A 71,628-nucleotide genomic window follows, 5' to 3' on the forward strand; every position below is an offset into this window, starting at 1 on the left:
TGTGCATGCACCCGTATACGACTGTGCATGCACCCGTATACGACTGTGCATGCACCAATACTATTAAACGTGTGACAAATCTTAAAGATCAATCATTTGTATGGGAATAGATACAATAAAAATTACAAAAAAATATAAAATATTTTGCACGGTGGGTTTCACCATGTGTGCCATAATATACAGAATTATTGTGACCATGAACTGACGTGCATTTAGGGTGATCTGTGTGTGCCATTATGTGCAAAGTGTGCAATGGTTACTCTAATAACCCATTTACTACCCTAATAATTCTCCAATCACCTTCATGCCTGGAAGTAAGCATTAGCAATGATTTCTCTACTAATGATAATCATCATAGATTCATACAGGTCTACATAGTTATATGAATAGTGTAACTTGGAATTGAAACTTGAAAGTAATAGAAAGTATTATATTTTCAACTTCCAAAGTCAATATTTAGCATCTAGATAACATGAAAAATGAAAAATAAATGAACAAATTAAAACTCAAGAAAACATAAAAGTTAAAACGCAAGAAAACATAAAGCAGTTCCTACGGCGGCATAGCTTGGGAGAAGATGATTAGGACCTCCGCCAAGGTTAGATCAAGAAATGGTTTCACTGTACGTTTTAGTCACCGGCGCCACTGGCTCTTTCGGAACCCACGTCTCGACTGCTCTGAAACGCCGCAGATACGGCATCGTGGGGCATCGTGGATTGCTTGGCGTCATTGACGAAGGTGTAATGGTCTAAGAGACGCCGGCGGTCTACGAGAAAACGGTTATGTCTTGTTTCTGGACGAGAAACGGCAACGACGATAGAGGTACTGACAGACGATTGGAAGAAAAACGGCGACAGCAGGGATAGAAGAAGTGAATAGCAATCTGGGAGAGAGTCCAACCTACGACTCATAAAATCAAACAGCGAAGATCCAGCGAGAATTTACGTACATCATCTGAAGTTCATAAATTATCCCTGCTCACCCAAAATAAAACTAAATCAGCGAATAAAAGCCATTAAAAAATGATTAAATATGAACCTTAGATTAAATTTAAAAAATGGCTTAGATTAGTTCATATGTTCCTACCTAAAGATGGGTTCCTATATGATTGGAATTCCTATATATATATATATATATATATATATATATATATATATATATATTAATAATCATATAGGAATTCATCCTTAGGTAAGAACCTAGGAACTCATCATAGCCATTTATTTAGGGTGATCAATGGTTTAGATTAAAATCTATTTTTATGAAATTTTAAGTCTGATTTTTATTTTATTTTAGACTGTTGGGGGTATTTTAGTATATATTGCTTTCGTGAATTAAGGTAATTGCTAGATTTTCTCCTCTATTTTTCTCTTTTCTCTGCATCTAAGAATTATTTCCTTTGCAGACTCAATTTCTATGTCTCCACTGTGACCTACTGCTGCCCAAACGCAGACGCCGGCGGTGGAGCGAATTCCAGTCTGAATGTGAATATGCCAATTCCCGTCTTCATGCTATTACAGCAGAAGTACTTGTGCTTGCTAGGTATAGACTCTATCTTGATTTCTTATAAACTTGTACTCAATTTGAGATTTCTATAAGTAATCTCACTATCTTCATTTATTATAAACCTGCACTCATTTTGTAGTAATCTCTCTATGTTATACATTATTTGAAACAGGTTGATTGTTTCTTTATAGTCTTTTTCTCGTATTGTGTTAGTATACTATGGAACATAATGATAAGTTTTTATGTATTTTCTAGGATGGTGGTTATTCGTCTCCGGCACCCTCAAACTTACCGCGAAAAGCACGCCCTCAAGTTCGATCAGCCAGATATCCGTTTGATGCTAACCTCTCAAGGAGGCTTTTATGTTTACAATGACATTTTCCGAGGTGAGTTTTTTTTTTTTTTTTTTTTTTGAAGTTTCAATTTCCTTTGCAATTATTGTGTGTATTTTAATCGTATATGAGTTGTATAGTTGTTTGATTTTGTTTGTCTTGCATTCGGTTGTTGGTGTTGGGTTGTAGCCGCTGGTTATGATGTTTTTTTTTTTTCGATCGATTTCCCTTTGAATTTTTGGTTGTTTCAGTTGTTTTCCATTTTTTTAATTTTGATTTTGTTGTTGTTGGATTATTGTGAAACTCTTCGGGTTTATGGTTTGTTATTTGTGTATGTGGCATTTTATCCCTTTGTAGGGTATTTTGTTTAACCTTAAATGAGTGATGGGTCTGCACATGTGGCTTGGTTATTGGTGTTGGGTATATGTGTGAGATGGGTGTGCCCTTTTCCATAGTTGTGTGTGCATTTAGGCTTTGGTTTATTTAGTCATGCCCCGCACGTTCTTTGAACCTGCTGTTAATGTTATATTTTATTGGTTGTGTATCTTAGATTCTTAGTAATGTTGTGTGTGTATGTGTTGGTTCGGTGTGTCTACTAATCATGGGGTGGGCACTTGTTGTGTGTATAGTAACCATTGTGTGTGTACATGTGTAGGTGCGCAGTTTTACACAATTCATTGTGTCATCTAGGTTTAGGGTACGGTTTTAAAGTTGTTTATAGTGTCCCTATTGTGGTTTTTTGTCGTCGTGTTTGTTTTTGCATGTCTGTTGGTTTTAGGGGTGTTATTTTCATGTAATTGATGCGGGGGTGTGCGCATGTGGGTAGTTCTGGCTCACACAATTCATCGTTACGGCACGTCAAATTATTTATCATTTTCCCGTTAAGAAATTAATTAACTACGTGTTGGCACACACTGTATAACCTATGTGCACAGTGTAGTTTATCACAGCAGCTTGGTTATCTATATGGTTTCACATTATGGCACACACAAATCTAACTAAGTGCACGCAGAGATGTTTACCATTTGTCATACATCCTTTTTTTTCCCGATATGTTCGAGTTTGTGGTTCATTTAATTCATAACGTTTCTATCGCTCTTTGCACTTTGACAAAAAAGATTTGTTGTCTGTGTTCCTTGATGATGTGGTTGATGATTGATATGGGGCTGTTGTACAGAGGTTTGTCCTGAGAATGATGCAGATGCGTGGGCGCGATGCACGTAACAAAGTGAATTGCAGTGTCTTTGTAATGCGGCATATAGAGACGTTTTTGGGCCAATAAGTGAAGGCATGAGACTGTGGTCTGCAAAAGGGTAATACTAGGGGTCTTGATATGCGTCAGATTTTGACGACTGGGATTAACGTTCACTATTCCAAGAACATTCGTAGCGCAGTTGAATACCGTGACGCCCTCGAACAAAGTTAGCTTCGTGTGCTCATTTGTAGCTAGTTCATCAATGGGTTTATTTTAGTTTTCTTGGGTACATTCATGTGTTTTGATTATGATATTTGATACCTAATCCTTAATTGGTTAATTTATACTGTTTTTAGACCAATTTTCCCTTAATGAATGATGTTTTCCTCTAATGATGCAGACAACGTTAATACGATTCCGGTCCACAACCCAGGATGACATCCTGGGTTTTGATGTTCGAGTATAAAAATCTTCTGGCACATTGTGTCTCACACAGTGCAATATGGCACACGCAATTCAATATAAGTGCATATTGTCTTCTTTTCCTCTTTTCATCCGTGCACACATTCTATACGATTTAGCACAAATTATTTAACCTGTGTTTACACAATACTCCTTACAATGAATAATGTTTTCGAGATTTAATATTTGTAGTGTTATTGCACAAAATGGCACACACTTTGTAATCCAAGTTCTTACCGAAATGGATACTATTGTACAATATGGCACATAGAATGCAATATGGCACACATAGTACAACACAACTGCATAATTGCTCATTCTCCATCTTTTAATCGTAATGCTCTTTCTGTACGTTATGGCGCATGTAGTTTACCCAAGTGCACACACATTGCAATAGGGCAAACACTTAATCTCTACGTAATGGCACAAAAATGTTATGGCTAGTGCACACCGAAGTGTATTACAATATTGGTTCATAATATGGCACACGTGGTGTAGCCCATGTGCACACTAACTTCTTGTACACCGTTTCGTGCAGATACTAATTATGGGCATTATGGCACACACGTGAAACCCAAATGCACAATGTAGTGCAGCACCTCATCTTGGTCTCCAAGGGTTCGATCTGTTAGTACCACTGCACACTTTGGCACACACAACATACCTCAGGTGCACATCGACTTTGGATTCGCCTTCCCAGTCGCTCTCAGTTTGAACGTTATAGCACAATAATTTCTGTGAAAGTGCACACCAGAAGATAGATCATCAATAGGGTTTTTGGGAATTTGAACTCTCAGTGTGTTTTCACGAATAGATAAACCTAAGTGCACTCTTGTTTATGGACACAGAAATTAAACACATTATTTCACACACAAATCAGCCTAAGTGCACGCTTGTTATTGGGCACACTACTTTTACACATTATGGCACACTCAATTTAACACAGGTGCACACTGACCTGTTCTAGGTCTTTTAAAAATGCACAATCTGCAACATTATGTTTCTAACAATTTAACCCAAATACATATATAAGCCTGTTTACTCACCATGTTCCACGTTTATTCATACACAAATAGAATAATAAAGAATGTGTAAATAACTATAGGGTAGCAACATTCTAACGTATAATGTTGTAAGAATAGCAAAAACTAATATTCAGGTAGGCTTTTGCCGAAGCAGACAGTTCCTTAGCAGCTTGTTTTGATGCAATCTCCTTCGATGATTTCATGCGATTTCTTGGCCCTTTGTTCTTTGAAATGGCAAGGGGTAAACTTCAATGTTGGGTGATGATGTAAACTTCGATCCGCTTTCTTCACACACCCGGATGAACTCCCTGATGAGCCATCATGACATGTGGAACGTTCTACCCATTATTTACTAGGCAAATGATTAAGCTATGTGGCAGACACATTTCAACCGCTCAGAGTTTTTGTGGCCTGGGCGGCACATTCATTAGAAGGACACATCCATTCTCCATAGTAGTGTTTCCTGTGTGTGCACTTGCCTTAAGTGGTAATGGCACATTTATTCGCACCACAGGTGCACAATCATCCATCCCCGCTGCGTATTTTAGTGCTCCGCCCTTTAGAGTAAGTAGGTGCACGGACGCTGCGTTGGCTGTGCACGTAATGGTACAGGTGGGGTTGTATGTGCACTGCCCCATATGGGTGGATGCACACAGCCATACAAGCCCATCTCGTTGAGTGCCATTCAGTGTCTAAGTAGGTGTCATTTAGTATGACAAACCCAGATACGAAATACCAGAAGATTGCAGATTGAGCATGTGTTTAATTACAGTGCTATGGGATATAATGTGTCAATGAGGACATGCTTACACACACCACTACCAGACCCTATCAATTTCAATTGCGCAAACATCTATAGTTTCGTATTCAGATTTAGGACTTACTGTTACGATCTTCTGTTGCCATCATTCTGTCCGGCGAAGATTACTTGAACCACGACTTTGGCTACTTGGTGATGCGCTCGTCCGGCGGGATTTCTCACGCGAATGTCGGACAAGGGTGTTGTACGGTGTTGGCCGTTCGCTGAATTACAGAAAGAATAGAATCCTACTTATCTACTTATCCTATATTCTAGGGATAATTTCAAACGTAATTTTAATTATTAATTCTTAGATTATGAAAAATACCATACTATCCCTTGTAATTACATATATGAATAGTTATCCTATTACTGCTTAATTAATATAAACCACTGATTAGATAGGATTCAAAGGTTTAGATTAGTTCTTATGTTCCTACCTAACATGGGTTCTTACTTGAAGGCCTCCCTATATATATATATATATATATATATATATATATATATATATATATATATATATATATATATATATATATATATATATATATATATATATATATATATATATATATATATATATAATTATTTTTGTAATTATATATTTTTTATTTTTATTATGTTATGTTAGCATATAAAATAATTTTGTTTCTCAAGTTCAAGATTTTAGTTAATATTCTAAAATCATATAATTATATATGATATCGTTATCTTATTTATTTATTTTAATTTTTAAATTTATTAAAATATATGAAAATATGTTCAGGATATTATAGTGTGTGTATAAAAGATAACCTAAACCAAACATGATTATATTACATACCTCAATTTTAACCAAACACATGAATCTAACATTCCCAGCAATCTAACATTTCCTAAGGTAATCTAACATTATATTCCGTGAACCAAACGACCCTAAGAAATTTATTTGTACTAAACCTTGCAAATGAAACCAAAATATTCTCAACAAATCTTTCATGTCTTTGTAGTCCATAACAATTTACTTTTATCTCTATTGGGCATCGTTTATAGTCATTGCACAACGCACATCGCGCGTCTCCCTGCTAGTGTTTATATAATTACTAATTTTTTTACGCGCTTTGCGCGAATAGAATAATGCCCAATACTTATTTTTAAATAAGTATTTTAAAGTATATTAATGCATTATTATATAGAAGATGTTCATGCATATGTAAATAAATGCTAAATTTGTTTATTTAAATCAGTAATTTAAAGTATATAAACGCAAGATAATATATGAGAGATTGATAATATATAACTGTCACAAAAATAAATGTTTGCAACTTTATAATAACGCTAATCTAAGTACTAAGTCTAAAAGCGATAGTCTAAATAAATACTATTTTGGTTTAAATTTTTCTATTTCTCTTTTAGGTAGCATTGTTATTGTTTTCATCTTCAGTACATCTCTACTTTTTTCTTTTTTGTTATTGATAGTGTGTCATGTGCAATTAGGTTATTGGTAGTATCATAGAATGATTCATCATGCAATGAGATTATGGTGTATGAAGTTTTAGATTTGTCTTGTTGTGTATATGACTGAGATCTTAGTTGTGCTATGAACTCTTTATCTTACAAGCACATGTTGATATTTGGTAGTGGTAATTTTCCCCTATATGTTTCATGTGTTGTGAGACATCTAATTCGAAATTAATTAAATGTATATGTATTATTTTTTGTTGTAGCTACTAATTTATTTTTTAATTTAAGTAATAAGAGCAATTAAGTGGGAAAATTATGATGTGGAACTATGTCCACCTTGCTACGGTTCCAAAACTGTTCATAATTATGAATATATAGTTCAAAAATTATGAACATATAGTTCTATAATTATGAACATAGAGTTGTGAACATAATTATGAACATATAGTTCTGTAATTATGAATATAGAGATTCGATAATTGTGAATATGAAGTTAAAAAATTATGAATATATAGCTTTATAATTATGAACATAGAGATTTGTAATTGTGAATATAGAGTTCAATAATTATGAATATGAAGTTCAAAAATTATGAATATATAGCTTTATAATTATGAACATATAGTTCAGTAATTATGAACATAGAACTGTGTCCACATTACAAGGTGGACACAGTTCCACAACATAACGATGCAATAAAGTAGCGTACATACTTTTCACCCACAATAATGAAATCATTGATTTTTTTTTTTAATTTTCATTCGTTGTTGAGACAAATTGTTTTGAGAGTTTGTCAATGACAATTGCTGTCGATAGATGATGATAATAAATAATTCTAAATATAAGGTTACAATAGATATTATTATAATAATATAGTAAAAATTAACTTACAAATTTCTTTAGAAGTTTTCATGCATTGATAAAAGCATAATTGAAATATTAAGTTTCGTTCTCAATAATCAAAAGAAGATTAATTAAATGAAAAAAAAAAAAAAACTAAGCTTAAATTTATTATTTTTTTTTTAATGAAAGAAAATCAAATGATTATCAAAGTTCATGATTTATAATCATTGAATGCTATGTATTTAGTCGGGCTAATTATTTTACCAAAGTTTATGTTAAATTTTATATTTTATTTTTAATACATTTTAACATATTTGTAATATATGTTTAACAATTATGCTAACTCTAATTGGAATGAGGTTCGAACCTAAGACCTTTCTAGAAATTAATGAGTAAGTTGAGAATAATAAATAGTTAACGGAATATTCCGTTAATAAAGTTTATACTAACGGAATTTAAGATTATTTAAGGAAAGAAAATAATATAATAAAGAGTAAATAAGGAAAATCATTAAAAATACTAAAATCAAAATACTATGAACCATTCATTTTAAGAAACAAGTAGTACCGACATTTTTTTTTATTCCAGTTAAAGGCCTAACATTATTGGCTCTTATTATAATTGTAGATGTAGATACGGTGGAGAAGACATCGATTGGGTTTAGACCTTCACAAAGAAGACAACAAAGCAGGCATCCCTCTAGAAATGCTATATGTTGGAAGATGAACGTGAAAGAAAGGATCGCGAGTAACGGTGCCACGTACCATACAGGCTTGAATATCTTAAACTTAAAGTAGGATGTGAAAGTCTAAAACCAAACACACCGCCGCATATATCTACTATATATATATATATATATATATATATATATATATATATATATACACTATACTAATAAGAGCTCAAGAGAGTTAGGCCTATAATGGGTAGAAAAAATGGCAGTCAAATTTTTTAATCAAATGAATGGTTCAAATTGATCAGATTTTAATTTTTCTTTAAGATTTCTTCATTTATCCTTAATGAATATGATTATCCGTTAACTTTTCCGTTAAATATTATCTTTTCCGTTAATTTCTGTTAGTTCACCGTTAACTTACTCATTGATTTCAATAAGAAAGGTCTTAGGTTCGAACCTCATCCCAATCAAAGTTGGCATAATTAGTACTCTATTTTACTCTTATTAAATTATATCCTTAATGAATATGATTATCCGTTAACTTTTTCGTTAAATATTATCTTTTCCGTTAATTTCTGTTAGTTCACCGTTAACTTACTCATTGATTTCAATAAGAAAGGTCTTAGGTTCGAACCTCATCCAAATCAAAGTTGGCATAATTAGTACTCTATTTTACTCTTATTAAATTAAATAATAATTTAATAGTTACAACAAAAAATAATACATATGTATTTCTTTAATTTAGAATTATGTGTCTACAATGTCTTTATTCAAAAAAATTATTATTCATTATCAATAAATTAAATAAGAGAAATAATTTTATTAGTTATATTGTCTTTATTTTTCTCAAATATAAAAATTCTTTACATTCAAATTCATTAATTGATTATATTCGTTACATTGTCCCTACAATGTCTTTATTAAAAAAAAATTATTCATTATCAATAAATTAATTAAGAGAAGTAAATTTATTAGTTATATTGTCTTTTTTTTTTCAATGTAAAAATTCTTTACATTCAACTTCATCAATTGATTATATTCACTACATTGTATATTATCTTTTTTTGTGCACTATTTTTTTAATCAAATATCAAATTTATAATACAAAATAATGATATATATTTATTTACCAGGTATTTTATTAATACCATGAAAAAATTTTAAGAAAATATAATTAATAAAGCCAATCATATTAACTACTTGAGGGATTTGCTGACAAAGAGAGTATTCAAATCACACAACAAATTGAAGTGAGAACTATCTCGCAATGTCTTTGTTTGACAATCAACAGTTAGCGGTTAGCGTTAGCGAATTATATTAGTGAATTTGACCAGTGAATTATATCAACGGTTGGTAAAAAAGATATTTGAAAAAATTACCTGTTTAGATTAACATGTAAAATGACCTAATAAGGGTATAATAATAATAATAATAATAATAATAATAATAATAATAATAATAATAATAATAATAATAATAATAATAATAATAATAATAATAATAATAATAATAATAATAATAATAATAATAATAATAATAATAATAATACATATGCATTTCTTTAATTTAGAATTATGTGTCTAATACCTTTATTCAAAAAAAAATTATTCATTATCAATAAATTAAATAAGAAAAATAATTTCATTAGTTATATTGTCTTTATTTTTCTCCAATATAAAAAATCTTTACATTCAAAATTCAAATTCATCAATTGATTATATTCAATCAACATGGTTGGCGTGGTGGTTCAGCACCTCGTCCCTTAAGTATGAGGTTGTCCCCTACCACTTAGTGTGCTGACAGTAGGGACAAGGGATTAGTCCTCTGGCTACGGCTATCGGCTGGAGGGACGGATTATATTCGCTACAATGTCTTTATTAAAAAAAAATGAAGAGAAGTCAATGGAAAATGAGCCCAAATTTTTGGAAAATGACTTCCCCTTTTTGGGGGGAAGTCATTTTTCATCTTCTCCCCACACTTGCTTACCTTCAATTCCGCCTCCTCCTTCAACACAGATACAACTCCATGTCTCCACCAACAATGTTTCCGGCGGAAAACTAGTTTCCGCCGAAAACATTTAAAAAAAAAAAAAAAAAAAAAAAAAAAAAAAAAAGGTGAAGATGGAAACCAGAGAGAAGGACCCAGTTCCGTACTCTTTTTTTAAAAAAAAATTATTATTAATTAATTGTAACACCCCAATTTTCATATCCAAAATTTCCTTAAATTTTTTTTCTCTTAATTTACAATTTACTAAACTCATAGCATTAACTAATCAAAAGAAAATGGGTGTTACCGCCACACTTAGGCAACCAACAACCTAAGTGCTAAGGCTAAATATTATAAAATAATCTAAACAATAATCCAATAACTAACTATTACAAAAGCCTTTCTTCTTGAAAATAATCTATTAATATAATCTATTAATTTGATCAAACTTATAGCCAAGCTCTCTTTCTTCATCATCCAAAATCAATTACCTGTATACATATAATTTTCAAAATATATATATATATATATATATATATATATATATATATATATATATATATATATATATATATATATATATATATATATATATATAATAAACCTTTCCAAAGTATACGTGTGGAGATATACATTTCCAAAAATCAATTTTCGTATGAGGATTAATATTCATATAGGGAGAAATAATCATCTCTTCAAAATCATTGGAATCTGAACCAAAACCTGTGTGCACACCCCCAGTAGATTCCAAGCCACTGGATAGTATATGATCCAAGTAGTCAAACTTCTTTCTGGCTACCCCGCAACCAATTTGGAAACTGGATCATAACCTATGTGATACACTCTCACGGGATTCCAAGCCCAATGAGTAGTAATTGATCCAAGTGAACAGTAACTCTCTTTTACTGAAACACCACACAATATTCTGGTTCCACTAAAATAAATCATTTCTCCATAGATAAATACCTTTCTCCAAAAATAATTTTTTTCCCAAAATATATCATTTTCTCCAAAATATTTCTCAATCATATTTTTTTTTTCTCCACATAATTTATCAAAATCATTTTTAATCCACGCACAGTACACATATATGAATTCCAATAATTATATATATGCTTGTAAAACATATGTACACACAGTACATAATAGTATATACGTATAAATACACATTTTAGAAATATTAAAACTCCACTGCTATCACATTTTTTTTCAATAGAAGAACTATACATAGCACATATGTATGCAACGAAATTTTATTTTAAACAAAACCTACGGCACTATATATATACTAAATAAATAATTTTTTTTTATAAGAGATTAATATACATACGGCAACCACAAAGACGTACAAAGCAAAATATACATATTGACGAAATTATATATACAAATTACATTGCACACACAGATACTACTTATAATATCACAAAATACATATATCCTTATACGAAAATTTTATATTTTTATACCACATCAAATACATCATGAATATACCCAAATCATGATTTACAGGGCAAAAGTAAATTTTAGTGGACATAAACACTTACTTGAATTTCCTCTAAAAATCATCAAGATACTTCAAGCCTACACTTGCTCTTCTATAATATCATCTCCCCTTGAACAACTTGATACTCTAATCTTTGTTGATGAGAACAATCTTTTTTTTTTTCTTAAAGTGAACGGCAAGTTAAAAAGACTTCGTTCTTCAAGGAGACCCATGTGCATTTCCTCTGTTCTGTGCTCTTGAACCCTTGATTCCCTTGTGCCTTTAGTTGAAGTAAGAAGAAGAATTAATCCCTTTCTTTTTGTTAGAATAATTCGGCCAATTCAAGGAGAGAAAGAAGAGGATTAAATCATCCCATCATTATCTTTAATTAAATGAAATAATCAAATATCAAATATAATTATTATAGAATTTGTAACAACCATTCACCATCATTATCCAATTTAATTTAATTTGATTAAATCCCTTTAATTATACATGTGTAAAAATATATATCTTATTATTATATATATATAATATATATACATATATACGGTTACATACAAATATAATCTATACATAATCCTCAAATGTATATATTTCTATATATATATATATATATATATATATATATATATATATATATATATATATATAATAGTTTTAATATTAAAGTAACATACCATCAAATGAAGCTAAGGAGATGAAAGTTGCGATGCCATGATGGTAAGGATCTTTATATTTCAAAGGAAAGGTTAGGGTTCAAAACTTAATATAACCAATTTAATTTTTCATACATATAAAGATTAAGTATTTTTCCTACTTAAATAATTTAAAATTTTCGGGGTATCACATTAATATTATTTGATTTTAAAAAATAAATTTTATTATAATTTTTTTTTATTTTAAATAAAATAATTAATTATATAAAATGGTTAATTATACAATTCTATCTCATTTTCCGAAAATGAACCAAACACACAAAGACTGTTTTCTGCCGTGCTGCCAAACACAAGAAAGGAAAATGTTTTCCGGAAAATGACTCATTTTCCAGAAGTCATTTTCCTGCTTTCCAAACGGACCCTAAGTGAAAATATTGTAAATTGCAATGTTTATATTTTTAGTGGTTTGGAACAAACTGTTGCTTCAAACTGTTGAATAACCAAAACACTTTCTTTAGCATTTTGATCTTTGGGTTACATCATATATTACAAATCATCCAATATCTTTGGGTTACATTATAATTAAAAATTTTAAATTTTTACTACATCTAAATTCCTTAAATTAGGAATTTCTTTATCCATAATAATTTATTCATCAATAATGGTTGAATTAAATGAACACTGAGCAAAACACCTAAATGACTGGTACCGTTGATTCATTCATTGATCTTGTATATATGTGCATTCATTAAATATATTAGAACAACCCTTTGCAACAAAAATACTTGGTTAATTATTATTTAAAAAAAGTTTAGTAACAATTATAATGAATCTCCTATATTACATTGTATTCATATACTATGAATTACATATTTAAATAAAAAAATTAGACATTGAATTACTTATGTTGAACTTCTCATATATAATCTTGCATTTATATACTTTCAAATATTTATTTAGGGTCCGTTTGGAAAGCAGGAAAATGACTTCTGGAAAATGGTTTCTGGAAAATGAGTCATTTTCCGGAAAACATTTTCCTTTTTCCAGTGTTTGGTTGCATTTGGAAAACTGTTTTTGTGTGTTTGGTTCATTTTCTGGAAAATGAGAGTAGAATGGTATAATTAAATATTTTAATTATTTTATTCTAAATTAAAAATTTATTTTAAATCTTTAAAAAAAAAAAAAAATTATGGCTTCCGGCGGAACTGGGTTCCGCCAGAAACCATAGAATTTTTTTTAAAAAAAATAAAAATAAAAATAAAGAAAAGAGGCGGAAAACGACTTCCGCCCAAATTTGGCGGATGTCGTTTTTCGCCAAATTGGCCTCATTTTCCCTAGTCAACGGAAAATGGATTCCGTTGACTGGATTTTCCAGGTGTAGCCAAACACCAAAAACCCGGAAAATGACTTCCAGAAGTCATTTTTCGGGTTTCCAAACACAGCCTTAATTACAAACATTGGGTAGAAAAAATGACCGTCAAATTATTAAATCAAATGAATAGTTTAGATTGTTCAGATTTTAATTTTTCCTTGAGATTTCATAATTTATCCTTAATTACATGATTATCCGATCGGGTAACTTTTGCATTAAGTACCGTTAATTCACCGTTAGTCTAATTCTAATATTAAAGTCTAATATAGAATTATAACTACAACATTAATCTATTTCCAATATTAAAGTCTTAATAGAACTCTAACCACAAATCCTACCGCTGAAATCCCCTCAAACAATATTAGTATATATTTAATATTTTTTACTTTAATTTTTATTTGTTCTCCCTTATGTCCCGTATTTGGTTTCAACCATATCCATACAATTATTTTATTGACAATTATAATCAATCTTGACTATATTATCTTGCATTTGTAAACTTAGAATTACCAATTTAAATACGCAAATTCAACATTCAATTATCTATGCATGAACAATTCTAATATAATATTGCCTTGATATACTTTAAAATACTTATTTAAGAAAAACATTGGGCATTATTTCAACCGCGCAATGCGCGTAAAAAACTAGTATATATATATATATATATATATATATATATATATATATATATATATATATATATATATATATATATATATATATATATATATATATATATATATATATATATACTAATAAGAGCCCAAGAGAGTTAGGCCTATAATGGGTAGAAAAAATGGCAGTCAAATTTTTTATCAAATGAATGGCTCAGATTGATCAGATTTTAATTTTTCCTTAAGATTTTCTAATTTATCCTTAATGAATATGATTATCCGTTAACTTTTCCGTTAAATATTATATTTTCCGTTAATTTCTGTTAGTTCACCGTTAACTTACTCAGTGATTTCAATAAGAAATGTCTTAGGTTCGAACCTCATCCCAATCAAAGTTGGCATAATTAATACTCTATTTTACTCTTATTAATTAAATATAATAATTTAGTAGCTACAACAAAAAAATAATAAATATGCATTTCTTTAATTTAGAATTATGTGTCTACAATGTCTTTATTCAAAAAAAAAATCATTATTAATAAATTAAATAAGAGAAATAATTTCATTAGTTATATTATATTTATTTTTCTCCAATATAAAAATTCTTTACATTCAAATTCATCAATTGATTATATTCACTACATTGTTTCCACAATGTCTTTATTAAAAAAATTATTCATTATCAATAAATTAATTAAGAGAAATAATTCTATTAGTGTATTGTCTTTATTTTTCTCCAATGTAAAAATTCTTTACATTCAAATTCATCAATTGATTATATTCACTACATTGTCTATTATCTTTTCTGTGCACTATTTCTTAATTAAATATCAAAGTTATAATAGTAAATAATGCTATATATTTATTTACCAAGTATTTTATTAATACCATGAAAAAATTAAAAAATATATAATTAATAAAGCCAATCATATTAACTACTTGAGGGATTTGTTGACAAAGAGTGTATTCAAATCACACAACAAATTGAAGTGAGAACTACATCGCAATGTCCTTGTTTGACAATCAGCAGTTAGCGGTTAGTGTTAGCGGATTATATTAGGGAATTTTACCACTGAATTATATCAACGGTTGGTAAAAAGATATTTGAAAAAATTAACTGTTTAGGTTAACATGTAAAATGACCTAAGAGTATATAATAATAATAATAATAATAATAATAATAATAATAATAATAATAATAATAATAATAATAATAATAATAATAACAATAACAATAACAATAACAATAACAATAACAATAACAATAACAATAACAATAACAATAACAATAACAATAATTGTTTTTAAAAAATAAAAAACTATAATTAAGCCAATCATATTAACTACTTGGGGATTTATTGACAAAAAGAGTATTCAAATCACACAACAAATTGAAGTGGGAAACTATCTCTCAATATCCTTGTTTGGCAATCAGCAGTTAGCTCTTCAATATTAGTATATATTTAATATTTTATGCCCTAATTTTTATTTGTTCTCCCTTATGCCCCGTATTTGGTTTCAACCATACCTATACAATTATTTTATTGACAATTATAATAATCAATCTTGACTATAGTATCTTACATTTGTAAACTTAGAATTTACTATTTAAATACGCAAATTTAACATTCAATATCTATGCATGAACAATTCCAATATAATCTTGCCTTGATATACTTTAAAGTACTTATTTAATAAAAAAAAACATTGGTCATTATCTCAATTGCGCGATGCGCGTAAAAAAACTAGTATATACTAATAAGAGCCCAAAAGAGTTAGGTTTATAATGGGTAGAAAAAATGATGGTCAAATTTTTTAATCAAATGAATGACTCAGATTAATCAGATTTTAATTTTTTCTTACGATTTTCTAATTTGTCTTTGATGAATATGATTATCTGTTAACTTTTCCGTTAAATATTATCTTTTCCGTTAATTTTTGTTAGTTCACTGTTAACTTACTCATTGTTTTCAATAAGAAAGGTCGTCTTAGGTTCGAACCTCATCCCAATCAAAATTGGCATAATTAGTACTCTATTTTACTCTTATTAAATTATTACTAGTTCTTTTACGCGCTTTGCGCGAATTGAATAATGCCCAATGATTATTCTTAAGTAAGTATTTCAAAGTATATCAATGCAATATTATATCGGAGATGTTCATGCTTTGGTAAATAAATATTGAATTTGTTTATTTAAATCCGTACTTTAAAGTATATAAATGCAAGACAATATATGAGAGATTGATTATATTGTTACTAAAATAAATGTTTGCAAATTTTTAATAACACTAGTCTAAATACTTAGTCTCAAAATGATAGTCTAAATAAATTATACTTTTGGTTTAAATTTCTCTAATTCCTCTTAATTCTCTTTTGGGTAGCATTGTTATTGTCTTCATCTTCAGTACATGTCCTTTTTTGTTTTTGGTAGTGTGTCATGTGCAATTGGGTTACTGGTGGTAGCATAGATGGATTCGTCGTGCAATGAGATTATGATGTAGGAAGCTTTAGATTTGCCGTGTTGTGTATATGATGAAATCTTAGTTGTACTATTAACTCTTTATCGTACAAGCACCTATTGATATTTGACAGTGCGTGGTAGTTTTCCCCCTACATGTTTCATGCATTGTGAGATGTGTGTCGTAGGTTATCATGTGAAAGTATTGAACAAAATATTAATATTTATTATATTTGTATAAAATACTTGGTAAATAAATATATATAACATATTTTGCATTATAACTTTGATATTTAATTACAAGATAATGTAAAAAGAAGACAATGGACATTACAGTGAAAATAATAAATTAATAAATCTGAAGGTAATGAATCTTTGAATTATAGAAAATAAAGATAATATAACTAATTAATGAAATTATATCTCTTTTTAAATTTTTTATAATGAATAGTTTCTTAAATAAAGACATTATAGACATCTAATTCTAAATTAATTAAATGCATATGTATTATTTTTTGTTGTAGTTACTAATTTATTTAATTTAATAAGTGTAATAAATTGGCGTACATACTTTTCATCAACAATAATGAAATCATTGATTTTTTTAAAAAAAAAAATTTACATTCATTGTTGAGACAAATTGTTTTAAAAGTTTGCCAATAATGACAATTGTTACAATTATTGTCAATAGAGGATGATAATAAATAATTTAAAATATATAGTTACAATGGATATTGTTATAATGATATAGTAAAAATTAACTTAAAAATTTCTTTTCAAGCTTTCATGCACTGATAAAATTCTGATGTGTAAACTTGTTCAATTGGAGCCAGTGGGATATCAACATTGTCAATTCTTTGGAAAATGGTCCTACCGTTTTAGAGTTCAGGTGTAATTGTATTTATGATAACAACTTTGTAGTTAGGTCGCGTATGTCTGACAATGATTTAAAAACAATCTTGTCTAATAAAAAAAATAATAGTACAATATTTGTAAAATAATGTACAATTGTACTATTATAAAAATATATACAAAAAATATTAATACCATAACGGCCTAAATCATACCAATAATGCAAAAATATAATTGAAATATTAAGTTTTGTTCTGATCTAAATAATCAAAAGAAGATTAATTAAACGAAAAAAAAAAAAAAAAAAAACTTAACCTAAAAATCAAATGCATAAAAATCAAATGATTTTTAAAATTTTTGATTCATAATTTTTTATGCTTAACTTTGAATGTTATATATATATATATATGTGTGTGTGTGTGTGTATGTATATATATATACATTTTAACATATTCGTTTGTATATGTTTAACAATTATTCCAACTCTAATTGTGATGGGGTTCGAACCTAAGACCTTTCTTATATAAATTAATGAGTAAGTTAAAAATATTAAATATTTAACGGAATATTCCGCTACTAAAGTTTATACTAACGGAATTTAGGTTATTTAAGGGAAGAAAATAATATAATTGAGGGTAAATAAGGAAAATCATTAAAAAATACTAAAATCAAAATAATATGAACCATTCATTTTAAGAAACAATAGTATCGACATTTTTTTTTGTTCCAGTTAAGTGCCTAACATTATTGGCTCTTATTACAATTGTAGATAGAAATAATAATTTAGTAGCTACAACAAAAAATAATACAAATGCATTTTTTTAATTTAGAATTATGTGTCTACAATGTCTTTATTCAAAAAAAAAATTACTCATTATCAATAAATTAAATAAGAGAAATAATTTCATTAGTTATATTGTCTTAATTTTTCTCCAATATAAAAATTCTTTACTTTCAAATTCATCAATTGATTATATTCGCTATATTGTCCCTACAATGTCTTTATTAAAATAAATTTATTCATTATCAATAAATTAATTAAGAGAAATAATTTTATTAGTTATATTGTCTTTATTTTTCTCCAATGTAAAAATTATTTATATTCAAATTCATCAATTGATTATATTCACTACACTGCCTATTATTTTTTTTGTGCACTATTTTTTAATTAAATATCAAAGTTATAATACAAAATAATGTTGTATATTTATTTACCAAGTATTTTATTAATACCATGAAAAAATTAAAAAAATATAATTAATAAAGCCAATCATATTACCTACTTGAGGGTAGGGGTGTCAATACGGGCCGACCCGCCTCATTAGGCCCGCCCCACCGCGGGCTTTTTATTTGGCGGGCCAGCCCGCGGGCTTGGAACTATACAACCCAAGCCCGTCCCATGCGGGCTTGCGGGTGTCGCGGGCTGGTCCGCGGGCCATCACTTAAATTTTTTTAAAAATATATTAAATAGTATATAAACATGTTAAAATCGCTTGAAATATGACACCGGAAACTTCCACAAAATCCGTAAACCTCACCCAAATCTCACGAATCGATACCGCGCGTTTAGCAGAACTGTAGAAGGGTGATCAAAGCTAGGGTTCAACAACACACTCGATTTCTCTCTCGGCTTCAGATTTTCCCTTTACAATTCCCGTCTGTGTATAATACATGTATAAATATGTATGTTTGCTAGACTTGGAGGGGATTTAGTAATTCATAAATATGTATGAATTGATGATTTAGTTTTAGTAATTATTTGATAGAGTTGGAGGCGGGTGGAGACGGGAGAACCGAAGAACTACGTACTCTAGGAATTATTGAATTAAGAATTGGCGAAGGATTATTGAATTATTGGATTTCTCCCTTTTGCGTACTCTTAGATAGTTAGATCTACACATTACCTAAGAATTAAGATATTATATATATGATTTTTTTTAAAAAGGATATTATATATATAATTTATTTATTTATTTTTTAAATATGGCCTGCCCCGCGGGCCAGCCCGCAACCCGCGCGGGTTTGCTCGCGTGGGCTCTGGCCCTCCGCGGACCATGCCCGTTAGGCCCGCATTTTCGCGAGCCTAATTTCTTGCGGCCCTAACCCGCCCCATTGCGGGGCGGGCATGGGCTAACCCACGGGCTTCGGCCCACTTTGACACCCCTACTTGAGAGATTTGTTGACAAAGAGAGTATTCAAATCACACAACAAATTGAAGTGAAAATTACCTTGCAATGTCCTTGTTTGACAATCAGCAGTTAGCAGATTATATTAGCGAATTTGACGATTGAATTATATCAACGGTTGGTAAAAAGATATTTGAAAAAATTAGCTAGATTAACATGTAAAATGACCTAAGGGTATTATAATAATAATAATAATAATAATAATAATAATAATAATAATAATAATAATAATAATAATAATAATAATAATAATAATAATAATAATAATAATTGTTTTAAAAAATAAAAAAATAAAAAAATTATAGTTAAGCCAATCATATTAACTACTTGGAGATTTATTGACAAAAAGAGTATTCAAATCACACATGCAACAGATTGAAGTGGGAAACTACCTCGCAATGTCTTTGTTTGGCAATCCGCAGCTAGCTCTTCAATATTAGTATATATTTAATATTTTATGCCCTAATTTTTATTTGTTCTCCCTTATGTACTGTATTTGGTTTCAACTATACCTATATAATTATTTTATTGACAATTATAATCAATCTTAACTATATTATCTTGCATTTGTAAACTTAGAATTACCTATTTAAATACGCAAATTCAACATTCAATTATCTATGCATGAACAATTTCAATATAATCTTGCATTGATATATATACTTTAAAGTACTTATTTAAAAAAAAAAATATTGAACATTATCTCACTTGCACAATGCGCGTAAAAAATTAGTATATATACACAATATAATAATATTGAATTGGTTGATGCGCATAAATATATATATATACCAATTCAATATTATTATATTGTGATTGTATTTGTCGTGTATGGACTTTCATTCGGAACAGCTCGATCCTGTGGCAATTGGCATCGCATCAATCCTCCTAATAAATTATAATATCATCACTTTGCTTGTAATGCTGCTAAAGTTATCTGTCTTACATTCTTCTCATTATTTTCTTTTTGATTTTTGATTTTTGAATTGAATCAAACTTGTAATTTTGTGATATAAGAGTTATGTACGTTTTAATTATTCACTCAAAAAAAAAGTTGTAAATTTTTTTTTTTTTTTTGTTCTCAAAAAAAAGAGTCATGTACGTTTTAACTATTCACTCAACTATTCTTTAAAGGAAAAGAAAAATAATAAATTTAAAAGCGGAATTACATTATTATTATTATTATTATTATTATTATTATTATTATTATTATTATTATTATTATTATTATAGGTCCAATATAATATATAGTTGGAATGGGCGACAATATAATCTAATAAGGGACCTATTTATTTATGGTATTACATTAGAAACACTGAATTCTCGAGAGGATATTGGGAATGACTATTTGCGATATGGCAAGATGAGCTTTCTGGGTTAAATGTACGCCGTCCCAGTGTATGTATTGAGGTGGGTTTGGGCAGGAAATCACGCCTGTGGACCCACATACCTTGTTTCTATCATAGTTATATTGCCCTCCACCGCTCCCGCAACATGTCATATATAACTTGTTCTGGTGGAACCCTACATCGTACCACACACAATATATAATCACATCATCAATATAATTATGGATCGATCCGATCCTGAATTAAAAGTGATTGAAAAATATAATGAGGAACTAACCAAGTAAAGGCGCGCGAGCAAGAAACGATTGGAAGGCTGCGTAGTAGTCGGCGTAAAGGATGACGGCGTCTGGAAATTCCTTCCTAAGCGATCCCAAAGCTTGTTGGAGATGGTTGTTTCTGAAGATAGTAAGGTTGTTGATGCTGCGCAGACATCCTAGTTCATCGTAATCTTTAGGATCCTGGGTCCCGAATTGACTCAACAGATTAGGAAAACATCCTAAAGGAAATGTCCCAGGTACTACGATACGCCTGCCACCCACCTGGATAACTTCCTGCATGTACGTTCGTATGCAATATAATGGTTCGTTAATTGGGATTTGGGACAGAAAAAAAAAAAAAAAAAAAGTAGAACAAATGTACATACTCTGACAGCATTGATAACAGAGGTTGTTATGTCGGGCACAAACGCCGCCACTTCTTGAATGGTTCTTCCTTGTACTAACGCGAAAGTGATGTCATTTCGTCCAATCTCACCGACAAAAAACAGACTTCTCTTTAGTCTGTCTTTACAGTCTGACGGGGCGGCGCAGATGGAGGAGGAGAGGTAAGTTTTGAGCCAGTTGATCTGTCCACTAAGAGGGACGGTAATACTTGGGACAACAACACCCTTTTGTGCTAGGAAACCAATATCAAGTGCAGTACTGGCGGTAACCGCGAAATTCACACCGTTAGTGAAGGAAGCATTCTTGTCCAAGTAGGGATTTAACAAGGGTAGCCCAACAGCTCGAGCTGCACTGCCAAATTAATATTAAACATATATACATGCATGAAAGCTAAATATTGAAGTTGATAATTACTTTCTTATCCATAAAAGGATAAAGAATTAAAACCCATCTCATTGGATGAAATTAATTAACCAGGCCGGGGACCGAATTAACTAATATTAATTAAGGGAATAAAATATAAAGATAAATATGGAACTTGCTAAAAGACAAAGTGTCAAATTGAGTTGTATGTAAAGAGAATACAAGAATAACAAGATAAGTAATAACAAAGAAAGATCTTTTATCTTTAAAAAAAAAATATTTTATTTATACTAGTACCACCTCCGATCTGTAACCGCTCTGTACGAAATGAGTGGGCGGTTACTGCCTTCTTTGACCAAGATTTGGTTAGCTAGCTCAGCTGAGCTCAAGGTCCATGCTGACCTCTTGGCCGAGCTCGAGGTTCTTGCCCACCTCTTGCTCAGGGCTGACCATAGGGTTGGCCTTGGAGCCTCGGGTCGACAGGGTTAGTTGGTCTTGGGACCTCAGGACTGACTACAAGGTCGGTCCATTTCGAGTTGGCTTGACTTGTTCCTAAGTCGGTTTGCTCCGGACTCATTTTTAATATATCATTACCCTCATTTTAAAAGTCGTCACAACACAATAATATAAATAGGTAAGTCACATATCTCAACAATCCATTAAACAAAAGGATCAAAATCTGGTAACCACCCAAACAATATATTAATTACTTTCTTAATTATACTATATTATATTATATTAATAGTACAGCTAGGTGGATATATGCGGGCTTACCAATAAAGTCAACGATAAGGAGGCCATCGGACCAGCGGCCGGTAGGCCTGCCAGGGAAAGTTATACCGTAGGGAAGACGAGCAGCCGGCAGGGTTGGACCAATGGCACCCACTCGTATCAAGTTTCCGGTGTCGTGGAGGGAAGCACCAAACTGGTATATGCTACGGAATGGACATACTACTACTTTTTGGTTCTCGTTCTCCACACCAGAAGCTGCCGCATAAACCAGTAGAAAACATAGGATACAATAGTTTAAGGTTAAGGATGGTAAACCCATAAGGCGGAGCATCGCAGGATGTACGCACTGCGGTGTTCGTTTGCTTTAATTTATAGATGGAGAATTGGAGACGATATGATATGATGCCATTCTTTCCTATATATGCAATAAATATAGTAATATACTATTGCGGCCTATGGGTGGATGGACTAATTAATTATGTAAAAAAATATTACAACTTGGATTTGATGAGACACTTCTGGATGGGGGGCAATTATGTTCACGTTATTATTGGTTAGAAAATTGATTAGCTGTGGTTTACGTGGCAATTGGCTAGTCTCCACTAATATATATTTTTTTTTCAACATCAAATGCATACACTCAATCGTGTAAATTGGGGTTTGAATTTGACTCCAGGTACGCAGTAACGCAGAGTTGTATCGGTGTTAAATTTTAGGATGTGTTTGGTTCGCACATGTGAATTAAAATGAAAATGAGAATCAAATACTTGATAATCGTAATAGATTTTGATAAAAATATTTTGAATGTTTGGTAGAAAGGTGGAATTAGATTGATTATCAATTTTGATGTTCGGTTATGTATGATCCTATAATGAGAATAAAAGTTTTAAATATAAAAATAAAAAAAAAATAAAAAATTAAGGCAATTGATCTTAATATAATGACATCCAAAACTCTAATATGAACAAAAAAATTAAAAGCACAAATTCAAATTTAAAAATCAAATTACCAATATAAGATGAAATTATACCCCTTTTTAATTAAAGAATGTAGTTCTTAATTGGAGGGATAATTAAATTCTATAATTGTATTTTAAAAAGTTGTTAACTAAACAATAACTATAATTTTAATTCACATTCCTAGTGTGTAAATCCATAAACCAAACACACCCTTAAAATTATATTAACTAGATGTATTTCCTCATAAACCTAAAGTGCGGGTATGATCTTCAAGATATAGCTTGATGAAAAGGGGAAACTAGGGTTGTTAAAAAAGAACAAATTATATAAGGATTGTTTACCAAAATGAAACATAAGAGAATTTTATGGAAAAACATAAAATTAGAGAAATGAAAAACATGTTTAGTAAAACCAATTTTGTTTCTGTTATCTCAAGTTTTTAATTTTTTTTTTTTTTATGATTTTGGAGAATCCAAAGTTGCATGTCTCCAAATGGATAAGTGAAAAAATGGGGTGAATAGTGATTGATAGAAAATTATTGTGGTCTACACGGTGTTGTGTAAATTATATTAAAAAAAAAATTTAATCTATTAAAAATACATTATTTGTGTAATGAGTGTATATTATACAAAATAATCTATTTTCAATACTCAAATAATGTAATTTCTCTGAATATAATATATATTTTAATATACTAAAAATATATTGTTTGTATATTAAATGTATATTATTTGATAGTATAATCTACATAGCTGTGTGGACAATAATGATTAGATCTAATGTTGGTGGTTTGAATCCTGTTGGGCTCCTTTCTTCTTTCTTCCGTTTAATTTCCCCCGTCCTTTTTTTTCTTTCTTTCGTTTATTTTTATTTTTAATTCTTTTTTCTTTGTTTTGTTTCTCCTTCATTCTTCTTTCTTTCTTTGTAATGTTATTTTGTTCACATATTAATTTTCTCCTCTCTGTGTTTTCACTTTTAATAATAATAATAATAATAATAATAATAATAATAATAATAATAATAATAATATTGTTATTATTATTATTATTATTATTATTATTATTATTATTATTATTGCAAAGTGCAAATGATTTCTTCACTTTTGTATTCTTTTTACTTGATCAATATGGTTTTGTTTTCCTATATATATATATATATATATATATATATATATATATATATATATATATATATTTGAGTATCTTCAGAAAATTCAAATATTGATTTCTTATGCTCCGCAAAGTATATATATATATATATATATATATATATATATATATATATATATATATATATATATATATATATATATTTGATATTTATCTTTAAAAATGTACGCTTATGACTTATGTTCACAACATTTATATACATGTTCAACATTTATACATGTTATTATTGTGTATTTTGTTTTGTAATCAATTATAATTTATTTAGTATAAGATTTTTATTAACTTTTGTTACCTTTTACACATTCAATATTAGTATATTGAATATTTTTATTTTAAAATTAAATTTGTAAAATGAAATTAAAAAAATTAGAGAACTGGAAAATGAAAATTAGAAATTAAAACTGAAAAATAGAGAATGAAAATTAGAAAACCGGAGAAATAGAAAATTGAAAAATGAAAAACAGGGAAATGAAGTAAGTGACCACAAAATCTTTTAACTTTAACAAAGTTGAAGAAACCATGATATACGTTCTTCATGGATATCGTCATATTGATCAAAAGGATTTTATTAGGATATTATTTACAGTAAGCACTTATAAAATTAAGGATTTTATTAGGATATTATTTACAGTAAACACTTGTAAAATTAAGTAATTGATGAGGCATTGAGGTTTCAAACCCAATAATGTTAATTGGACTAGGGAGGGAAGACTAGAGTGTTTATTAAGTATGAAAATAATTGGAGCCCAAGACTCCACGAGCATTCTTTTTAGCCTAAATTGAGGTGAGATATAAAGTTTGAGGGGCCAAATAAAGTATGGTAAGGCATAAAGTACATGGAGTATAGATAAAATTAAGAAAGGGACTAAGGGAGCGTTTGACGGCGCGGTATGGAGCAGAATTTTAGAAAATAAACTGTGGGGAGGAGTGGTCCACCTAGGCTGTGGAGGCGTCGATCAATGACCCCAACGCCAAATCTCGGTTCACCAGCGAGTGGCGAACGTCATGGGGTCGAGTAGACTGCTCCTAAGTCTGTGGTTATGGTGCTTTATGCTCCTCTCTGGCTCGTCTTGGCCGTCTGTCGGGGATTGAAGGGCCTTGGTTTAGTTTAGCTGGCCATGGCAGATCACCCATGTGAGTGGCAGGCTATTCATTGGAGGGTGCAGACTGCTCGGACAAACCACTCAGGTGAGCCCTACGATGAGGTGGCAAGGTGGGGTTATGTGCCCGATCTTCAAGTGGTTGGTGAGGTCCTCGAACGTGCTCTATGACGTGACGTGCGACGAAAAGTTTTTTGGGAGAATACAACACTTGGTGGGACACATGCATGTATGGCGGAGGAAGACGGAGCATTGTGGTCCGCGCACTTATCCACGACATGTGACATTTGGAGTAATCGTATAAAAGGCGGGGGGTGGTGTGTATTTTAGACCATCATCATCAACTCTCATTCTCTCTTGATTTCTCCATCAGTCAACGTTGTTGTACGTCAGTTGTTTCTATAGTCCGCTAGTTAACAATGGTAATCCACCAGTCTCCTGTGGTTGGGCTTGATAGTTGGGCCCCTTAGGCCAAATTTATCCTCTTTGTTTGTTTAGTACACTTACAGTCCGTTTGTATTATTTTAAAGATTTTTTTTGCACTAGTTATCTAATATTAATATGATTTTATGGTGGAATCAATCTATTAAAAACCATCCGTAACAATGAGATTGATTTGAAAAAAAGAAAAGAAAAAACTATTATTTTAATTCACCACATTACATATGGAGTTAATCTGGAAAACTGAACAATATAATATAATCCGTCACTTTCTTTCTAATTAAAGTAACGGGAGTGTGACGTATGTGGTCGCATGCCGCAAATTATGCAGTGGACTCGTGTCCACAATGCATTGTGGACACGAGTTTAAAACGACGTTGTTTTCAGGGAAAACGCGTCATTTCAGTTAAAAAAAAAAATTGTCTCGCCCTTAACGTTGTTAATGGCGTTATTCGTCTGTGCCATTATGAATGTACAGTTATGGAATTATGAATGTACAGTTATGGAATTATGAATGTAAGTTATAAAATTATGAACACAGAGCTCTGACATTATGAACTTACAATTATGAACATATAGTGATAAAATTATGAACATAGAGCTCTAAAATTATGAACATCGAGCTTTGAAAATTATGATTTTACAGTTATTGCATTATGAATGTACAGTTACGGAATTATGAATGTACAGTTATGCAATTATGAATGTACAGTTATGCAATTATGAATGTACAGTTATGAAATTATGAACACAGAGCTCTGACATTATGAACTTACAATATGAACATATAGTGATAAAATTATGAACATAGAGCTCTAAAATTGTGAACATAGAGCTTCGAAAATTATGAAGTTACAGTTATTGAATTATGAATGTACAGTTACGGAATTATGAATGTACAGTTATGGAAGTATGAATGTACAGTTATGGAATCATGAACATAGAGCTCTGACATTATGAACTTACAATTATGAATATATAGTAATAAAATTATGAACATATACTCCTATAACGAAATGGTCTAAAAAAAAAAAAAAAAAAAAAAAAAAAAAAAAAAAAAAAAAAAAAAAGATAACATGCCTAACGGCACCGTTACCCGTGGCTAACATGCATGCCGAACACGGGTCCATAGCATAACGATTGGTCGCATGCAGTATGGGATTAGCACATTTGCATCAGAAAATTGGTTCAATTTTCAATCCAATTCAAGTTAATATTACCGAGGAACCATTACATGTAGCTAACACTTTATCGTTGAAAAGTCTTCAAGAAATGAGATCAAGCAGAATAAGAAAATATGTTATTATATATTTATATCTATATCTATTGATGAGATAATGTAGTATATCCTATCCGCAAGAGTATGGGCTTGACAATGGATTTTAAAATGATCCCATTAATATTTACGAATTTTGATTAAAATTTCATTCTTTTTATTAAAAAATTTCTATCAACAAAGTTACAATTCACCTCAATCAATTATATATAGGATGAGAACTGATAGAATTGTATTCAATAATGATCAATTATACAATGTACAAATTACAAGTATATATAAGGAGGAAGTCTCAGTGAGACTGGGATAGGGAATTATAATCAAACTCAAATACATAGAGTCCTAATACTCACCCTCAAGCACAAAGTACACTAGTGACTTATAGCTTGTCCGAAGAAACAAAAAACGAGGACCAGGTAAAGCCTTTGTAAAGATATCTGCCAACTGATCCTTGGTTGAAATAAAATTAACTTGTATATCTCCTTTCGCAACTCTGTCTCTGACAAAATGATAATCAATTTCTATATGTTTGGTTCTAGCATGGAATATAGGATTTGCACACATATAGATAGCTACAAGATTGCCACTCAAAGCTTGGGAGTGGGCACGTTGGTTATGCCAATTTCTCGTAGGAGCGAGAGAGTCCAAATTACCTCAGGACAAACATATGCTAAAGCTTTATATTCAGCTTCAGTAGATAATCTAGCAACAGTTCGTTGTTTCTTGCATACCCATGATATAAGATTAGAACCAAAGAAAAACAACATACCCACTAGTTGATTTATGATCATCAAGGCAGCCAGCCCAATCAGAATCTGAGAAAGCATGTAATTCCTGGATACCGATTGCCGAATTCTCAGACCAAAAGTGATAGTTCCCTTTACATACCTTTAGAACGTGTTTCAACTGTTCCCAGTGTAAGACTGTAGGTGCATGCATGTGTTGACATAGCTGATTTACTGCAAAAGACAAATTTGGGCGAGTAACTGTAAGATATTGTAAAGCACCGGCCAGACTTTTATATTGCGTGGCATCATCATATAGATCAGCATTGGAAATAACGGATTTTGAAACAGCTATAGGAGTGAATAAAGGTTTAAAATCTGTCATGCCAGCCCGCTTTAGGATGTCTGTCATATATCTTTGTTGAGAAAGCAAGATTCCATCTTTACATTTAATGGTTTCAATCCCTAGAAAGAAACCGAGTTCTCCAAGATCCCTAATCTTGAATGCAGACGACAGAGCATTAAGAAGAGAGCTGATAAGATTTTGATCATTGCCCATGACAAGGATATCATCAACATAAATAAGAACATAAATGAAACCTGAAGCCTGTGAGTAGTAAAACAAAGATACATTTGTTTTTGAAGCTTTAAAACCAGCTGCCATAAAAAAAAGTATGCAAGCGATTAAATCAGGCTCTTGGGGCCTGTTTGAATCCATATAGAGAACGTTTCAATAGACAAACATGATCAGGAAACTGTTTATCAATATATCCTGATGGTTGCTTCATATAAACAGTCTCAGATAAAGTCTCATTCAAGAAAGCATTGTGCACATCAAGCTGCTTCATAGTTGGCCTCTCAATCCTTCTATATATATATAACTCCAATAGGTAGCAGACTTATTCTCGGAGTGAAGAATCTGTGTAAGCAGGAATACGCCACTTCTCTATCATTGTGTTAAGATCATAATATGATTATGGTTGTCTACCTATTTTGATAAGTCTATTTTGTTTTATTTTGTTTTTTATAAACCTTTAAATTTATTGAACTTTGTGATAGACTGATAAAAAAACTTCTAATGGATTTTAGTACCATTTCTTATAACCCCAACTTGATAATATATACCTTAGTATTATCTTATATTTATTTTCAACCAAACTAATTTTGTTTTGAGAGTGATGTAATGATGAATGTATGCGTGATGTATTAATAAGTATTATATATAATCATGATTAAACTATGCTTGGTTATCATAACCACTTCTCTTTTTGTTTGCCACCTTCATTCTCATATTCACCTCCACATCCACTTTTGTGCCTTCTTTTCACCTTTCCCAAAAAGCATACAGACATACAGTCAATATTTGGCCTTATCTTTGTCCAACGAAAAATTAAATATTAAAAGAAAAAAAACACTCAAAGTAGGCATATATCATAATATTATATTCCGTATATGATTTAATAACCAAAATAGTCCTCCAACTATACCGTAATTATTAAATTAGTCATTAATTATTATTTTTATCTAATTAAATACTCAACTATACAATATTTACCTAATTTAGTCGTCTGTTAATGTATCTATTAATGGATTGTTAATAATAAGGACAAAGCTGTCATTTTACCACTTTCTTTCATCTCCTTCTCCACACCATTATAAGAAACATTAGGGAGGCTTATTAGCTCTGCCGCATTCTCCTTAAACATTATCTTGTATCTAAATTCTACAACTAGGCAAAAGTCTTGGGTCAGAGTTTAGGGATATTGTGGCAGAGATGACAGAGCTATTAGGCCTCCCTAATGTTTCAGATAGTCGTGTGAGGAAGGAGATGGAAGAAAGTGGTAAAATGATAGTTTTTTCCTCATTATTGACAGCCCACTAGCATATACATTAATAGATGACTAAATTAGATAAATAATCTATAGTTGAGGACTTAATTGGGTAAAAATGATAGTCGAGAATTAAATTGATAATTATGACATAGTCAATGGACCATTTTAATTATTAACTCTCTGTATATATTTTTAAATTTGGCAATTTTAGTCAAGAATTATTTTAATTTGTATAATATTATAATAATGGCTTAGGCAAAATGCATTATGATGGGGTAAGGACCCCGGCCCAAGAGATAGGGCCCAAAGAAAATAGATAGGAGAAGTGGGCCAGCGTAAAGAGGAGTCCGAAAAGCAATTGGGCCGAGTGCGGGAGCCGGCCCAGGCCCAAGCACGGGGCCCGGTTCAGAGTTGCTAAAGAGGAGCCCAGTGGGAGCTTAGGCCGAGACGAGGAGTCGACCGGGGCCCAAGTCCAGGGAAAGACTCGGTTCAAGGAGCCGTTGAGAGCATTGAAGAGGCTCGTTTAAAAGGGAGTCGTTAGGGCATTGAAAGCAGGACTCGGTCGGGCTGTTACAAGCCTGGAAGAGCCGTTGGTCGACCGAGTAATGGCGTCCAACGGCTCCATATCTTAATTAGCCTTGAAGTCGACCATTAAGGGCCTTCAAGTCGGTAGAGGAGGAGCCACTATATAAAGGCTCCTCCATTCTTGTAAAAGACAGACGATTGAATATCCGGAGAGGGGAGAATACCAGAGAGTTTCCGAGTACTAGCACTATTTCTGAGATAGGCATCTTATAAAGGCGTATCCTCCGGCCAAAGGTTGTGTTGGACCTCCTTGGGCCTGAAAACCCTAAAACCATCACTGGCGCCGTCTGTGGGGCTCGAAGCTAAGAGTCGCGTGTCCTCTTGAGTGAGGCGAGTCCAAGAAACAACAACGAGAATATCCGTCGAATTAAGAGGCTCCTAACATGGCAGGAAGTGAGGAACAATCAAGCCGTCACGACAATGGACGGGAGGCAGACCTGAGAAGCCAGCTGAATCGGAGAAATGCCCGAAGCCGGGAAAATGAGACAACGCCGCCGCCTACACCACCGATAAACCAACAATTGCCCTAAGTGCTGCTCACCCCAGAGCAGCTGCGCGCAATCGGGCGCGCCTGCGCCGAAGCAAGCCTAGGAGTGAGAGAACAGTCCGTCACTCACCAGCCGCAACGCGAGTTACAGCCGCCTCATAGGCCCGACAACCGGCAACAGAGCCGATGGGCTGAAAGCCAACCGGTACAGTCCGTTCAATCCCGGCTGGGCCCCAGCGTTGGACGTCGGTCGGCGAGAGAACGATTAGGTCGGAAGGAACCCAGTCGTGCCCCGTTAGCTGCTCGCGATCGACAAGCTGCACGAGAGAAGAACTGCACCAAAAGAGCCAGGACTGAGACTCGTCGCGTGGAGCAACCCCCCCGCAACCCCGACCAACCGGCTGAGTCTGAAGTCGGTGAGAGCACGGAATCCACGGGAAATCGCACCCGGGAGAGAGTCGAAGTGGCGAACTTAGTACAAGAAGTGCGAAATCTAAAAGAGCGGATGGAGGGGAAAGCTAAATCCCCAGGACGTACGTTACTGACCGCCTTACCCTTCTCGGACGAGGTTATGGCTTTTAAGATACCGGGTGATTTCAAGTTCCCGGAGCAGGCCACGTTCGATGGAACCGGCGATCCCCAGGAGCATTTGCTGAGCTACCAGGCTAAGATGCAGGTTTTGGGGGTACGAGATCCGGTCATGTGTCGCGCTTTCATACCCACGTTGAAAGGGTCAGCACAAAGGTGGCTAGTGGCGCAGCCCTCGGGGTCGATTCACAACTTTGAAGAGCTGGCAGACCGCTTCATGAGCCATTACGCCGCTAATATCAAACCGCAAAAGGACCTAACGCACTTGGGCGACATTCGTCAGGATGAAGGCGAGTCCTTGAAAACCTATCTGGCCCGCTGGCAGAAAGAAATCCAGTCCATAGAGGAGGTCGAGGACCAGACGGCGCTTACCTTCTTCATCGAGTCGCTGCGGTCCGGCCAGCGATACCGAGACCTGAGGGACAATCGCCCGGCCACCTACGCAGAAGCCATTCATATGGCCAACAAGAGGGCCAACACAGAGCAGGCTATGAAGTACAAGCGATAGCGCGAAGTCGGCGGATCCGCCAGCGGGAAGAGGACGCGAGCTGAAACCAAAGAAAGGCGCCCGGACGTGACTCGGCGACCCGAGGTCAGACGGCCGTACGACTGACGGGTATATTTTACACTCATATTTTAGGTACATCTTTATAATAATTTTGCATTAATTATTTAATATTATTTAATAATTTGTTCTTTTTGGATTTTAATAATTAATGAACTAAATATTGTACTAAATATATATATATATATATATATATATATATATATATATATATATATATATATATTATATAATATATAAGAATACATACTAATATATATTATGTACTAGCAAATATATATATATATATTATAAATGTAAGTTATGTTGTGGTCCAATCCATTGCAATTGAATTTATTAATCCTAACATTTTATCTCTTTCTTTCCTTTTGAATAGGTAAGCAGCACAACTAACAGAAGAAATCAGACATGCCACAAAAATAGGAGAATAAGTGGTAGAGGTTCATTAGGTTTAATTTAGAAAGTGTATAAATAGTATAAGTGTTTTATTGTAAAATGTTCATTCTTCCCCTCTCGAATATTCTTTAAGGTTGTTATCAATGTCCATTCGCGGCTAATTTCTTGTTTGGTTTAGTGAATTGAAGCCCCGGAGTTCATTACGCTGTAAGGTTATTTATTTATTTTTATTATATATTTTTTATGCATTTGAGTATTAAATATTCTTCTAAGTTATTTGAAATAATTGTGTCATTTAATTGCTAGGGAGGCCTACTAGTTATTTATTTGATATAATTAATTATTTGCTATATTAGATAATGTTGTGCTACAAATTACTCTAATATTCAGTAGCAACTGGGTTAATTATTGACGGCTTAGTGATAATTGGACTCGGGTAGAATATTTTCCTAAATCAAATGCAACCGCTTGTGCTTGTGTTATTTAGTTTGTCGGTTTTCCTAGTTCCTATTGCTGCTATTAAATTAAATCTATAGCGCTTGTCTTAGGTTATTTAGTAGTTAGGGGTAATTAAACCGTGTGTGCTTTAGTTACCTACAACTAAGGGAAAACGGAAATGAAATAATTTCACGACAAATATTCAATTGCATATTAATTACTTTATGAATCAATGATCAGCGTTAAACTCCGGTGGTGGATCTTTACTAACCAAGGTTTTCTATTATAAGTGTTTCAATATATTATTTTCATCGCTTTATTCGTTCTATTAAATTACTTGTTTATTTAAATTCTCTTTTATTTTATCTTTATTCTCAATATATTCCAAACCCCCCCATTATTTCTTTGAGCACAAAAGTTAAACTAGTTACTCCTCGTGGGATCGATCCTTACTCCCGCTACTACGTTTGTAAGGTTTTAATTTGGGAGCCTACGACAGCTCACCAAATTATATATATATATATATATATATATATATATATATATATATAATATATATAATAATTAATATATATATATATATATATATATATATATATATATATATATATGTTACGTACTGTATACTAAATATATATAATATATAAATATAATATATATATATATATATATATATATATATATATATATATATATATATATATATATATATATATATATATTTAGTACAATATTTAGTTCATTAATTATTAAAATCCAAAAAGAACAAATTATTAAATAATATTAAATAATTAATGCAAAATTATTATAAAGATGTACCTAAAATATGAGTGTAAAATATACCCGTCAACGACAGACCTGTCGTCCACGCCTATCGGCTGATTCCCGAACGCCCGGTCCACGAGGTACAAGCGGTTGCCCCGCCTCCGCCTCCGCCGACCGACGATCGCACGACGAACGAAGAGATGGGTAAGACCTCTAAGTATTGTCGTTATCATAAATCTTATACTCACAGTACGGAGGAATGCTTCTACCTGAAGAAGATCATGGAGGGTATCATTCAGCAAGGATCCCCGCCTCCTAACCAGTGGAGGCGGAGATCGGTCAGTCGAGGGGAGGAGGATCCCGCCGCCGTTGCCGAAAACGGTCGAGGCAAGCAGCCGGCTCCCGAAGAGGAGGAGGCTCAGTGGCGTCAGAAGCCGGTTATCAACATGATAGTCGGCGGGCCGGAAGGTGGTGACTCAACGAACACCAGAAAAGCCTGGGCCCGCCAGTTGTACGTCGGAACGGTGTACGGACGCGAGGAGAACCCCAAAAAGGTGTGCCGAGAGCCCATCGTGTTTACCGACCGAGATTTACCAGCCGGGGAAGTACCGCATCGAGATGCGCTGGTTATAGCCATGGACATCAATGGCGTTGTCGTCCGACGAATCCTGGTAGACACCGGAAGCAGCGTCAATGTGCTATACCTAGAAACCTTCATCAAAATGGGAATGACTCGAGAACAGCTGAGTCCCGTCAAAACTCCCCTCACCGGTTTCACAGGGGACTCGGTGGAGGCGGAAGGATCAATCACACTTCCAGTTGAGATCGGCAGTTACCTAGATGTACAGAAACTCAGCATGAAGTTCATTGTGGTGAACCTGACCTGTTCGCATAATGCTATACTCGGCCGACCGGGTCTCGAGGATCTAGGAGCTCTGATTTCAATTGAGCATCTTTGTTTGAAATTCCGCACGCCAAACGGAATAGGCACGGTGCGCTGTGACCGTAAGGTCGCCCGCGACTGCTACCTACAGGCATGTAGGGGGATGGGCAAACGCGAGATACAGGTCCATGAGATCACCGAGAGGCCCCCAAAAAAAACGATAATACCACGTCCAGAGCCTGCCGTCGAATTGGAAGAAGTTGAGATCGACTCCACACAGCCGGACCGACGGGTCCGAATTGGAGTCGGCCTCCCCGAGGAAGTAAAGGAAGAAATTATAAAGGTGCTCCGGGAACACCGGATGGTCTTCGCCTGGTGCCCGGAGGACATGCCGGGCGTCGACCGATCGATCATATCGCACAGACTCGCCGTGGATCCCGGGCATCGACCGGTTGTGCAGAAGAAGCGATACCTGGCCAACGACCGAAGGGAATTCGTGAAGAGGGAAGTGAGCACGCTACTAGCAGCCGGACACGTCCGCGAAGTTAAGTACCCGGAGTGGTTGGCGAATGTGGTCCTTGTACCTAAGCCCCCGGCATGGCGGATGTGCGTGGACTACACCGACCTTAATAAGGCCTGCCCAAAAGATCCGTTTTCCTTACCGCGGATCGATCAACTGGTCGACGAGACGGCGGGGTCGGCGCTGTTGAGCTTTATGGACGCCTTTAGGGGGTACCATCAGATATTCATGCACTCGGTGGACGAAGAAAAGACCGCGTTTTTGACACCAGACGGAGTTTATTGTTACCGAGTCATGCCCTTCGGACTCAAGAACGCCGGAGCCACGTATACCCGAATGGTGGCCCGATTGTTTCAGCACCTTCTGGGAAAATCGATGGCCGCGTACGTCGACGACATGCTCGTCAAGAGCCGAGAGGAAAGCAAACACGCAGAAGACTTGGCCGACTGCTTCAAAGTAATGTTAAGGTACAACCTCCGGCTGAACCCTAAGAAATGCGCGTTCGCCGTGCAATGTGGAAAGTTCCTGGGCTACATGGTCACCAGGCGAGGTATCGAGCCTAACCCTGAGAAAGTACAGGTCATCGTCGACATGCAGCCTCCCAGCACTATAAAAGACCTGCAACGGTTGACCGGCCGATTGGCCGCCCTTAACCGCTTCCTAAGCAAGGCGGCAGATAAGACTGTGCCTTTCTTCGAAGCCATGAAGAAGAAGGAAGGATTCGCTTGGACCCCGGAGTGCCAGCAGTCGTTTGAAGAATTGAAACAATACCTCTCGACACCCCCGGTATTGTCTACCCCCCAGGCGGGCGAGCCCTTGTTTCTGTACTTAGCCGCCTCTTGCAAGGCGGTGAGTTCGGTGTTGGTCCGAGAGGAAGAGCGAGTCCAGCACCCGGTTTATTACGTGAGCCGGTCTCTGAAGGCTGCCGAGTCAAGGTATACCGCCTTGGAAAAAATTGTATACGCGTTGGTGATCACCGTGCGCAAGTTGGCGCCCTACTTCTAAGCCCACACCGTCCGAGTACTGACAGACCAACCTCTCGGAAGTGTTTTGCGAAACCCCTCGTCGTCCGGCCGCCTGGTAAAATGGGCTGTAGAACTAACCCAGTATGGGATTGAGTACCAACCCCGGCCTTCCGTAAAAGGGCAAGCCTTAGCCGATTTCTTGGTCGAATGCACGGCGAGCGAGGAAGAGAAGGAACACGCCACGGAGAACTGTTTAGGCGAGTGGTGGGAAATGCATGCGGACGGAGCATCAAGTCGACGACACTGCGGAGGTGGTGTTGTGCTCATCACTCCCGAAGGATTCCGGCTGTATTATGCCCTGAGCTATCTGTTCCAAGCCTCCAACAACGAGGCCGAGTACGAAGCTGTGTTAAATGGCCTCCGACTCGCCAGGGCCTTAGGGGTCGAGAGGTTACGAGTCAAGACTGACTCTAAGTTAGTAGTCGGGCAGATCTCAGGCACATGCGAGGCAAAGAATGCCCGGATGACTCTATATAGAGAGCGCGCGGTTGAGATGTTAAAAGAGTTTGGAGCCTACGAAATAGAGTATATATCTCGAACGGATAACATAGAAGCTGACATATTGTCCAAGATTGCCTTGGAAGGAGTACCGGACCACCTGGTAAAAATCTGTCAAAAAGAGGAGCTAAGTCGACCAAGCGTTGAATAAACACCGCTAAGGATCCAGCAAGTGACTGACGAGGAATGGGACCGAGAGAAAAACCCCGAGATGTTCTGGATAGAAGACATCCGGCGATTCATAGAAAAAGGCGAGTTGCCGGAAGACCCGGGAGTCGCCGCGAGGGTTCGACGAAAGGCCCCCTCTTTTCAAATCATTGATGGGCAATTATATAAACGGTCGTTCGGAGGACCTTTGTTAAGATGTTTGCTCAGGCCCGAGGCCGAGAAAATAATGGACGAAGCCCATAGAGGCATCTGTGCCGCGCACCAGGGCGCCCACACGCTCGCTCGGAAGTTAGTCGTCCAAGGATATTATTGGCCAACCATGATGCGAGACTGTATTGAATGGATATCCAAGTGCGGTGTTTGCCAAGCATTCGCCAAGAAAGACACTCGGCCGGCTACTTTTTACACGCCGGTCACCACCGCCATCCCATTTGCCAAGTGGGGGATTGATTTGCTGGGCCCATTACCAGTCGCTCCCGGAGGCCTGAAGTTCTGTGTCGTAGCTATCGACTACTTCACCAAGTGGGTTGAGGCGGAACCACTGGCTACCATAACCGAGTACCAATGCCGACGCTTTTTGTGGAAAAGGGTGATTTGCCGCTTCGGCCTGCCCGAGCACATCGTCAGCGACAACGGGCGACAGTTCGATTGTCAGGCATTCGCTGACTTCTGCCGCCGGCATGATATCCGCCACACTAAAGTGTCGGTGGCGTACCCGCAGGACAACGGACAAGTCGAGAACGTGAACCGAACGCTAGTGGATGGAATTCGGAAGAAATTGGAAGATATTCGAGGGAATTGGGCGGATGAGCTTGACCGAGTCCTATGGGCTTATCGCACTACCCAACGACGAGCAACGGGAGAGAGTCCGTTCTCCCTCGCGTATGGCTTTGAGGCCAAGGTTCCAATTGAGGTGGTCGAGCCCACTCACCGGGTCCGTACCTATTCAGACACGGAGAACGAAGAGAGTCTTCGAATTGAGAAAAATTTCTTAGAAGAAAAGAGGGAAGCCACGAGTGCGCGAATGGCGGAATACCAACAGGCGGTAAAAAGATATCGCGATCGGCGGATTCGTCCGCGAACCTTCCAGGTCGGCGACCTCGTACTACGGGATCGACAGGCCAGCCAACCCACAGAAGGGGGAAAGCTTGCGATTAAGTGGGAGGGACCATACCGCATCGCCGCGGTTGTCCAAGCTGGGACCTACAAATTGGAAACCATGGAGGGCAAGCCCGTGGATCGAAGTTGGAACGTTATCCACCTGAAGAAGTTCTATCAATAGAAAGGGACAAAACATGTATGGGCCCAAGGGTCCTGAAAGACTTGAATAAAAGTACAAGTTACGGTTAACCACTCCATGGACTCGGCGAGAAAGAGTTAGGAAACAAGGGCCCAGACCCTTAGTCGTTTCCGTGAAAAAGCCAAGAGGAGTCGCCTCGACTGAGGGACTCGGCGAGTATTTAAAGAAACAACGGGGCACTGACCCTAAACGTTTCTGAGAAAGAAAAAGCCTAAGGAGTCGCCTCGACTGAGGGACTCGGCGAGAAAGAGTTAGGAAACAAGGGCCCAGACCCTTAGTCGTTTCCGTGAAAAAGCCAAGAGGAGTCGCCTCGACTGAGGGACTCGGCGAGTATTTAAAGAAACAACGGGGCACTGACCCTAAACGTTTCTGAGAAAGAAAAAGCCTAAGGAGTCGCCTCGACTGAGGGACTCGGCGAGAAGGAGTTAGGAAACAAGGGCCCAGACCCTTAGTCATTTCCGTGGAAAAGCCAAGATGAGTCGCCTCGACTGAGGGACTCGGCAAGTATATAAAGAAACAACGGGGCATTGACCCTAAACGTTTCTGAGAAAGTAAAAGCCTAAGGAGTCGCCTCGACTGAGGGACTCAACGAGAAAGAGTTAGAAAACGAGGGCCCAGATCCTTAGTCGTTTTCGTGGAAAATTCATAAGGAGTCGCCTCGACTGAGGGACTCGGTGAGCAGTTAAAGAAACAAGGTTAAAGAAAAGCGTCGAGGCCAAGATAATACGAAAAGGAAGAGAAAATGGGAATTTTATTAAAGTTAAAAAAGGCCCGAGAAGGAGGCCAGCCTTTACAAAAGGGACTATCCCAAGGGAATAGCCCTAAACTACGGGGGAGGGGGTGTCTACATCAATCCCTTCGACTTGAGCCCCTGCCGTTGGTCCAGTCAGGGGAATAAAAGAAGGGTTCTCAGCCTGGAGAGAGGACTCGGCGAGCACATGAGGTGTTGCAGAAGGAAGAGTCGCCGGGTCAGAGGCTGCCGGAAGAGCTTCCGAGTCCACAGTCGCCAACGGCCCTTCAGTCGCCGGGAGAGCATCTATCACGGGCTTGAGGCCCCAGCCCTCGGGAGTGAAAGAGGGATCGCAGACCAGCAAGGCAGAATGGATTTCCGTCTGCGCCTCGCGAAAGCCGAGGTGATAGTCACGCTCGCCCAAGTCCAGGAGGAACTCGTCACCATCCGGCGTCGACAGCCAATCCTTAGCAATTTCTTTTTGGCGAACCTCAATCGCCGCCTTCACATCCGCCTCGAAGGCAGCTGACTTCTTGTACTCCTCGACAGAGGTCGCAGCAATCGTCGCCACCTTGTCCCCTCCTCCTCCCACTGACGGGTGACCCTCAGCATCTCGGAGTTGTGCACCTCCACCACCTTGAGGTGCTTCGCCTGCTCTTCCAGAAAGGCCTCCTCCGTCTGGCGTAGCTTGAGGGTCATAGACTGCATCTCGGCCCTGTAGTTCTGCAGCCGCTTGCTCATCTCCATCTGGAAGGTGAGGTTCTGCGAAACGGCCACGAGTCAGACAATAAAAGGAAAGAACGAATGAGAAGAGTTAAGTTGGGAACACTTACGCGGTACGACTGGAGCAGCGAGGCCTCGATAATGTACTCATCCCCCAGAGCGTGAGTCGCCGACATGTCCTTAAGCAGGAGGACGTTAGCACACCACTTGCGGACGGAGCAGGCACCCATCCAGATCTGGGCATCCTCTTCTACCTCATGGCACAGCCGGATCCTTTTTGGAGCCGGCTCATCAGTTTGACCGGCCGGACGCTTAGAGCTTGGACTCTCTGTCCGAGGAGGAGGCGGCTGCCGAGTGGGCGACACAACTGGCGACGGAGTCAAATCCACCACATTACGAGGTGGTGGGGGAGTTGACCTTGGGGCAGGAGACGGTTGGGAGGAAGAGGCAGCAGCAGTGCCGGAGGTGCGCTGGGTCAGCCGACGCCTCATCTTTTCGGCTCTATCTACCATCTCTGGAGTCAGTTCAGCCGCTTCGTCGGAGCTAGAGGAGTCGGAGTCGTACGGACCTGCGAAAGGGAGGAAAAGTCACGAAGTGTTTCGAGTCGGAATGTGACAAGATGAGAGAAGAAGAGGAACGAGGGGTAACGAAGACTACCTACGGTGGCTGCACCCTCCGGCAGCAAGCCACACTTAGCCATGGCCCGGACTCGGGACCAGTACTTGACGGAGTACGGCCCAAAGCCCTTCAAGAACTCGCCGCCCAGGACCGCATCATCGGAGGAGACGACACGCCGAGATGATGTTATCACATATTTGCTTGTTATTATAGTTATTTTGAATCATCACAGTGATTAAGTTCTTTAATTTTGTCTCTTTAATACATATTTTCCTTGCTATTATCATTTAATTATGGTTCACACTTGTTTTGAATGTTTTACGGTGTTTGTTAGTGTTTTTGAACCATTCTAGGTCAAAGATATGAGCAAGGGAAGTTCAAGGATGAGTTTTGAGCAATTTTGGACAAGTTCGGGACCCAGAGGACTCGACGCGTCGAAAATTTCCAGTAGCATCAGAAGTCGAGACCATCAGGTCTCGACGCGTCGAGCGAGGCGTGAAGAGAAGCCTTAATCACGACAAAAGGGGCGTTGGCAGCAACTCAACTTCAATTCCATTCAATTCCAAATTTCCAATTCCAACTTTGATTTTATAATTAAATTCTTCCATTTTATTTATTTAAATATAGGAATTATAATTCGAGTCCAATTTTGTACAAGATTCCTATTTCATCTCAACTTTGTACCCACTATAAAATCCCTCCTTCCTCAACCCTAACGAACACCGGAGAGATTTTTAGAGTTCTTTGTAGACAAGAAAGAGAGAAATCAAGAGGCTCAAGTCGTCTTTGGAAGCAAGGAGGAAGCCAGGGAGATTTGGGAGAATCGCTTGGTTAATTCTTGTACTCTTTTGATGATTTGTAATCCTTTATTCATATTTGCTATGTATAATTTAGCCATGCTCGGCTAAATTCCTTAGGGATTTTTGGGTGAATTTGTTTATGAACCTATGTGCCTAGTTCGTTAATTTCTTAATATATTTATGTTTGGTTTTATGATTTGTGTTGCAATCTTGTTTTAATCTGTTGTTGTTGGTGATTAAAGGCCTAAATTACTAGCTTCACAGTCATGTTTGTGTCACCAGTGGGAGTTGGGGCATAAATTAGGGCACACACGATTGCACCTAATGGTTGGTCCTTGGGAAAGGGGAACTAATTAGGGGAAGTTTATTCTAGATTATTGCTCATCGGGAGATGGTAGTAATTAGGAATAATTGAATGCTGATCTTTGATCTTATTGGGTGTTTAAGCCATGGGAGTGGAAATTCACTAGGAATAGAGATTACGGGAGTAATTCGATTCCACTTTGCATTCCCACACAAATCTTAATTCCAAACCAAATATTACAAACGTTAATTGGCACTAGGTGATTAAACATTGTGATCCCAAGAATCCTATTTTGCTCTATTGTTTACAAAACCTTGCTACTTATTTTATTCTACTTGCTATTTTATGCAATTAATCAACCTTCAAGTTTTGTTCGGACTAGTTTCATATGAGTAACCTAGTAGCTAGTGATTAATACACCACCTCTCTGTGGTTCGACAACCCGAATACTCCGGGTATTATTTGTTTGCCCCAAATTACAGTAATCACGAGAGCAAGGCTTGAATAGAGCAGCCGGCCACAAGGTCGGAAAGGTGAAGGAAGAGAAAGCAGGGCGGACGAAGAAGTAGAGGAGCTTCCAGTCCTTAATGGAATCGGACAGCCCCTCGAAAAGCTGCCGCCCCGGGCGAGCGGCAACTTGAACAAAGCCCGGCGAGTGCGAGCCGACCTTGTTCACGGTGAAAAGATACCGGAACAGGTTTAGATCCGGCTCGCATAACCACCAGTGGCAGAGGTTGACGAAGCAAGTAAGGAGTCGGTGAGAATTGGGCACTAATTGGCCCGGAACTAAGTTATAATGGCGGTAAAAAAGGGAAAGGAAAGGACACGGAGGAACTCGGAAGCCAAAGGCAACCGAGTGCAGATGAATGCCGACACAACCCTCGGGGGGGTCGTAAATTTGCCGGCCCTCCGGGGCGAGGACCACGGCTGAAGGCCCAAGAAGGTATTGGGCCATTTCCAGGTCCACCGCATAACAACGGACGGTGGCCCGGAAGGGCGGACGATGGAATCGAACTTGCCCCGCGGCCGTCCGATGCCACCCGGCAGAGCCGCCACCGTCGTTAAAGGAGCGGGGCTCAGTGGAGTAACCGCCCCCGAAGAAGAGAGGGTCGGAGGAAGAGAAGACGTCGATGGAACGTCCGCCGGAAGTTCCATACGACGAAGAGAAGACGTCGATGGAACGTCCGCCGGGAGTTCCATACGACGGGGAGGAGAAGAAGAAGACGAAGAAGGAGAAGAAGAAGAGGGAGAGGTCGCCTCCGGGTTATCAGCCGAGTAACGACGGGAAGAAGAAGAATGTGAGGAAGAAGACATTACCTACGTCAGGAGAGAGATCGGAGGAAGTACAGAGTGGCCGGAGAAGCTCAAAGTTGAAGTTGAGAGGAAAGACTGGGGAAGAGAAGGGAAAGAGAGACGAAATGGCTATTTAAAGGGGAGGAATTTCAAAGGACGGCCACGTGCCACCTTCTCGTTGGAGGAAGTGGAGGTGACGGGATGTGAAGGGACGCCGCATTTAATGCCTCAAAAGGCGGGGCGACGGTTCAGGCCTAGGGTTAGCCTACAGACGGCGCGTCTGCCCTAGGCTAGGGTCGAACGTCAGTGACCCGGCCTGCTAAGCCAGAAGACCGTAGTGGGCCATGGCCTCTGGGCCCACGAGATACGAGCTGGAAGCTTCTAGAACGACCCGGTAGAACTCGGCTCATCGAATGATATCAGCCGAGTTCACGAAGAGACTCCGGTCGCCAGGTCGGCAACCGGACTCGGCAACTCCTTCACCAGGAGGGCCTCGCCATAGCGAGACTAGGAATCAGTTCCATAAACCAGAGGTCGGGCGACAAAATAATAAATGGAGGGTCGGACAGAAAAACACACAGTTTATTTAATTAGTACGGGGATTACAAGGCCCAGAACTCGGCCGATGCGAATTACAAGAGAAAAACGGGTCAAGGCTTGGCTTCTTTCTCTGTCGACGGGCGAGCAGTCGGAGGGCCTTCCAGGAGGTACTGAGAGCGGAAAGGTAGAGGACTCGGCTCGGGCTCAGGCATTTCGTCCAAATATACGGCGGGCTTCCCGTCGTCGATCATTTGCAAGGGCCTCTCCAGAGCGCTCGGCGACATGGCCACACTGAAGAGGGGAGGAGCCTCCCACTTCTCTTCCTCCATTGGTTCTGGATCCTCCACCACAGGCTCCATCTCCACCCCAGGTTCCATCTCCACGTCGATAGGCTCCCTACACATCAGGTCCAGCATGTCTGGAGGCACCACGATGGGGTCTGAAGCCGAGTCGCCCACCAGACGACCTCCGTTAGCCAACCTCTTCTGCCGCAACTGCTCCAGACGAGCATGCTCCTTGTTACGAATGGACCAGCGGCGATCACCATCCCTGTAACTCATAGCGCCGTACCTCCGCAAAGTGGAGAATGTTGCGATTTGCATCAACTGTGAGGGGCCTTTATATAGCCCAGCGAAGGCAAATACCTAGGCGATAATCGCGGAGGAGATTGTAACTGACATAACTGAGCCGGATCAGACGGATGACGCGAATCTCTGTCAGAGATTAGTTCCATCAGATCCGCTCGAGAAGAGCGAGATTCGCACGCCAACGCAGAGAAGATTGGATTCGCCCAAGATACGGGGAATCTTGCAGGTGTCAGACTGAAAAGATTCTGATGACGTGACCGACTCCCTGACCAGTCGTCCGGATGAATACGCAATAGAACACGACAAAACATAAGGCAAGGCGAAAATAGCATTTCTTATTATTATTATTGTAAAAAAGAGCATACAAATGGCAAGGAGCTTATTACAATAAGGAATATGAAAATGCTCCTAAAAGAAATTCCTCCGAACTATGGCCGACTCCGGTACATACGATCACTCGCCAGGCGAGGAGGAGTCGCCCCCAAAGAACCCCCCCCCCCCCCCCCCGATGGTCCAGGCGGGGATGAACAGAACGAGTCCCAGAAAGCTGGCATGAGTGGTGGCGCAATTGGCTCCTCATCATCCGGATACTCCTCCAGGTAGCGAGCGCAATCCTCATCGTTCATCAGGCCCGTAACCGGCCCGTCCAGGTCGTCCAGCGGAATTGAGAAGGTCATTCTGAAAGTAAGTTGCTCTGGAACCGCCACCTCAACAAAGGACCCATCTTGAGAAGTCACTCGGGCAGTCGTGGGAGTAGGCGGATGGCGCGAAGGCAGAGCGACCTCGCGACGAGTAGGAGTCGGCGGCTGAGAAGCTGAAGACGTAGCGCCGGCAGGAGACCTCTGAGGGGCTGGGCGGGGAGTCTTCTTTTTGTGTTCCCGTTCAGGCCGAGTCCGCTTGGAGGGCAGCGGACGCCAAGGAGACCCGAAGTCAATCCGCTTTCCTTTCAGAGGAGAACGACCCATGATGGACTTGTGAAGGTAAGAGAGAAGGGAGGATGCCATTTATAGGTGCAAGGTTTAGATAGAAGAATCCAAACAGCCCCGCGAGATCCGGAGAGAATGGCTGAGGATCCGGACGTTACCGAAGGCTATTCAAGGCGTGGATACGGTGATTGAAGGAGATGGACAGTTGCTACTTTTCCAAACCCAGGCTAGCGGACCGGGTGTGGAAAAGTGAGGGACTAGTTGATGGGGTAAGGACCCCGGCCCAAGAGATAGGGGCCCAAAGAAAATAGATAGGAGAAGTGGGCCAGCGTAAAGAGGAGTCCGAAAAGCAATTGGGCCGAGTCCGGGAGCCGGCCCAGGCCCAAGCACGGGGCCCGGTTCAGAGTTGCTAAAGAGGAGCCCAGTGGGAGCTTAGGCCGAGACGAGGAGTCGACCGAGGCCCAAGTCCAGGGAAAGACTCGGTTCAAGGAGCCGTTGAGAGCATTGAAGAGGCTCGTTTAAACGGGAGCCGTTAGGGCATTGAAAGCAGGACTCGGTCGGGCTGTTACAAGCCTGGAAGAGCCGTTGGTCGACCGAGTAATGGCGTCCAACGGCTCCATATCTTAATTAGCCTTGAAGTCGACCATTAAGGGCCTTCAAGTCGGTAGAGGAAGAGCCACTATATAAAGGCTCCTCCATTCTTGTAAAAGACAGACGATTGAATATCCGGAGAGGGGAGAATACCAGAGAGTTTCCGAGTACTAGCACTATTTCCGAGATAGGCATACATTTTTATAAAGGTGTATCCTCCGGCCAAAGGTTGTGTTGGACCTCCTTGGGCCTGAAAACCCTAAAACCATCACATTATGTGGGCTAATAGAAATGACAAATATATATATATATATATATATATATATATATATATATATATACACACACACACACACAAATAAATCTGGGTGGGATGAGGACAAGTCAGAAACTGTAGCTGCTTCATGGTTGCATGCATGATTAGAATCTGCTTTTTAGGGACCAAACTAAAGAGGATGTTTTTGAATCTATAATTATTATTATTATTATTATTATTATTATTATTATTATTATTATTATTATTATTATTATTATTATTACAACTACGTCGTACTGGGTAGGTTGATACTTGTACAAATTAAACCGAGATATATTTGGGTTGTTGGAATATAATAGAAGAAAGCATAAACCCATCAATCATTCAACTTGCTTTACTTCATTCTACTGTGCCCCTGAAAGCTCCAATTCAGAAAAAATATGCTTTTCTTGGAAGGAATAATATAATTACATATGTTGTCATATGTGTCTTTCTTCTTCAATTCCCAGATCCAAATAATTATTACAGCACCACCCGGCCAGGGTATAAGTCTATAGCTAGCTCGTGACCCATATCATATTTTATAAGAGTGTTTGGTAAATGACAGTTAGTTGATAGCTATTAGCTAATTAGATTAGCGAGTTTAACTAGTTGATAGCATTAGTTGATTGTAAAAAAGTATTTGATAAATTAGTTGTTAATTGTTAGCTAATTACATACAAAATTACTTTCTCAAAAAGCTAATTAAGTTTGAATTTTAATATTTTAAAACAATAAGTTGTTACAAAAAACTAATTAATCAAACACTTATGTTGATTGTTTTATACTAATAATGATCAAATAAATTAAAATTAACTAATAAACTAACTATTTTACCAAATAATACCTATATATTTTGTTCACCTCGTATAGTACTACAATTTAAGCATGCATGCAGCAAGTGGTTGTGGCAGCCCAGTGTTGAATTGTAGGAGAATAGCCGTTGGGTTTTAAGTACCCCTACTCCTACTCCTAGCTAGGCCCTGTAGAGGTGTCGTCACAGACCAGTGTTCAATTGTCAGATAATTAGCGTACGACAAAACCTAAAATGCGACGAATAATTTAATTTACATTTTCTTTCTTTGTGTTTCTCTGGAAGAAAACAAGAAGAATCAAATTCAAAACTTTTAACTTGTATAAGAATCATATTTTATATACTTAGTCATTCTTTTGGAGCAGATTATTTATAGTTTTAGTACTAGGGTGTCATGCGCTTTAAATGCAGTAGAACCTTGCAATATATAATGCACGCACGCAGCAGAGAAACATTTTAGATACTAGCTTCTCTTTCTTCTTTTTTTCAATATATTGACACTATAAGCAGAAAGAAACAAAGTGTGATGGCATGTTTATGGTTAAAATGGGCGAGCATAGCTGTTTTACAACTCTACTTTTGGTTGAAGATGGTTGAGTCTTCTTCTTCTTCTTCTTCTTCTTCTTCTTCTTCTTCTTCTGTGTTAGCGGCTGACAGAATTACCCCTGGGTTGCCCGGTCAACCCCAAGTGTGCTTCAGCCACTACTCTGGGTATGTCACCATTGATGAAGAGGAGGAGCATCAAAGAGCTCTCTTTTACTACTTCGTTGAAGCTGAAGTTGATCCTTCTTCCAAGCCTCTGGTCCTCTGGTTAAATGGAGGTCTGCACTCTGCAATATATATAATTTGCTCTTTCTGCTTCTCACTCTTTATTATGTTTCAAGGTTTTAATTTTGGAGTGTGAAAATGATAGGGCCTGGTTGTTCTTCTCTGGGGGTTGGGGCATTCTCTGAAAATGGACCATTCAGGCCAAGTGGGAATGTTTTAGTCAAAAATGAATATAGCTGGAATACAGGTTGGTATTATATTGGAATCCAAATCCTAGAATAATATCCCAGAATATAATGTATGTTTTCTTTTCTGGTGTTAATAATGTATTCATATCAAATTTGGCCGCAGAAGCTAATATGCTGTATCTGGAATCACCAATTGGAGTTGGATTCTCCTACTCCACTAATTCTTCCTCTTATGAGGGCATAAATGACAACATCACAGGTTTTTCTTTTTCTTGAATCTTTGATTTCAAAGTAGTCAATCAAAGTATCTACATTTTCCAGTGCAGTCATGGCTCTATATATCAACTAGAAATCAACTTTTTTATGTTCTTTTTGAAATGTTTCCTTTTTCCAAAGATGAGAGAGTAGTATTGTGTAAGCTTCCACTTTACTGTTACTTTTTGTTTTGTAGATTCCCCTTTCACTACACTCACTGCAACTTTTGTCTGTTTCTTTATGTCTTTGCTTCTATGCTAACAGCTATGGACAATTTGGTTTTCTTGCAAAAATGGTATCTGAAATTCCCACAGTACAGAAACACAAGTCTGTTTATTGCTGGAGAAAGCTATGCAGGTAGGTACCAAAGTTGTTAAAAACAAAAAGAGTCAAGACAGAAAGACAGAACAACACTTGAACATACATGACAACATTTGTTTCTAATTTGTGAGCAGGCCACTATGTTCCTCAGCTTGCACAGATGTTGCTGCAATCCAACGAAAAGGAGAAGCTGTTCAATTTGAAAGGAATTGCGGTGAGGGCTAACACCATTCGAAACAAACACTTAGACATAAATTTTGTTTGCCTAAACTATATATTATTGCCTGCCTGCAGCTTGGAAATCCGGTACTAGAATTCGCTACTGATTTCAACTCGAGGGCCGAGTATTTCTGGTCTCATGGACTGATTTCAGATACTACGTACAAACTGTTCACCTCCGCTTGCAACTACTCTCGCTATGTGAGCGAATACTACAGAGGCTCTCTGTCCCCGGTTTGTGCAAGAGTAATGAGCATTGTTAGTAGGGAAACAAGTAGGTTTGTCGACAAGTATGATGTCACTCTTGATGTCTGTATATCATCTGTCTTCTCCCAATCTAAAGTCCTCAACCCTCAGGTAGCTAGGTTCAATCATTCATTTTTCGGTTGAATTTTCATCTCTGGCTGGTTTGATGATGATTTTTGTGCAGCATGTCAGGGAGACCATAGATGTTTGTGTCGAAGATGAAACTGTGAATTACTTGAACAGACGAGATGTTCAGAACGCAATGCATGCACGTCTGGTTGGAGTTAACAAATGGCTTGTCTGCAGCGAGTAATATAATCATCTTTCCTTCCTATTCAAATCCCAGTGTTTAGCTATGCTTTCTTATGCTTGTATATATTTCCGCGGATGATCAGTGTTTTGGACTATGAGCTGCTTGATATTGAGATACCAACAATCAAGATTGTGGGAAGCATCATCAAGGCAGGAATACCTGTCTTGGTTTACAGGTACTATATATATATTGTTTCAGGAATTAGATGAAACTCCATTGATTGTATACACTGCTTTCTGGTAACAGTGGAGATCAGGATTCTGTAATTCCACTCACTGGAACTCGGAAATTGGTTCATGGACTGGCAGAAGAGTTAGGGTTGAGCACAAGTACACCATACAGAGTCTGGTTTGCAGGGATGCAGGTAATTCCTTGTTTTAATATGATGTTTAATCGCTCAACCTTGTGACCCTAGCTGGCAAAGGACTACTACAAAGACAGTAATCTCGCTTAGCTAACTGCCTCAAACCAAAAAGGCCAATAGGCCGCTCCTGCTAGGACCTGAGAGTCAAACTTGTAACCTTGTGACGTTGTTTTCAGGTCGGTGGGTGGACACAAGTGTATGGCGACATGCTTTCGTTTGCCACAATAAGAGGGGCATCCCATGAAGCTCCATTCTCACAGCCAGAGAGATCATTGGTGTTATTCAAGTCATTCTTGGAAGGCAGCCCTTTGCCAGAAGCATTCTGAGGAGCATAGAGACTTCAAATTGTACATCTTGATAGGTATAAAGATGTTAATATTTTGGGAATGGAAGTTTGCATTTTCTCCTTTTGTTGTATAAACCAAATCATAGCTGAAAGAATTTCTTTTTGGTTGGTTTGTGTATTTGACATGCCTAAACAGTGCATAAAACTGAGATGAACAAATCAGTCAGTCAGTCATTCTTGACATTCAAACAATCAATCAATGACTTCTTGATGAGCACATAGAAACAACAGTAGGAGCTTCAACTTTCATTTTCAGACAACTAAACTGTAAAGCTAGAATTGGTTTTGAAAGCAACACAGATATGCTGAGGTTTCTCTTATTTGGAGCAACTTCTTGTTCAATTATTGAACTTTGGTTTTGGCATTCACAACTTTCCTTCTCTGCCTTCAATGTAGATGGGCCTGAAACTTTTGCCGGCGCCACTTTCCGCACCCTATAATCACACCAACATCTGTTAAAAATTCATTACAAACAGGGGGCGGCATACATTTTTGAATAAGAAAAGAACCTGCACTCAATCTGGCAAGAGTACTTGAGAAGATTGGGATTATGTTTGGTGCGACCGCTGCAATTTCAGAGGAAGAAATCAGTCTTCAGCTAAATCTTTACACAAAAACTTATGAACCCAAAAGTAGAAATAACAACAATAATCTTTAAGTTCACCTAAAACTAGGGAGCGACATTTTGATGAGCGGGCCCATCCACTCCTCCTTCGAAGGTAGCTTACGAGCTGCCATGTTCAAAGTGGACATTCAAAAGCATTGTCAATCCCTAATACTTTTGCTTTGACAATAATCAGAACAAATCTTAGAACTCAGCAAATATTGTAGGTAGGTGAAATATTACGAAAGAACTTACCTGGAGTGAGTATGTTGATATTGCACATATCCATTGCTCTCGGACCCTTGATCTCGGCTACTTTTATGTCCAAGAAATCATTAGGAGGAGTAGAGGGGAATGAACTCAACCCAATCATGCTTAGGAAGTGATTGCCTTTATTTGATGTCTTTGGAATCGGTTCCATTCTCTGTTTAACATAACGATTGAAGCATGAACTTAAAAGATACAAAATCCTTTCTTCTCAAGATCAAAGTGCATCTCTAAACCACCAAGTAATTTTATCATGGCTCGGTTGATTCCATAGATGTGCGAAATCTAGAGTGCATCAATTACAGAATTATGGTCAATGGTATATCTAAGCTGAAGTGTACCGTACCTTTGAAAATCTGGCTACTTGGCTTGGAAGTCCAACATCCTGAGAATAGCAACATGGGGGAATCATGTTAGGAGATTCCTATGTAATTAATGATAATCCATTTAATTTTCTAAGCAACAATGCGTACCTTTCGTCCATGCATGCATGCCTCATCGCTGTTCACCAGCACCCTGGCAGCCCATCTGTTTGTTGGCAGAGAAATACAATTTGCTAGTTACTCATTTAATTCCCGATTATATGTCTAAAATGCTGATTATCACGATAATGTATAAATTAAATTAACCTATGCTTAAATTTATTTACCACAGCTGCAAATATTCAGTTGAGGAGACTACTGGCAACCTATGGCCACAGTTTAGTTGACATTTCTTAGTTTCAAGTCTGATACATTCTAAATATCAGATGCTTATACAAGTAGGTCAAGATTCTTATGATAAAATATTAAATAAATCTAGAAAACAAATTTTAAAAGCATTACCAAATGAAAACTCCATTATTAAATTGCATGGCACATCAATCTATAATTATTTATAGGAAAATGCAGACCCCCATGGGCACTCATTAGGGAGAACAGCTTCCACTCATCTTCCTCCCCCTACCCCCAACCACCCCTCTTAGTACTCGAGTCCATGAATCTGGACTGGCAGTTCAAACTTGTAAAGACAGACAGACGTTCAAGGTGGCCAAAGTGTTTCTCGAGAATATATACTAAGTGTGCATAAATACATACTCGGAAAAAAGATTCATTGTATGTGTGAGTTAACAGGATTAATGGCTTGAGAAGGACTTACGCGCAAGACGTAGGTGGGTTCCACACAATTCCCGCAAGTACCACAAGCTGAACAATTTGACATTAGAATAACAAGATTAGTGTTACTAGTTGACATTAAATAAGCATAAAGGAGCATTCTTTTATTCCCTCTGTCCAGAGACTTAAAGGAGCATGTTCCAAGACACTGGCAATTGCCCATTTTAAAAAACCAAAATTAATCCTTAAATTGGAACTCGTTAAAGATCTAGCATTGTTACTGAAAAAGAATCATTTTAACTTGATGAAATTAAAAATTAGAATAAACTACCTCGTCAAAAGTTCCAGCAGGACTGTCATCATAACTAGCAAGGAAGAATCCACCTAGAGTATATCTGCATGTAGAATAACACCTACATTTTAAATTTATGAAGATTAAAAAAATCATGACCTCTTTCTTAGCTTACTCCAGCGCTTTAATCATCAGTTTCATAACACAGTTATCAAATGACTCTTCAGCCATGCCAAAAGTATGAATACCCGAAAGCCTCAACTAATCTGAACTCTTTAGGAATGAAAGCTCGAGCTGTCTTCGATTTGACAAGATGTAGTTGGTACAAAGCACTGAAACATTTTTAAAAAATGGTTAATAAACGTCCACTGTATTCGTCTGTCTAATGTGGGCAATATAATAGGAAGAGCGCAAGTATATAATTGCAGTATCCTAAGAATTTATCGAACACCACTTGCCTGCCCGTGAATATCCATGGAGGGTTGCCATATCCAGCCGAAGAACCTGTTTGTTTAGTTCCCATGGGCTTGAGTATGGAACAGTAGTATACTAAATCCTAAACGGAGCTGCAAAAAAACAGTTGATCTTGAGTAAAACGTCGTCAAACAGCCAAGAAACAAACAAAAGGGCTTTCTTTGGCCTTCCATTGTAAAGGATATACATATATATATTAGGGGCTGGAATCTTATCCATGTTCATATAATCAATCTAAACAGCTAAACAGGAAACCGGTGTCTAGACAATACCAGTTAACTGTTTTATAGACCTGTGGGTCACTAAGCACTAAAGCAGAGGGGGCATGTGCATAGACAGTTCCAAAACAATTAAGCAGGATACATGTAACCAACTCTGTGCAAGTTGTGCAACTTGCAATCAATCCAGATTTTTACATCATCACCTAAGTACAAAAAGTTGCTTTTTTTTTTGGTTGCATATAAAGAACATGATTGGCCAACCCAATCTAACAAGAAAACCAGACACAACGAACAAAGCAAAACTACTGAAAAGATGTCCCAAAGCAGATTCAAGATTGAAGCCCTGAGGCTGTTCTTCAAGAATTGATGCCTGGCACTCTGGCAGGCAGGCCCCACATAGGCTTCACTAACAAGTAACTTTACCTGCTTCATATTTCCATTCTATTTTGAAGGTTGGCAAGTATATGCCAGCCATATCAATCAATTAACAACCAATTCAAGCAAATATTTTCAAATAAAAACCAAAGCCAAACAAGTACTACTCGAAGAAACAAAAAGAAGCACACTCAAAGCAGAAAAGAAATTATGCAGAAATCCCTCCTACATTGGGTATTTAGCCCATTCCACTTGAGAAGTCAGGGAGGGTATATGCAAAGTTGTTAATTCAGCACAGACAGAAGCGATATGATGAAGAATGAATGATATGGCAAAAAACAAAAAAAAACAAAAAAAAAAAAACAAAAAAAAAAAAACAGTAAAGGGAGGTGGTTTGAACTTACAAAGATTGAATTTTGGAGCTAAAAAGTGCAAGAATTTGGAAGAAAACCTAAGCAGAGAGCATCCTGGCTTGAGGAGAGAGGTATGTAGGAGGGGACCGACAGACATATCACCTATGGGCTATGGAGCTGAAGTTAATGAAAGACGTACGTTTACGTTACATCACCACCAAAATCAAATAAGTGGATAAACTAAAACTGCTCCAACTGATCGACTTTCTCATATAATATAATACTCCTCAGCTCCTTCATTAATTTATCTATCCTCTCACGGTTTTACCGGCGTACAGCAAAACCACACCATTCGCATCTCATCTCACACTGCTTTTAATTTGTCATCTTCTTTAAAATCCCTTTATTTTATTAGTCCAGTACTGCCCCGGCCCCGCCTGCTCAAATCTCCTATTTCTCTCAACTCTCAAATAAACCTCATCTTATCTTTTATGGGATTGGTAAAAGTGTAAAACCAAGAAAGCCTGAGAGAAAAGAAAATGTTTGGGAAATGGCGGTTAAGTTAAATTTTGGCTCATTTGATTATGTTTTGTTAATTTGATTAGTAATAACTTACTTTAAATGTTTGGTAAAATAATTTATTGAGACAATTTGAAAAACTAAGAATAGTAAAAAAAAAAAAAGAATTGTTAATTTATCGACATTAATAATAAAATGAACATTTTATTCTTATCATCCCTAATATTTATATTTCTCTTGCTTTTCATGTGTTTTTTTTTTCTTTTTGTTTATATAACAACAATAATAATATTTTTCTTTCTTTTTGATTTCACTTATTCTTGTAATCAATAATTATAAAAGTAATTTAAAGATTAAGAAATTTGCACAATATATTTAATTATACAATCAATTAAAAATAAATAATTAATTTCTCAAACACTTTTTTACAACTAACTAATATTATTAACTGGTCAAATCAACTAACTCAATTAAGTATCAATTATGAGCTAACTTAATGAAGTATAAATTATTAGGTAACCACCATTTGTCAAATACCCCAAAATATTTATGCACGACAACCCACTAACTAAATTAAGAGCTCGAAAAACATGGTGTATATTTTCTTGTAGGACCAACAGATAACAAAAGTGGATCAAAAGATCATAAACAAATGAAAAGAAAACAAGATAAAATGCTTGGTAAGTAATTACTACCCAACAAAAAGAGTCACCTTTTATTTTTTAAACCAAAGGCAAAAATTATTAATATATTATTAGAGTTGAGTTTGGTGGCAAATTAAACAATTTGATTGTTATTTCTAATATATGATGATTTGTATGGTTTCAATTCAAATTATCAATAACATACTTTGTTGGCAAATTTTACGAGTATGATGTATATGTCATTTTAATTACACTTTAATTTCATTTGACAATATTGTTTTGTTTTTTATTTTTATTTTTATTTTTCCTCTATACTAGTTTCGTTATAACAATACTAAAGTATCATTTTAATTCTACTATAGTTTTATTTGATAGTATACATTATTGCTTGATCTCTATTTTTTGTTTCATTTTTCACATACACACTAGTCTAATTATAGTAATGTTGAATATTATTTTAATTGCATTTCAGGTCATTTGACAATATATGTTATTGTATAGTTTGGGATTTAGTTTCATTTTTCACACATACTAGTTTCATTATAGTAATATTAAAATATCATTTTAATTCCTTTCAGACAAAAGTATCATTATACTACAATTTCATTTGAAAATAATATACTCCGTTTTTCAGTTTCATTTTTTACACACACTAATTTCATTATAGTAATACTAAAGTATTATTTTAATTCTACTATATTTTTATAAAATGATCATGGTACACCCAACGATATGTGGACCAATGGTCCACACTTGATACTTTGTGGACTTGTCGTCATATGATTACATAATAAGTTTTTTTTTTTTTTGTGAGAAAAATGATTACGTAATAAGTTAGTAATCTTTTTTTTTGAAAATTACTGGCTCTATTACATTGTAGTATCTGTTCATATACTTTCTCAACCTACTGAAACACAAAGAACCAATAACGCCTCCACTGAGGCTTGAACTCATAATCTTCCAAATGGAAGTCCAACCCGGGTACTATTAGACCACATAGTCCTGATTAATAAGTTAGTAATCTAAAATTATGAAATCTTATTACCACTGTTGTTGACTTGTTGGATATTACCATTGTTGTTGACTTAGCTCGTTGGGTAATACTGTCTTTGATCATATCAATTGTGTTGATCTAGATTTGTTGGATGGTAAGATGGGTTGAAAAAATTAGCATAAAATGACATTTATAGTTAAGTTTTTTTGTGGCTTAAACCCAATACATCTAGTTAAGTTGAAAAAGATTCGTTAATTTATCCACATCAATCACACGAGTCATTAGTCAGATATGTTTAATTTGATATATTATATATTCAAAACGGATAATTAACCAATGAGAAAATAGCATTTATGACACTAGTCAAGGACTTTGTAATCCAATGACATCAAGTTACTCACTCAAGTGGAAGGTTGTGGGATCGAGTCTCAGTGGAGGCCAGGCGAAAACATCTATAATAATTATTATGTCATTGGAGAAATAAAACTTTTAAAGAATTTTAAGTAACATTTATCTCACACTTAAAAAAGTAAGTGTGTATGTCCCTCTCTCTCTCTATATATATATATATATATATATATATATATATATATATATATATATATATATTGAATCCAGTGCACCCCCTATTCAGGTGAGTTCGTGAGATTCAATCCTGAGCATTCGTTTTGTTATTTTAATGGTTTAGATTTATCAATTGTTTTAAGTAATACGCGCTGTTTTTTAACCTGCTGAGGGGTGTTTGGGTAATTTCGTATTGGCATTAATTTGTTTCCATTTACACACCGTGAATTTTCTTTCTTTCATTATTTCCTATGTATCGAGATTCCCAAATTCTTCCGATTTCCTCTCGTTCTCATCGCCTCCTCCCGTCCCTCTGTCTCTCTGAACAACCAATCTTCGAACCAATCTCTAAAGCCGTTTCCTCGATCGGATTCTCCATAGCTTGGTTTTCCATCCGATTGTCAAAGCGTCGGAAGAGGGAGGCTACCGGTGGTGTTTAAGGTATTCCTAAGTCTTTTTTTTATTCGTATTTTTGTTTCTATCATTTTTTCGAAGATTAGTTCGACGGTGGTCGGTGGCAACTAGGGTTTTCGCATTCCGACGAGGCGGGCTAGGTTTTTGGTTGGAGACAGTTTTTTTTTTTTTTAATTGTAAACAGGGTGTTGGTTTGGTAGTGGGAGAGGATGTGTGTTTGTTCTGGCGTGGGGGGTATGATGTGATTAGAGTTAACGAGATTCAGAAGTTTTTGGACATCTCTTCGGTTCAGACCTACATTATCAACAGCGCTAAAGTTGTGTTCTTGAATGAACGGCCGCAGCCCAGGCCGGGAAGGGCGTCACCAATACCTGTGAGGTCTGTGAGCAGCTTCCTTGATTCCTTCCGCTTCTGCTCTCTCGGTTGCAAGGTATTCTTATTTACTGCATTTTTTCTAACGATTTTCTTGCTTTTAATCCGGGAAAAAAATCTAAATAACCCCACATGATTGATTGGAGTATCTTGCCATCTTCAATTCTCTTCTTCTTCTTCTTCTTCTTCTTCTTTGTGTCCTCTTTCTGGTAGGCGCCGACGGATTAGTCTGGCATATTATTGGCTTATTAAAGCAGCCATGCTCCTGGGGGACCCCTCCATTCATCTTCTTTGGCTAGGCATAACTGTTGTTGTTTCAATCTTTCTGGGTTTGGGTTCTTGGTAATAATAGCAGTTTTACTTCTTTCTTCTGTTGTGATTACCTGTAGTGGCGCCTTCAATAAATTTGACCGTGAGGCTTTGGTGTCCTTCTCCCTTAACATCTCCAGTTCATCTTCTCCCTTAGATTGGCCCAATTCAAGTGAGTGCTGTGACTGGAGGGGTGGGGTGTGATGGAAATGGGAGAGTGACACGGCTATGGCTGCCATCCAGGGACCTTGTTAGAAGCATTGCTCTTGCAGTGGCAAACCTCACCGGTCTCTCCCAACTCAACCTGTCAAATAATAGGCTGTCTCGGTGCAATGTTGTTGATTATTTTTGGTCCTTTTGGTGTAGGGGTAGGAAGCTGGATGTTTTTTATTACTATTTTTGGTGTGTGCCTGCTCGGGTTTTAGTTCATTGGTATGGACGTAGCAAAGGCGTGTGAGTGTGCATTGGTAGGCTTTAGTTTGTGCTTATTGCGTGTGTCACTCTATCTATTATGAACTGCGTTTTTTAGCTTCTTCGGTCTGCTTGTGATTGGTTTAATTCTCTTTGTTTTTGGTGTTATTTTAAGTATGTTTGCATTTTTAGTGGTTATTATATATTGTAAGTATATTCATTATGCCATTTGCAGGTGATGGTGTTCCTGAGCCCGTTTGTGTAGCTGATCCGGTGGCACCTTTGCCACATCCGAAACAGTTGGAGTGGCGAAGAACCCGAACGGCGATGAATTTGCCACAACCTGAAGCAGTTGAAGTGCCCCAAGCCCCGATCACCCGGCGCCCGATGTGGGTGGGTCAATGCGTATCTCTGCCTCAGAGTGTGCTTGGTTTTGTAATGTAATACTTGGTTTTGTAATGTAGTGCAGTGTGTTATTTAAATGTTCAATATTGTACAAATTGCATATCAATGATTCACCATAGTAGGTATACTTTGATTTATGATCCATTCTTGTGTAATTTAGAATGTGTTACTTCTTTAAATTTTTCATATGTCATAGCTTATTCATAGATTATTATATCGTTTGTGCATATAGAGGGTCTGGTATGTGCACATTGATATTCAGTGTGTTATAAACATGTTTTTTGTATTAAATAATACCACGGTGTTTTTAGTCATTGGTATGTGCGTAGCAAAGGGCGTGAGTGCAGTGAAAGGATTTAGTTAAATAATACCATGGTGTTTTTAGGGTAATTGGTATGTGCGTAGCTGGCGCGTGTTAGTGTGCATTTCCGGTCTGTGCGTGTGTGTATATAGATTGTGCGTAATACGCTTTCGGTACATAAACAATGCCAATTTTCCCTAAGAGCTATACATGCGATATGCACAGACCTATATCCTCATACGCACTTTACACTGTAACTTTCATCAATACAGTGATATTAGTTGTACTCACCGTGCTTACCCTCCCACACTGTTCCAGTTCTTTAAAAAATTCGATCAAACCATAAATTCAACATTATAACATTCTACGCACATACTATTTGCTGTCTACACATCATCCCGCCATCCTATCGGTCAAACAAATAACCATGTACGCACCCACCTGAACACGAACACGCTACGCGCGTCAATGGACTAATACTTCGTCCAACAACCACACCCCCTCCCACCCCATCCGGGGAAAAAAAACCCATTCTTCAGTATATGCACAGACGTTGACATGTAAATGCACAGACCTATTTCTTCATATGCTTTTGTTTTTTGTACAGGCGATATGCACATGCCTATTTCTTCATATGCTTTTGTTTTTTGTATTTGGTGTGTGCATTGGAGTGTTATGACGTGTACAATAGACCACATGGTGCAAAGTTCCATTGCCAAAAATTTGCACAGGCCATACCATAAAAATGCACACACCAGTGTAAAAACAAAACTAAAAAATGACATGATGCTAAGTTCATTTTCCAAAAATTTGCAAATGCCAAATCATACAAATGCACACACCACCGTAAAAAAAAAAGAAAAAAAAAACCTATTAATTTTACAATATATTCTTGTAAAACAAGTCCACAAGAAATCACGCACAAAAAGGTCTGTGCATATAGTGGTTGCATATTATAAGGATTGTGGTTGTGGTTTTTTTTTTTTCACAATCTTTCACAGGCGAAATACACTCATTGTTGTCTATGCATCCTCCTGTCAACCTATCGGTTTCACAAACAGACATGTATGCAACCACCTGAACACGCACATGCTACGCACATAACAGATATTCTAGTTCGTCCACCAACCCCACCCCCCTCCACCATCCCAGGGAAAAAACCCCAATATTCAGCGTATGCACAGACGATGGCACGTAAATGCACTTACCCGTTCGTTTTTCTCCTCAAGCCTTGTTCACGCCAAGTTCACCTCATCAGCCTTTGTAGTAATTCAAAGTATTAATTTCCATCCATAAACTCCCTAATTTAATGCTACAGATTCCAATAATATTATGTCCATAAATAAATTAAAATTACAATTACTAATATATCATTTACATTGGAAAATGTCCTTAATTACTACCCTAATCTCTTATAATCTCAACCATTGATGGAAATTGAATCAATGGATATTAGGAGGCCTCATGGTCTCATCTATTAGAGGGGTGCACCGGATTCGAAGCATATATATATATATATATATATATATATATATATATATATATATATATATAACATATATATATATATATATGTGTGTGTGTGTGTGTGTACACACGCGGTGAAGCTAGCAATATAAATAAGGCCTGGCTTTTAAAAATGTACAATTTGACATTTGCATAGGTGAAAAATAAAGTTTAATTGTGTCTGTAGATTGAGTTCAGATCAAGAGTCCAAATTGAAGATATTAAAAAAAAAAAAACGCGGTGGCATTATGGTATTTTTATTTACATAAGTTGGTATTTTATTTTGTCTTCTGGTGCATATTTTCTCTTCTTGCAAAGCACAATGTTATGTCTTATAGAGCACAATGTTGTGCCTTTCAGAGCACCCTAATATACCTTCCAGTGCATATTGCTTTGCCTTACAGAGCACATTGTTGTGCCTTTCTGAGCACATTGTTGTTTCTTTCCAGCGCACATTGTTGTGCCTTCGAATTGTATATTGTTTTACCTTAGTGTACATATTGTTCATCCTTCCAGAGCACATTGTTTACCCTTTCAAAGCACATTGTTGTGCCTTGTAGTACACATTGTTGTGCCTTCCAGTATTTTGAAGTTCAAAATTTATGTGAACATAGAGTTTTATAATTGTGAACATATAAAGTTCAGTAATTATGAATATAGAACCGTGTCCACCATCCCATCAATGTAGATAATCAATTACCTAATGCTGATCAAGTTCTAATACTTAGTCAGCCTATATAATCTGCACCACATAAATTGGAAAACGTTACACGTTGCTGGGAATCAAACCCCATCCTATTACTTGAAACAAAATTTAAATGAGACTTATTTACTAGATTAATACTTGTGGATTTTTTTTATTATTATTTTACTTTTAAATTGCATGAGATCTTAGGAGGAACCCTCCTGCTGTATAGAGGACGTAGTCTAAGCTTTTGTTAGTTTCAAGTAAGAAAAAGCACATGTGGTCTCCAAATTATATTCATTGGTACCTTCTTGACTTCTTGCATGCTTGATAGATTCTTTTAACTTGATTCTCTTGATTCCTGAAGATTTACTAACATACATTTGTTTGACATTTGAGTTCATTTTTAATTTTTATTGTTTGATCTCTCATGAATCAAATATGATAAAATCGATTCTCAATGCTAAATGAAATTAAGAATTTTAAATAACCTAGTTATGAAAATAATAAGGTATTTGATGTGCTCTAAGAGAAAAGTTAAAAAAAAAAAAAAATTATAACATAAGGAATCAGTTAGATTATTTGTTTCAAATTTGATTCCTAACCGAGTGAGCTATTGAATCTTCTTGTCTTGAGCAAGTTATCAATGACAATTTAGGGGCAATTTATATCCTACACCACGGCGCGCGTTGCACTATGCGTCCAGATGCAAAACGACGTCGTTTTAATTTTTTTTTTTTTTGAAATTTTCCGCCCCAGTGATGGCAGTAGTTTTTTCTTTAAAAAAAAACCCGTTGTTCAAGAATGTACATAATGTTATACTAGAATACACATAATTGTATACATGAATGTACATAATTATATAACAAAATATACATACTCTTTTAAAAGATAATACACATAATCTAACATAATACATAATAAACATAAACTTTTAACATAATACACATCAACTATTAACATAATACACACAAATTTTCTGATTCGGATGTACATAATTGTATAAAAAGAATGTAGATAATTGTATAAAAATGTACATAACTGTATGAACAATACACATAACTGTATGAACAAATACACATAACTGTGTGAACAAATACACATAATCCCAGCAACTTCCTACCACGCCTCCCAAAACGACGTCGTTTTGGGAGGCGCGGCGCACAGTGCTATGTGCGCCGTGGTGTAGGGTATAACGATTGGATTATATCGTGCCCTGGTACACGCACAATATCTGGCTTAAAACGACATCGTATTGGATTTTATTTTTTATTTTTTGAAAATTCCTTTTCCCGTATCTGCTGTTAACTTCTATAAAAAAATTTCATGTTTCGAATGTATATAATTGTATAAAAGAATGTATATAATTATTTTTTTACAAAAAGAATGTATATAATTGTACAATAGAATGTACATAAACTCCTAACTTAATAGACATAAACTTTTTTGAAAGAATAATACACATAATCTAGCATAATACATAATAAACACATAAACTCTTAACATAATACATAAACTCTTAATTCTTAAAAAAAAAAAAAATCCTTTGTTTCGAATGGTACATAATTGTATAATAGAATGTACATAATTGTATAATAGAATGTATATAATTATAATTATATAATAGAATACACATAAACTTCGTCGCGTCAACTCCCCACACAACTTAACAAAACGACGTCGTTTTGGGCGGGGCGAGACGTATAATGCATTGTGTGTCCTAGTGCACGATATAACAATTGCACAAATGGGGCAAATTATTGTGTGGATCGTGATGTGTGGACCACGGTCTAAAATATCGTCGTGAATATTATAAGTGAAAATAATGTACATTATGTTAGAATAATGTAAATTACGTGTTAGAATAATGTACATTATGTGTTAAAAATAATGTACATTATGTGTTAAAATAATATACATTACGTGTTAGAATAATGAAACATCTGAGGTAATATAATGTACATTATGTTTTAAAAATAATGTACATTATGCTTTAGAATAATGTGCATTATATTTTAGAATAATGTACATTATGAGTTATAAAAATGTATGTTGCAGCTGGACGCGCGAAAAAATAAAATTAAACAAAACGACGTTGTTTTTGGACCGTGGTCCACCACGGTCCACACAATAACTATTGCACAAATGGATAACCGACGCGCTAATAAATTGCCAATTGTCTACAGTAGTGTAGTTCGCCAAATTTTACTGTGGATCATGGTCTATATAGCAGCTTGAACCATAAAGTATGTATCATTCTAATTAAACTTCAGATGGGATGAATCCGGGCTTTTATCAGCACTTCTGGGATGTGGGGGGGGGGGGGGGGGGGTGTCTACTTTTGTTATTGACTGTCTGAATTCCCGTAGTTTCCCCCAGGTTTGTATGATACTGATGTTGTGTTGATCCCCAAAAAGAATTCCCCTGAGCATGTAACGGATTTGTGGCCTATAGCCCATGTGTAACGTGGTTTATAAAGTCATGGCTAAGGTAATTTGCTAACAGAATGAAACCGTTGATGGAAACTATTGTGTCAGATTGCCAAAGCGCTTTTATTCCTGATAGGCTTATCATGGATAATATATTGATAGTTGCAGAGGTTGGCCACTATTTGAACAGGAAGTAGTGTGGGGCGGTAGGTTGAGGTGCTCTAAAATTGGATATGTCCAAGGCTTATGATTGTATGGAGTGGTCCTTTCCTCGCAGGATGCTTTTGGCCATAGGTTTCGACTGTATGTGGGTGGATCTAATCATGCATTGTGTGACCACGGTTGCTTACAGTTTCCTAATTAATGGCTCGCACACCAGTCTTGTGATCCTACTCGGGACTACGTCAGGGTGTTCCTTCGTCCCCGTATATGTTTATTATTTGTGCAGAAGGGTTATCATTACCTTTACAGTAGGCACAGAATAATGGTCTTATCCACGGTTGCAGGGTGGCAAGAGGTGCCCCCCCCCCCCCCCCTCCTATTTCTCACTTATTTTTTGCTGATGATAGTCTCCTTTTCTTTAAAGCCAATTTACAGGAAGCAGGGGAGGTCAAACGTTGTTTATCTACTTATGAGATGCTATCTGGCCAAAGGGTCAATTATCATAAGTCCAGCATTTGTTTTAGCAAGAATACTCGGGAAGAGGATAGGGAGGATGTTGCGCAGGCTCTAGGGGTGGTTAGGGCTCCTAACTTTGGAAAGTATTTGGGCTTTCCCTCCTTTTTGGGAAGGAAGAAGAAGGCTGTTTTTGCTTATATTGAGGACAAGATAAGGCAAAGAATTGGTTCGTGGAATAAAAATCTCATATCGCAGGCTGGTAAGGAAATTATATTGAAAAGTGTAGCTCAATCTATGTCTACCTTCTCAATAAGTATTTTTTTGCTTCCTGTGTTTGTTTGCACTTCTATTGTGCGTACTATGAATCGTTATTGGTGGGGTTCTGGAAATGATTGTGGTATACATTGGAAAGCTTGTGACAGGTTATGTATGCCTAAAAAGTTTGGAGGGCTGGGTTTTAAGGACCCGCGTGCATTTAATTTGGCTATGTTAGGGAAGCTGGCGCTTCCTTACCAAACCTGACTCATTGGTAGCACGGGTGTATAAAGCTAGGTATTTTCCTAAATGATCATTCTTTGAAGCATGTTTAGGAAATAATCCTAGTTTCTGTTGGCGCAGTATTATGGCTGCCCATGGCCTAGCTTGCAGTGGTGTAAGGCGCAGGATTGGGAACGGGAATTCGACTCTCAATTGGGGGCATCCCTGGCTTCTCGATGGCGAGAACCCTATGATTCATACTAAGATGCCTCCTCAACTGGCTGCCTCGTGTGTGGTTGGTTTGATTGATCAGGTTACAGGTACTTGGGATCACTCTATTTTGACTTATATTTTGAAGATGACGATGTGAATCGTATCTCGAAAATTCCTATTTCACCGGAGTATGAGGATTCTTGGTACTGGTATGAGGATCCCAAGGGTTGCTACTCTGTTAAGAATGGCTACAAAACCGTTGTTGGAAATTTTTGTTGTAATGTGGGCTCTTTTGATAATTGGTCTACATTATGGACACTAAAAATCCCCCCAAAATGAAAGACCGTTTTGTGGAGAGCTTTAAGTGATATCCTCCCAACCACAAACAACTTGCTTTTAAAGAGAGTGGAGGTGGATCTTATCTATTTGTTCCATGTGTAGAATTGATCATGAGGATACCATGCATGCCTTGGTGACGTGTGGCTTTGCTAGTTCCATTTGGACAAAATCCAACCTTCCAATTCCCAACCCCACAACAAATGTTTTTCATACTTGGTTTGGAATGGTCTTGAATACTCTAACCAAATGATATTCGTAGCTGCAATTTTGTAAAACATTTGGAGCCCGCAACAGTGCGGTTTGGGACTGCTTACTGCCAACACCGAAGAAACTCATTGCGGCGTCCGTTGTTACTGTTCACACATGGCAAGATACCCAGCTGCATGCCGCTGCCCAGCCCATCACGGTCTAGCAGACTGCACAGCATGCTACTACAGCTGTTCGGCGGTGCTGGTTCGATGTGGGCTTTTGACTGTCTACGAACCGTGCCACGGCAGGCTATATGCTTCTCGACAACGACGGCTCCTTTATTGCGGTGTTCAATAGCCCCCTCCCAGTTTGTTTCTCCCCCTTGATGGGTGAGGCCCTTGCATGCAAGGAGGCGTTATCCTTGCTAAGAGGCCGTGGCGAACAGGCGATCGAGCTCCACACAGATTACTCATTGCTGCAGCATTATTTAGCCGCGCCTACAGGTTCCATCCGTTCCTACACCGGCTATGTTATTGACGACTGCAGATCCATTATTCCATAGTTTGCGCATTGCTTAGTTAAATTTGTTCCTAGATCAGCTAATTTAATAGTTCATACTCATGCTTCTTTAGCTTCAGCTCAGTCTTCTGCATTGTACTGGGATTCTATCCCGCCAGACGCTATTGTTGGTTTTCTCTAATATATGCCCCAGTTGGTTGCTTTCGAAAAAAAAAAAAAAAAACTTCAGTTTTATTTTACAATATTGCTTTGTTTTTCAGTTTCATTTTTCACACACACTAATTTCATTATAGCAATACCAAAGTATTATTTTAATTCTAGTACAGTTTCATTTAACAATATACATTATTGCATGAGCGTTATTTTTTAGTTTCATTTTTCATACACTAGTTTAATTATAGCAATGTTGAAGTATTATTTTAATTTTACTTCATGTTCATTTGACAATATATGTTATTGTATTACTATGGACTTTAGTTTCATTTTCCACATACACTAGTTTCATTATAACATCAAAGTAATATTTTAGTTATACTACAATTTCATTTGAGAATATACGTTATTGATTGAGCTCTGTTTTTCAGTTTCATTATCCACACACAGTAATTTCATTATGGTAATATTAAAATATTATTTCAATTATACTACAGTTTCATTCGACACTCGCCGTCCATTGTATAACAGTTGTGTTTAGTTGGTATTGAGATGATAAATTATGATTGAGAGACCTGATAGCCGCATGAGCGACTTATACTAGTTTACCACCTTGAGGTCTTATGCCGGATAGGGTCACAATGTATTATTCAAACATTACAAACTTTTGAATAGTTTGTATAGGTTTTGCGTAAATCAAAATAAATTATTTTCACCATTTAGTAGAAATTTATGTTTGTACTTCAATCAAGCCATCTAGGTGGATTTTTTTTTTGAACATAAACTGGCAAACTTCATTAAAACCGTAATAAATCGGAAATACAACTCGTGGGATCTGGATCCACACCTCCGAGCCAGCTAAAGAACCAGTCGCCCGAGCGAGTTCGTGAGCTACGCGATTCGCTAATCTCCTGACATGGGCTATACATACATTCCCTATGTCACTAGCAATCACCCGACATTGCTTCACAATCAGACCAACATAAGAAAAATCAACAGACTGGGAATTAAAAGCGTTACAGAAATTTAAACAATCATATTCTAGGATTATATTATTCAGTCTTTGTTCCTTCAACCAAGTCAGTGCTTCTTTAGCCGTAAGAGCTTCGGCCACATATGGATCATGCTCATCGACCAGAAGCCCCCTCTTTGCCGCCACAAAACAACCCAGGTGGTCGCGGACAACCAGGCCAAAGCTAGCCCCACTCTCAGCAATGGCTGCGTCTACATTGCACTTCAACGAACCTGCTGGCGGTGATGTCCATTGCTCATGGGTCCTGGTCCTCTCCATTACGCTCCTCGCCTGAAGTAAGCCGCACTCCAAGCAACACGAAGCTGATTCATCATGTGTTGCGACATGGTAATAGATGGAACCGTATTATGCCATACTGCGTCATTACTTGCGCGCCATATTGTCCATAAAACTGAGGCCATTTTCACTGCATCATCAGCCCCTTGAGTGCCCAGAATGTGGTCCATGAATGCGAACCCCTGCCCTGTAGCACATTATCGGTCTCCCATAGCTGCTTCGCAAAGTCGCACTCACAGAAGAGATGCGCCATTGATTCCGTAGCATAGCCACAGATTGGGCAACCTCCTCCAATCCACACCCTTTTCAGTCGCAAATTGTCCCGTACCGGTAGCACGTCACGAGCACATCGCCACAGAAAATTTCTCACTTGGGTGGAGTCTGTGCTGCCCATAATGTTTTCCATGCATGAAACGCAACATCCACTGTTGGTTGCACCCTCTCGCGAGCGAGGAGGCGGTAACCGTTCTGCACCGTGTACTTACCTCGCAAATCACCTGGCCATCTCCAGCAGTCTTTGAGGTGAGTACTCACTGGGGTGGCAAGGATCCTGGGGATGTCATCAGAGTGAAAAATATCCCGCAATATGTCACCATCCCACCGCCCATGCTCGTCAAGTAGTCCAATAACCGTCGCATGTCGCAATTCTTCCACACACAGCGTGATTAGAGGTTTGTTTGAAGCATCCGCGAGCCAGTTCCACCCCCAAATTCTCGTTTCCGTTCCATCACCAATTCGTCTGGCTAAGCCTTGCTCTAAAACAGCCCTCCGGCCATTATACTCCGCCAAATAAAGCTGGGGTTCCCTCCTACCTGGGCCTCCATGAAATCCACGGTAGCAAAATATTTAGCCTTCAAGATACGGCTTACCAACGAGTCAGGTTGAGTTAGCAAGCGCCACCCCTGTTTGGCCAATAAAAGCAATGTTAAACTCATGCAGTTTCTTGAAACCTAACCCTCCCGTCGATTTTGGTTTGCACAACCTGTCCCAGGATAACCAATGTATCCCGCAACTCCCATTACCACCACCCCCCCCCCCACCAATAACGGTTGAACATCTTTTCCAGCGTGTCACAAACCCGCAAAGGCAACACAAAGATTGACATAGTAAAAATCGGAAGAGATTGTGCTATGCTTTTCAGAAGTACCTTCTTGCCTGCTCGGGACAGAAACATATGCTGCCACAACCCGATACGTGCCCGGATATTCTCTTCAATATATTTGAACACAGCCGTTTTGTTTCGCCCGAGGGCCGATGGCAGACCTAGGTAACGACCCAAGTCCGGAGCCTCTTGAACACCCACAATCCCCGTAACTAGGTCCCGAGTGGGGCCTGGTGTGTTGTGACTATAAACAGCATTGGACTTATCAAAATTGATAAGTTGCCCCGATGCCAAGCTGTAAAGATCTAAGCATTGTTTGATATTCACCGCTTCTCGTTGGTTGGCCCTGAAAAAGAGTAAACTATCGTCAGCGAAGAACAGGTGAGAGATGGCCGTGCACCCCGGGCCACCCTCACCCCATGTATGTCACCCCAGGCCTCTGCTTGTTGCAGGAGAATCGATAGCCCTTCAGCACAAAGGATAAAGAGGTAAGGCGACAAAGGGTCGCCTTGCCTGATTCCCCGGGTAGGACGAACATGTCCCGCAGCCACACCGTTAACCAAAATGGAATAATTAACGGTGGTGACACAGAGCATTACAAGAGCAATCCAATTGCTATCAAACCCGAGGGCCCTCAGCATACCCTCCAGATAGGGTCATTCCATCCTATTGTACGCTTTAGCCATGTCTAGCTTCAGCGCAGTCCACCCTACATTTCCTCCCGTTTTCCTGCTTAGGAAGTGCCCGATCTCACCGGCTATAATAATATTATCGTTAGGAGCCGATCAGGCACAAAAGGCACTCTGAGATTGAGATACAACTTGATCCAAGCAAACCTTCAATCGGTTAACAATCATTTTAGCCAACACTTTGTACACAACGTTACAAAGGGCTATAGGCCGCAGGTCCGCAACTCGAATTGGTGTAGCCTTCTTTGGAATCAAAACAATGTTAGCATCGTTTAGACCCAGGGGAAAGGTTCTGGTTTTTACACACTTGAGTAGGAACATGGACATGTCATGTCCCAGCACTGGCCAAAAATGTTGGAAGAAGGCCGGCGACATGCCATCTGGCCCGGGCGCCTTGTCAGGGGCCATGCCAAACAGTGCCCCTTTCACTTCCATAATTGTGAAAGGCTGCGACAAAGATATTTTCATCTCGTCCGTGACCCTTTCCTGGACATGGTGAAAGAGGTCGGCATTACTAGCACCGGAGCAAAAGATAGCTTCTTAGTACCTGAGGATTTCCGTGTTCATAGCCACACCTTCCTGCCAATCGCCCTCCGGATCTTTTAGCCGTGATAGAAGATTGCGTTTGCGCCTAGCCGTTGCAGATTTATGGAAATATTTAGTGTTTGCGTCGCCGTGTTTAAGCCACAACTGCTCTCGATCTTTGTTTCCAGAAGATTTCCTCCGCAATAAGCAAAGCCTCCAATTCACCCTCCGCATTCATGAAATGTTCCACGCCCTGTACACTATGATCCTCCTTTAAACGAGCCAAGGTTCGGCGCAAAATTTGGATGCGGTTGCCAAATCGCCGATGATGTTCTCCTCCCCACCTCCATAGTCGCTCGCCACACATGGCAAGACGCTCCTGGCTCCTGGAAGTCTAAGCCCGCGGATAAGCGCCAGGCTTCAACAACCTTGGCACATCCCTCCTCCAAGAGCCAAGCGGTTTCAAATTTAAAAGAACCAGAATGTGCTCTGGCAGCCCCCGGGTCAAAGCTTACCGACAGCGCACAATGATCCGAGAACACAGTGTATATATTTTGAACCACCACCGTCATGAAGCTCCAACCACTCCGTCGTGGCAACCGCCCTGTCCAGTCGCTCTTCCATCCACGACTCGGTACCTCGACTCTTCTCCCATGTGTACCTACCGCCTTCCATACCCAAATCAACAAGCTGACAGTCACCTAAAGCATCATTAAGCCCTTCAATAAGCGAGGTCGGATGGGAATGTGATCCTCTCTTCTCGGAAAGACATGCGATGTCGTTGAAATCGCCCACGACGACCCACGGCAGGGATGACCTGTCCTTTAGTTGCCGTAACAAGTCCCACGTAATATGACGTCGGACCGATCCGACTCACCATAGAAGCCAGTGAGCCTCCAAGCCGGGCGATCGAGCAGAGTTATCTCCATATCAATGTGGTTGGTTGAGTAACTCATGGGCGATGCCGTATCCGCACTCCTCCAGAAGAAAGCAAGACCCCACCTAAACCCGTATGCTCCACACCAATCTTACAATCAAAACCCATCTTCACACGTGCCTCCTCCACCTGTACATCAGTAGCCTTCGTTTCCATCAAGAAAACGAACATGGGTCGCTTTTTGGACATGATGCCAATAGTTCGCGAACTGTCCGGGTGCCACCCATTCCCCGGCAGTTCCAGCTCAAGAAACTCATTTGTCCTGGCGAGCCTGGTCCGCCAAACCCGCCTGCTCATGATTTCTTGGTGTGTCGGTCATTTGCACATCACTACCTGTTGTAGTGTCCTCTTCTTCGCCCCTTCTACGCTTCAGGTCTCCTTGCAACCCCCCTACTCCTCCGCATCCACCAGTACCGTCGGCGGTGGCCCTGCCGAGGGAAGAGTAGCCACAGCCGATGACATAGACGTAGCCGGTAGGAGCCACTTTGCACCTACTGGCTTTACCTGCCTTCTTAGACCGGCTCACAGCCACGCACCAAACGGGAACGCCTCCGGTAGAATCCCTTCTTCGTACACCGTTTTACAGAACTTATCTGAATGGCCCAGTATCCCGCAGCAGTAGCAAAAGGTACTCAAACGCTCGTATTTGAACATGATCCATTGCACGGATCCATCTCGCCTTGTAAGTTTCATCCGCGCTTGAGAGGGATGTTATGTTCATCTTCACCCTGATCCGGTAATAGCTCTTCCATGTCCCACCAAAGTTAAACGGATCTGCCGTGATGAACTCTCCAACATGATCCCTATCTTGGCTATGAAATCTTGGGAGGCAAACATGGTCGGCAGACCGTGAATCTGGACCCAAAACGGGATAGACGCCAATTCGACATCCTCTGGCCTAACGCCCATCGGAACTTGATCGCAAATCAGAAGGTTATTCTCGAAGGACCACGGTCCGTCGTCGAGAACCCGCTGGAGATCCTTCGGTGGGGAAATTAGAACAGGAAGAGGTCATCGGCTAGCGAAACCGCATACATTCCCATGACTGGACGCCACACAGACGCTAGAACCTGCTGCATATGCTCAAAGTGTACCTGTTGATCCGTGAGAAGTCTCCCAACCAGGTTATGATGAATCGTGATATCCGGGATCGGTTGCAAATCAGGTGCCTCCAGACCGCCAGATTCTTCTTCGGCTAGGGATAGATCAGCACATTGCTTCTCGATTTGATGAATATCCATTTTAACGTAATGTATCGGAATCAATAAGAACAAAAGAATCGTAGAACAAGACAACACAACTGCGATATCCATCTGACAAACCAGCTATAAAAAGAACCCTAGAATACTAGGGAGATCACCCTC

At 37.6% G+C, this 71,628-nt stretch overlaps 3 protein-coding genes and 1 long non-coding RNA gene across 5 annotated transcripts; 2 read left to right on the plus strand and 2 right to left on the minus strand.

Moving 5' to 3' along the window:
* Window positions 1-21,163: 21,163 nt before the first annotated feature.
* LOC109193425 (acetylajmalan esterase-like) lies at window positions 21,164-23,410 on the minus strand. Its single transcript, XM_019344289.1, has 4 exons — window positions 23,043-23,410; window positions 21,887-22,251; window positions 21,521-21,794; window positions 21,164-21,418 (listed from the first exon to the last, which is right to left on the minus strand). Exons 1-4 carry the CDS (start codon window positions 23,329-23,331, stop codon window positions 21,201-21,203), a joined length of 1,146 nt encoding a protein of 381 aa, XP_019199834.1. The 5' UTR covers window positions 23,332-23,410; the 3' UTR covers window positions 21,164-21,200.
* Window positions 23,411-41,166: 17,756 nt separating this feature from the next.
* LOC109193427 lies at window positions 41,167-51,813 on the plus strand. Its single transcript, XR_002056280.1, has 3 exons — window positions 41,167-41,178; window positions 42,836-42,838; window positions 51,501-51,813. It is a non-coding gene; the product is annotated as an uncharacterized LOC109193427 (long non-coding RNA).
* On the plus strand, window positions 47,449-50,079 carry LOC109193423 (serine carboxypeptidase-like 45). 2 transcript variants are annotated; one of them, XM_019344287.1, is made up of 11 exons: window positions 47,449-47,539; window positions 47,573-47,762; window positions 47,855-47,956; window positions 48,061-48,156; window positions 48,417-48,509; window positions 48,608-48,687; window positions 48,768-49,049; window positions 49,123-49,247; window positions 49,334-49,426; window positions 49,498-49,615; window positions 49,792-50,079. In XM_019344287.1, the coding sequence occupies exons 1-11, from the start codon at window positions 47,468-47,470 to the stop codon at window positions 49,939-49,941; spliced, it is 1,401 nt and encodes a 466-aa protein (XP_019199832.1). In that variant the 5' UTR covers window positions 47,449-47,467; the 3' UTR covers window positions 49,942-50,079. The 2 variants fall into 2 exon arrangements, with proteins under 2 accessions (XP_019199832.1, XP_019199833.1); XM_019344288.1 differs by having other exon boundaries at window positions 48,608-48,672; window positions 48,762-49,049.
* On the minus strand, window positions 50,110-54,036 carry LOC109193426 (protein NEOXANTHIN-DEFICIENT 1-like). Its single transcript, XM_019344290.1, has 11 exons — window positions 53,693-54,036; window positions 52,677-52,784; window positions 52,467-52,550; window positions 52,258-52,321; window positions 51,970-52,016; window positions 51,306-51,360; window positions 51,179-51,217; window positions 50,821-50,989; window positions 50,626-50,692; window positions 50,471-50,527; window positions 50,110-50,395 (listed from the first exon to the last, which is right to left on the minus strand). The coding sequence occupies exons 2-11, from the start codon at window positions 52,739-52,741 to the stop codon at window positions 50,158-50,160; spliced, it is 885 nt and encodes a 294-aa protein (XP_019199835.1). The 5' UTR covers window positions 52,742-52,784; window positions 53,693-54,036; the 3' UTR covers window positions 50,110-50,157.
* Window positions 54,037-71,628: the final 17,592 nt, after the last annotated feature.

This window comes from Ipomoea nil, unplaced genomic scaffold (assembly GCF_001879475.1).
Source record: "Ipomoea nil cultivar Tokyo-kokei standard unplaced genomic scaffold, Asagao_1.1 scaffold1875, whole genome shotgun sequence".
NCBI classification, from domain to species: domain Eukaryota; kingdom Viridiplantae; phylum Streptophyta; class Magnoliopsida; order Solanales; family Convolvulaceae; genus Ipomoea; species Ipomoea nil.

Coding starts and splice junctions, on each gene's coding strand:
- LOC109193425 (XM_019344289.1), bottom strand. CDS start 23,331: ATGCTCCGCCTTATGGGTTTACCATCCTTAACCTTAAACTATTGTATC. Junction 22,252..23,042: donor CCTTATCGTTGACTTTATTG/GTAAGCCCGCAT, acceptor TTGGCAGTGCAG/CTCGAGCTGTTGGGCTACCC. Junction 21,795..21,886: donor CTGTTATCAATGCTGTCAGA/GTATGTACATTT, acceptor ACGTACATGCAG/GAAGTTATCCAGGTGGGTGG.
- LOC109193423 (XM_019344287.1), top strand. CDS start 47,468: ATGGCATGTTTATGGTTAAAATGGGCGAGCATAGCTGTTTTACAACTC. Junction 49,248..49,333: donor AAATGGCTTGTCTGCAGCGA/GTAATATAATCA, acceptor GCGGATGATCAG/TGTTTTGGACTATGAGCTGC. Junction 49,427..49,497: donor ATACCTGTCTTGGTTTACAG/GTACTATATATA, acceptor TTCTGGTAACAG/TGGAGATCAGGATTCTGTAA.
- LOC109193426 (XM_019344290.1), bottom strand. CDS start 52,741: ATGGGAACTAAACAAACAGGTTCTTCGGCTGGATATGGCAACCCTCCA. Junction 51,218..51,305: donor CATGCATGCATGGACGAAAG/GTACGCATTGTT, acceptor TGCTATTCTCAG/GATGTTGGACTTCCAAGCCA. Junction 50,528..50,625: donor ATGTCGCTCCCTAGTTTTAG/GTGAACTTAAAG, acceptor CTGAAATTGCAG/CGGTCGCACCAAACATAATC.